Here is a 71,622-nt window from a genome sequence, read left to right as displayed (position 1 = left end):
CCTCATCTCCAGCTGAGCCTCGATGTCGGTTACGTCATTCGCGGCCTCACCAACACCCTGGATGCCCTAGAGACCGTGAAGAATGAGATCCACGGTTCGAAGGGGTGGAAGGCAAAGTATGCACATCAGGAGAAGGAACGAGATGATGACGCCCGCCTCGCAGCGCTTAAACATCACACTGAATTCCAGCACGAAGAAGCTCATAAGGACTATGTGGCTGGCGCCACCTCAAAGCTGGAGAGCCAAAGAGAGGCAGATAGGGCCGCTGCTCAGGCTGCCCTAAACAAGTTATTGACGGACGCCACTGAACACTTCAAGGCCTTAGCCTCCAAGAAGATTGCCCGGGAGCTAAAACAACAACTAGAAGCCCTTGCAGCAGCTGGCCATCTCCTCCCCGCCCAGCCTCCAGTTCCTACCATTCCAGACAACTCCATCCCCAACATCTGAGCCAGAATCTGCCGTTCAGCCTGGGGTGGCGACCTCCCCTATTGATGTTGATGAAACTACTGCAGAGGAGGAGGATGGGGGCAACCGTCAGAGGATGTGGCCGAAGATCCAAAGTGAAGATAACTCCAATGTTTTTGTAATGCACTTTTAGTCTTGTATTCCTGGGTACTCCCAACAGGTTATGATAGAACTTGTTTCCTGCCCAACAATTGTTTTGGATATGTTTTCTAATATAAGTATCACTTTTTGCTTAACGTATTGCACCTTACTCATTATTACATAAGTTCCTTGCATCAGGCCAGCACTTGCCTATCATACACAAATCAGATGGAGGAAATTTGCTATCATTTTCATTAACATATTAAAGGGCTCATAATATCATTACAAAGCTCGATGTTCACATCTCATGAAGTAAATAAACTTTCATTTAATTGAAAAACTATACACAAAGTTACTCATGGAACTTCTTCAACATCCTGATGTTACATGGTCGCTTGGCGTTCTCTCCCAGGGGCGTCTGCAACCTGTAGGTCCCGGATGTTCCAGCCTCTACCACAATGTATAATCCCTCCCAGTTGGGGCCCAACTTTCCATCTGTCTCCTTCTTGGTGGCTGGGGTCACCCACCGAAGCACACGGTCACCAACATTAAATTTCCGCAGCTTCACGCGCTTGTTATATTGTCTTTGCAACCTCCTGTGGTACTCTTCCAATCTGAGGCGTGCAGTGTCCCTCCTTTCCTCTGTAAGGATCCCCCGGCCAATATTCTCTCATTAACTCCTGCTTCAACAGCTTTGGTTCTGGTTGTCGCAACTACCATTTCCACCGGAATCACTACCTCCACTTTATAAGCCATAGCGAATGGCGATTCTCCGGTAGAAGTCCGCGAAGTCGTGCGGTATGCCCAAAGTACCCGGTGTAACTCTTCTGCCCAAGATCTTTTGCACTCCTCCAACTTTTTTTCAGATTATCCATTATAGTTTTGTTCGAGGACTCTGCCTGCCTATTCCCCTAAGAGGCCGAGAACCCTTGCTTTACTCTGAACGCTTGGAGAAATGCTTTCACCTTCCCCCCTATAAACTGGGTACCGTTATCCGCGATGATGGTGTGTGGGAGTCCGAACCTGCATATGATATTTTCCCATAGGAACTTTCTCACCTGTTCCTCCTTCACCTGTTGCAGAGCCACGCCCTCAACCCATTTTGTAAAATAATCTGTCGCGGCTAGCATGAACCTTCTTTTGCCGCTTGCCATGGGCAGGGGTCCAACGATATCCAACGCCCACATAGCAAACGGCCATGGATTAAAGACCTTGTGCAAGGGTTCACCGGCACGTGTATCAGCGGTGTGAAGCTCTGGCATTTCTTGCACCTCTTGGCATATTTGGTTGCATCTCTCTTCATGTGAGGCCAAAAGTACCCCTATGTTAGCAGTCGGTGAGTCGTAGTCCTCCCGGCCGAATGGCTCCTACAATCTCCTTCATGAATTTCTCCCAACACCTCTTGCACCTTCTGCGGTCCCAGACATTTCAGCAACAGTCTGTTGATACTTCGTCGGTACAAATCCCCTTCCAGTAATGTGTACCTCTGTGATACCTGCTCCATCCTTCTCCTTTCTCGCTTATCCTCTATCTCTATCCCCGAAAGGAAACTCTTGATGGGTTCCATCCACCCCGACTCTTGCTAAGTAGTTAGACATACCCCCTCTTCCTCTGCGGTACTCGGTTTGCTCAGCACACTGACTTTGATGGATCTGCCCTCGGTTCTAGGCAGTACCGTGGCAACATATGCCAATGCATCGACGTGTCTATTCTCTCCCCTGCCTAGATGAGCAAAATTGATTTTTTCGAATTTATCTGCCCTTCTCTGCAATACCTCAAAATACTTCACCATCCTTGGACATCGGGCCGCGAACCCTCCATTGACCTGACATATTACCAAGTTCGAATCTGAATACACTATCAACTCTCTGACACCCAGATCCCTGGCCAAGTCCAAACCTGCTATCACTGCTTCATATTCAGACTCATTGTTTGACGCAGCAAAACCCAGCTTCATTGATAACTCCAGGCGAGTATTCTCGGGTGTGACCAACACCACCCCAATTCCATTCTCTGTATCGGTAGCAGGCCCATCTGCAAAGACTCTCCATCCATTCCGCGTGTCCCAAGGATCCATAGGGTCATGGTTTTGGTCCACTTCCTGTTCCATAATCATCTCCTCCCCCCAGGTGGGATCCTCAGCCGAAAACTCGGCCAGGAATTCAGCCATGGCTTATGCCTTCTCCGCGGTCCTGGCTTGATACTCAATGTCATACGAACTCAGCATTACTGCCCATTTCAACATTTTCCCAGATTTCTCTGCCTTCAAGGCCTGCTTAAGTGACAAGTTGGTAACCACTACCACCGAGTGAGCATCAAAATAAGGTTTCAATTTCAGTGCAGAAAAGATCAAAACCAAGGCGAACTTCTCAATTCTACTGTATCTTGTTTCGGCATCTAACATAGTCTTGCTCTGGAAGTACACCGACCTCTCTGCCTTGTCCACTACCCTTATCAGCACTGAACTGATTGCATACTCTAATACCCCCAAATACAAATATAGCTTCTCCCCCAGCCCTTCGATATGAATATATTGAGAGCCGCGACCCTCCCGGCCAATTTCTGCACCTCTTTCACATTCTGCGGATACGGCATTTCCAACAGTGCCCTTATCTGGTCCAGGTTTGCTTCTATTCCACGGTATGTGACAATGTATCCCAAAAACTTTTCGGATGTCACCCCGAACGTGCACTTCTTTGGGTTCAACATCAGTTTGTGTCTTCGCAGTATAGAGAATGTTTCACTTAGCCTCGCCAGATGCTCCTCCTCGGTCATACTCTTCTCTACTATGTCATCTATATAGATTTCTATTCCCTTTCTGATTTTGCTTTCGAACATCTTCTCCCCCACTCTCTGAAATGTTACCCCGGCATTCTTTAGTCCAAAAGGCATTCTGGTATAACAATACGTTCCCCCCTCCACTATGAATGCGGTCTTCTCCTGGTCAAGGCCATACATCACCACCTGATTGTAGCCCATCGATGCGTCCATGAACGAGAAAATCTTGAATTTTGCGGTTCGGTCCACGAACTCATCTATTCATGGCATGGGGTAGCAATTCTTCGGGCACTCCTTGTTGACGTCCGTAAAATCCACGCACATCCTCACTTTCTCGTTCTTTTTGGGGACCACTACTACGCTTGACAACCATTCACTACCTCAATCTCATCCATTGTCTTGGCCCCGACGAGCAGCTCCTTCTCGGGCCACGGTCTGTAATTGCTATGCTGACTTGTCACCCTTTTTCGGCGCCTCTTTATCTGGTGCGCAGACTAACCCTTTCGCTGTCACCTGTTGGATGTTTTGCACCGCGACCTGATCACCCCTTATCTCATATGTTTCCTCCATTAGTCGGGAAGTGGATCACTTGATAATAAGTGGATGGGATGGCCTTCATCTCATGAATCCATTTTCTGCCCAAGATTGCGTTGTATTGTGAGTTGGTATCTACTATCATAAAATGGGTAAAAACTGTCACCGGCCCTGCGGTCATCGGCAATACCAATTCCCCTAACGTCTTCGTCATGCTGTCGTTGAAGCCGAACAAGTTAGTTTGAGGGGGCTTCATCTGCTTACTTTCAATGCCCATCTTTTCCATCGCGCCCTTGAATAACAGGTCTACTGAGCTTCCGCAGTCTATCAGGACCCTTTTTACCATGTAATTACCCATTGCGATTGTGATCACTAGTGCATCCTCGTGAGGAGAGGTCACTGACTCCAGATCCCTCGGAGTGAACTCTATCCTGTCATTTCCCTTGTCCGCCCCTGGAAGAGGTCGTGGACTACTCAGAACCTCATTTATCTGCTGCAGACTGGCTGTCCTCCTCACCTTATCTCTGTGGGAATTCCTCCCGAGCGTTTCTCCACTAAAAATAACATTAATCGTACCCAGGATCCTAGCCGTGGCCGGCACTTTTTCGACTGGCTGCACCTCCTTGATGAACTCCTTCAACTTCCCTCTCTCAATCATTCTCTCTACTAACTATTGCAACGCAAAGCATTCATTGGTGGCGTGATTTCGGACTTGATGATATGCACAAAACGGCTTTCCCTCTATTTCCCTGGGTGTGCTCTGCGGTGCTTCATAATACTGTTGTCCATTGATTAATGGCAAGATTTCTTCCAACGATTTGTTCAGCGGTGTTAGCTCTATTTCGCGGTAAGGTTTTCTCTCCCTGTATTCTCTTCTGGCTTGCTCCCTACCTCTTTCTGCTTTCTGTGTCTCCCCTGAGTGGCTTCCCTTTCTCTTCTCAACTCCTCATTTTCCTCTCTAAGTCTCCCTACCTCTTCTTGAAGCAACCTGATCGCTTCCGCCGCCGGGTCCTCGACCTCCTCATCCATTTCTTCATTTCAAACACTCACTGCTTCCTCCTCGATGGCTTCAGCCCTCACCCTTTTGGGCTCCCTCTTCCTCTTCCTCTTCCTCTTCCTCTCTTAGCTACAGTAGTCATACTCTACTCTCTCTCTTTTCTTAACAGATCGTGGACCAACTCGTTCCCACAGACGATGCCAAATGTGTTTACCACAAAAATTCCTACTGGCCTCCTTAGTCTCTCTCTTTTCCCTAACCTCATTTTTTCTCTTCACTCTTTTCTTTTCTCTCTTTTTTTCTTTTTCCTCCCCTTTTTCCTTTGAATCACTGTTTCTTTTTATATCCTCCGCCTCTTCTTTTCATCCGTTGATCTACCTTCTATCTCACAGTCAACTTTCCCACACTTGTCCTTTTAGGGTTCCGCGGCCCAGATCCTATACACCCCATCCCTTCTTTCTTATCGTGCCTTCGGTTTGACCCTGACACCCCCTGGATCCCTTTTCTTTATGTGGCCCACATTCTTCTAGAGTGTTGCGGACTTGCTTCAGTGTTTCGCGTTCTCCTCTCCTTATTCCACTTCAGGCCCTAGGTCATGGCATCTCATTGGTCATAAAATAGGCTGATACAATCACCTATTGTATCATATCCTCTCCTTTTTTTTGGCTAAAAGATAATTGTATTAATAAAAAAAAAAAAAAAAAATTGTTTACACCATGTGAGAACCTTGTGTAGGACTGTAGGCTCTCCAACTTTACAATGCTTAAGTAAATTTGTAGTATGTAAGGTGCTGATTCTCAACTCTTGATACGAAGGGAGGTTTAGTTGCCCACCACTGCTTCACTCCATTTGGAGGCGAAGCTCCTTTCTTGACGCACGCATCTGCTCCAAAGTTAATTTCCCTCCAAGTAATAATAATCATGATATTAACTTTGGCTCAACTCTCTCCCAATCTGCCTTGACCAACCAATGCACAATGTTTTCCTGGAAGGCTTTGACTGCCGATGTGGAATCTGATTCCACCCAAATCTCAGTCCAACCAAACTCGATGGCCTTCTTTATCCCCTCCACGATTGCTTTTGATTCAGCCACATAGTTACTAGTCACCCCTAGCCTACCTATCAAGGTTCCAACCACCTCTTCAGTGTGAATTATAATCATAGTTCCCCCACCAGCGACACCAGGGTTGCCTCGAGCACAACCATCAGTGTTAACCTTGAGAAAGTTGTGAGGTGGTGCTGTCCAATAGCACTCAACTTATCTTGGAGCTGTCCTCATTTTGTTATGCAATCCCAATGCGTGCAGACTTGCCAAGTCTTAAAATGTGTTACTCATGACTCCATCAGACTTGTGATAGGCATTTAAGATGGTTTTTCTCATCTGTGACCTCACCTGACCATCTCTTGGTCTTGTATTTTCATACAATAACTTGTTCCTTGTTTTCCAGATTGTCACAAGGCATGTAATTGCAGCTGGAGACCGTAAGTCCTTAGCAAGTGGGCTCCTTATCATATCCTACTCTTCTCGTTTGAGAAAGCTTACTGGACATCAAGCCTTATCCAGTACTCGAAGGTTTCATAAAAAGGAAAAGAGTACCGAAACTTCCATCAGTTACTCTGTTTTTGATAGAACCAACTCCACATCCTGCATTTCAGTCTAAACTCAGGTTCGGAAATAGCATTATATTGGAGAGCAAGGTGAACAGTCTTCAGGCCGACTTTCAGTTAATCCTGAAGGCCATTGTCCAGAACAGGGATCTCTATTGCAGGGTCTTGCTTACATTTAACCGAGCAGGGGGTCTTCTCTAAACTGGTGTTTCCTGACAACAGCACGTCTACCGGACCGAACTTTTATAGAACAACAACAATACACCGTACTGGTCGCTCTTATAATAGTTCTTTAAAAACGACTGATATTATCTTTTATCACAATAACTTTTTGCATTACCTTGTATCTTGTCCTCTTCTTCTCTTTAAGGAAGATTCTGCAACCTCAAGTCCCATCTAGATATCCATTTCTATCAGTTGTTCCAGTGCTGTTACAACCTCATCCATGTTCAGTCTGAACTCAGCTGCTACAGATAGGCATTGGATTGCAAGATAAGCTGCCTTCTGGCCATTTCAGTGAGTACAGACCCCTAAGGCGGCTGTCTAGAAAGTTAATAAATTTAAGTCTGTTGTTTAGGTAAAGCTTTGCCAACTGCACTAGGATTCGTTAGAATTCCATCCGATTCTTATCAAATGCTTGTTGACCAGATAATATTTCAAGAAGAACAACTCCAAAGCTATAACATCAAAATAAAGAGGATCTTTAGAAGCGTATATCTACTATTCGTTTAAAGTGAAATTCCAAAATTGTCAACAAAGTACGTGGTTCGGCGTGAGCCTAATCCACGGCAAAACCACATGGGAGTATCTGAAAGGGAATTTTAAAATCAGGGGAAAAGTATATGCTGAGAAGAAGCGATGTCCCCTAGGAGTTGCCAAAATTCCACTACGCACTCCATCAGATGAGGGCCCTCAAAAGTTACACAGAGAATTAGATGAATAAGTGCATTTCACACTAGTTGTTTCGTTGATTTCTCTGTATCCAGAAGCTGCAGAGGAGCATTAGGCACATAAAGACACGTTTACAATTGATTATACCTGTACAAACAAACTCAGGAGCAGTATATCCAAAAGTCTCCATTACCCTAGTAGAGACACGTCTCTCCCCCAAACCAGACAGCTTAGCCCTGTAGTTCTACGATTGGAAGGTCAATATGTGATAAGAAATTGAATACCAAGGGAAAAAGAATGATAACAAATTGAACGCACGATATGAGAGTTTATATGTATAGTAGCCGGCATTACAGAGATATCATAGTAGCAATAACTTTACAGTCTACTGGTACATACCAAATCAAGAAGAATATTAGAACTCTTGATATTGCGATTTATAACGTATGTTTCAGGACTGAAGAAAGGCAAGCCGCTTCGCAGCCCCCAGTGTGACCTTCATTGAGAGGCCCCAGGAAAGTTTTGGGACATAAGAACCTCCTGCAACAAGAATTCGGATTTTAAGCACATACATAAACAACCTTCCCCAGTCCGAAAAAGTAAAAAGCTTCCTCAGTACAAAAACCTATGTTTATTCTTAGATTAAACAAGGAAAATAGAAGTTAAATCCAGGATCAATGTAATGATTCTGGAACTTACTCCTAAGGATATGATCATCCCAGCTTTCTTGACACGTGAACTCATAGACATTCAAATTGGAGGACCCCATCCTCAATGCAGTTCCCAATCAACCTTACCAGATTGGAATGGTAGTAATGCTGCCCCAAATAATTAATTTCAGTCTGCACCGGAGTAACAAACAGTTGGCAAACTTGGAATGTAAAAGTGCCCCCATAAAACATAGTGACTTGGAGCTCTTAGGATCACATAAGAGCTATAAGCCCAGAAAAAAGTTTGTGCAACCCTGATGAGCAGTCCTAATTGTGATCTACTCAAGTATCGACAACAAAACAACATAAGAGCAGTCCAATACAACATCTAAAACAGTATGGTCTGCATTTTGGCACCAATTGAGCGCCAAAATCGCCATGCAATACATGTGCTATCTCCCATGCCTTTTGCCTTGTGCTATCTATATTCACAGGTTGGCATGGGGGATAGCAGTACTGCTATAAGTAGCGGTCGGCAGTTCTCGTGTCGTCCACCTTTTCTTTTACCTTATTTGGATTAAATGATATAACAGGCAACAGGGCTTGTGTAGTCTAGACTTATTTGGCAGCCATAAATAACATATTGCATTCAAACTTGCTTGCAAAGTTGGCTTGGAACAACATGCCTTTAGAAGGCCTTTGGCACCCTCCCACGCTAAAACTACACAATGATAACATAAGCAATGCATTCAGACTCGATACACACTACTAAATGTGATACACATACGCGAAAATATCAACAAGAGAAGCTATCTCTACGCTTCAGAAAGTAATTTATTAAGGGGGGGGGGGGACTTACCAACCATTCTCGGTGGCCCTTGAATGGCGAATCTGATTTATTAATTCTGACAGCAACGGCAAGGCCCGCATCCCAGATCTTGGTAGGAGTTAGCTTGTGTTGGTCACTCCAACCCTTCTACACCAAACCAAAGCACCAATCTCCCACAATATTATCAGGGTTGAAATTTCTCGTGGCAGTTTTGAGTTCTCTAAAGCTGAAAATCTTTAAGATGGGGGTCTTAAACTCTCCACCTTCAATCTGAGGAGCTGGAGTCAGAGAAATCAACATGAATTCTCATTCTAAGTTCTAACACCTTTTGCAAAGTGAACTCACATGAAACCAACTACATGTTCTTGAACAAAATTCGCAAATGTGTTTGTTTCAAGTGTTGAATGGTGATGATTAAAAGGTGTTTGGTTAAAATGCTACATTGTGTGCTGAATGGGGTATGCCAAATGTGTTTTGCTTAACTAGTGTTTCACTCAAGTTTTCAACAAACAGACTTTAAATTCAACGAGAATTATTACCACATCTCGTAGAAATGCAAAAATTGAACTCCTCCTCGTCAGCAACAGCAAATTACGATAATTTATTACTGTGAGTAGACTGCAGAGTAGAGAAGTTCGAGAAATATGTATGGTTCTAATTTTGTTGCGTCTTTCATCAGACGCAGTTGGGCCTCCATATTACTAGTTGGCGAGCGACAAACTAGTTTTGGCCTTCAACTTCTACTTGTCGGACTAAATTCAGACCACACTCCTCACAAAACATAGAGAGAGTTCTTCAATAAACGATCTGACCCTAGCTATAAGTCTATAACGCTATTTTTTTTTTTGGTAAAGATCTATAACGTCTATAACGCTATTTAACTATTCTATCTTCAGGATGGCACCAATATACACCCTTAACGACTGTGATCATATTTTTACCTAAAAAAAATTTTAAATTTAAAATTTAAAAACAAATAACGAATGTGATCATACAACTAATTCTCAGTGTTTTACCAAAAAAAACGAATTCTCAGTGTGTCCTGAAAGGTAACACAACACAAGAAATTGTGGATAAATTGACCATAATTTTGATATATATGGCAAAATCAAGAAGTACAAACTAATTACAAAAATTGTAGTACAGTAAATAATCTCATGGTTTAAATGAATCAGAGTACCGCCAAACCATCGTGAATGTTGTTCAAATGAATTACTTACAGTTCTAACATATTCATTATACTCACGTTAACTGTATAAGGAGGATGTTGTTGGCCGAGGATCAGAACCCACATACGCACCATGGCATCCTCTGCACTTCACCTCAAAGCAGTACCCAATCAACCTCACTAGATTGGAATGGTAATACTTCCCCAAGTAATAAATTTCTGTCTGCAACGTTGTAACAAACAGTTAGAATACTTGGAAAATAAAATTCTTTCCAATGAAATTATGGTAACTTGGAATGCTTAGGATCACCTAAGAACGTTCCTCGAAAAAAAAGGGCCTCTTAAGAACTATATGTGATGAGATTTTTGTAAAATCGTACTAACAATATCACTTTCCCAGTAACATGTACGTGCAATACAGATAGCAGTTCTAATTACGATCTATTCTATCGCAGACAGCAAAACTAGTGCTAACTACTCAGCCACCTCTATTAAGATTGCCAATGGAATGTTGTTATCTGTTGCCATAGATCAAGGATCTGATTTAAATGACTTTCTCTATTCAACATACACCTGTACTAGTTGATGCTATCTATATATATCCTTTGACTAAATGTGGTTATCAGTTTCCAAAGATGAAGAGATATTCTCTCTCATAATGTAAACTCTATAAATACCTTTGCAATAGACGGAACAAGTATACCATCATATTCATTTTCATTACCATTGTTTTACTACAAAAACAACATAATATGATAATAGCAGTCCAATACAACAGCTAAAACAGGTGTTATATGCACTTTAACACCAATTGGACTTTAATCGCCATACACTGCATGCAGGGCCGCAGGCATGGCTAACAGGGGCTATAGCTCCCCCTCCTCTAAATTTCTAACAGAACAAGATATATTACTAAATGTATACACTTTATATAGACATTTACTATATATATACTAGTTAACATACTTCTATTTATACACATTTTACAAGTGTAGACATGGATTGGTTCTTTTTTTAAAAAAATTCCAAAAAGTTTAAGATACCTAAAAAATACCCCCCAAAAAAAAAAAAAAATACATACATAAAAATATAATAAAATCTACAATCCTGGTTCCGCCCGACTGTATGTGCTATATTCACAGGAAAGCATTAGGGATTGTAAAGCTATAAGTAACAGAAGGCAAAAGTTGTATCGTCTGTACATCAGTACGTAATCCACTGCAGAAACTGTGTTGTTCTCCATTTGTTTTCCCATATTTGGTTTAAATGATCTACAGGACGGGCGCCAGAACATGTATCGACTGTGACTTATTTGGCGGCCAAAAATAACAGATGCCCATTGCATTAAAACTTGCTAGGGAAAACAGTGTTAAGCAACATGCCCCAAAAGGCCTATTTGGCACCCTCACATGCTAGTATACAAACATTGCAAGTATATATAATATGCTGAATGCATTTAGACCCGATACACACTTCTAAATGATATGCACACTCGAGATATCATAAGAGAAATTATTTTTGTACGTATTAGAGTAGTTTATAAGGAGGGTGATACTCACCAACCATTCTTGACGGACTGGAAATGATTCTGGTTTATGAATTTTACCAGCAACAGCCATGCCCGTCCCAAGTTTAGTAGGAGTTAACTTGTGTTGGTCAATCCAACCATTGTATACTAAACCAAAACTGCCTTCTCCCAGAATATTATCAGGGCAGAAGCTCCTGGTGGCAGCTTTGAGTTCTCTTAAGCTGAAAATCTTCAAGTTGGGGGACTTGAGCTCTCCACCTTCAATCTGAGGAGCTGGAGTCACATAATTAAATAAATGAGAATTCTCTATTTGAATTATAATAAAATGATTGAGTCGCCTTTCTTATGCCAATTGGGAAACAACCAAGTGAACAAAATAACACATGATGGGCAGAACAATAGTACTGCTTTATTGACAAGTTTAGAAATTAGAAGTCCAAAATTAATTCTTACAAGGAAACTTTAAAACAGGTTTCCAGTAGCTGAAATAAGTAACACTATGACTTCGAACTGCATGTTGGAACGACTGTTATTACCAGAATGGGAAGAAATGCAAGTATTGATATTCTGGTCTAGTGCAACCGAAACAGGCCTTGTCAATAACGGAATACACGGACGATGATGGTTGAAGTGGTGGAAGCAGAGTCATCCTCTCGAATGGCGTTGTGGAAGTAAGTTATATTCGTCATTCTTCCCCTTTGTGTGAATTATTGGAGGGGAAGAAAATTAGTTCAAATCAAATACTAGGAGAAATCCGACTTGCTGTCTCTTTCGTAGGAAAGCTTCTAACTAATTTCCTCCCAACTCTGTTGTATTTGATTGGTCTACTGCAGAAGTCCTTCCTCAAATATTAACCATATAAACTTTATAGCCAACTTGAATGTGTTCAAGTCTGTAGAAAATTAGCACAACATCTTCCGTAAAATTACTACCGGCCACATCTCGTAGAAATGCAAGAATTGAACTTCTCCTCGTCAGCAACAGCAAATGTATGAGAATTTATTGTTGTGAGTAGACTGTAGAGTAGAGAAGTTCGAGAAATCTTTACAAGTTTCTGATCTTCAACTTCTACTTTCGGACTAAATTCAGTCCACATTCCTAACAAAACATAGAGAGTTGTTCTATAAACGTTCTGATCCTAGCTATGGCTCCATGTAACTTATTCTTGTCATAATATCTTTCTCGAGGATGGTACAAATGTACAATATACATATACATATAATCATATATCTTACTATATTAGAAAAATATGGGGGTCGATGAACAGTAATTTTCACGTACATCACAGGGGTATTTTCGTCTTTTCGCATCTAAAACAACAGGGGCAGTTTCGTCATTTTGCACCTAATAGAAATTTCTATCCGCTTCTCTGTTTTTCCTCTCTTCATCTCCACTCTTTCTCTCTCTGCTCGACTCTCCTCTACAAATAAATTAAATGAATTTAATTTCAGAAAGAAACTCTCCAACTCAGAAAGAAACTCTCCAATAGATTGAATTTGGTAGTTAAAAAAAGGTATGTTCTAGCTTTCTCACTCTACAGATTGAATTTCACCAATTGTAATTTTGTACATAAAAAATCAATCTGTTTTACGAAATGTCTGAAATAAACTTTGTATATCCATGTTTATAAATTATAATAAGCTCTCCTTCTTCATCTCCCCGGCCCCTTTCGTTCTCTTTTCAATCTTCGACCTAAAAAGAATGTAAAAGAAAAATATCGATTGTTTGTTCATGTTGATAGAGTATTAGAGTATATGTGTTAGTCTCTACCTTATTCATCTTAATTTTCTATGTCAGCAGCATATGCATTTAGATTTTAGATCAATATCTACTGTTCACGACTTCTTGCTATTTGTAGTTGTGGTGGGTTGTGGGAGCAAGCGAAGAATTTGTTTGGTGAGATGGTTACAATACGTTATTAGATGCAGTATGTAAAGGTGGACAAATGGATTTGGCTTTTGTGATAATGTCTGAGATGATGGTGAAGAATGTATTGCCTAATGTTGTAACTTATAGCACCATGATTGATGGTTGTGCCAAAGCTAGAAAATTAGAGGAAGCTTGAGGCTTGAGCCCAACGCCCTATCTTGGGGATACTAAAGGGTTGTGTGTTCCTTGTCAGTCCTGAGTGGTGCTAACACAATAGTTCATTACTGTAAAATGGCGAAGACCACAATCTGACCAAGTAAACCCCGTTTCTTCAAGGTCATCGTTCTTGGTTCACTTAAAGAAATTGTGAGCACCTCTTATTTTCTACTATTTCCTTATATGTAGCTCGAAAGTGCTTTGATCTCTATTTAGCTGGATTGTTTTTCTTTTATTTATTGTAGTCAATTCTCCCGCTTTTCAAGAACCAACACTTAGAAGAGAAGTGCAGTGAAGGAAATGTCACATTGAGGACCAAGTAGAAGTAGCAAGTGTTGGCTGTTAGCATGAATAGGGTTTTGGTTTCGAAGGTTGGGAAGATTTTGCAAGAGCACATGATCTATGTATTGGGGATTTTTTAGTTTTCAAACTTGAAGATGGTTTGAAGTTCCATGTTCACATATTTGATCCTACTGCATGTGAGAAAGAGTATCCAATCCTGGATGTTGTTGGAATTTGGAAGTGATGATGAGATAATGGAGAAAGTTCAAACAACAAAAAAGTACAACAAATTCACCAAGTCGTTTTTACTTCACCACCTATTTCTCATTTTTCAATTAGCAATTGCTTTGTGCCAAGGCCTTTGATTACCCCAATTTTCCAGCTTAAATTTCCCTATTTATAATGCTTTTGAGAAATTATGGAAAGTAGGGTATTTATGATGAGGTTAAAAGTCGTTCGGAGAGATGAAATAAGAAAACTTGAGTCCTAATCTATTTACTTACTCAACTTTGATTGATGTGTACTCGAAAGGGGGTATCTACCAAGATGCAATGGAGATATTTAGAGAGTGAAAATAAGCAGGATTGGAGGCTGACGTTGTCTTACATAGTGCCTTGATTGACACCTTATGTAAGAATGGATTGGTAGAGTCCGCTGTGTCATTGTTAGATCGATGAAATGACAAGGGAAGGAAAATCGTCCAATGTTGTTACTTATAATTCTATTGTTGATGCCATTGGTCTATGGGTAACCTCGGTCATTGGCTTTGTGATTGAATACTCTACTAGCAATGCATATAGGTTTTCTATTCTAATAAACTTTTCTATATTCTTTATTATTTCTTGATCCGTCCTATATCAACTCTTATTTTCCGTTCTTCTATTGCAGCCCCGTGCTAGATGTTGCTGATTCCTGCAGAATCGAGCCGCTACTAACGTTATTTTAGGCCTTACAATTGGGATACAAATCTGTCATTATTCATATTTTTCGCCATTTCTTTGATGTGGTTGGCAAGAGCCACCTAATCCGGAGAGAGAACCGATACTCTTGATGCTATTGGAATCACTACCGATCCGCCGCTCTCGGTTTTTGGCACTCTTTGGTGCCTTTGTAAGTCATGCAAAATCTAAGTGCATCTAAGTGCTATTGAAGCAATACTTTGAGCGGTATTCATTTGAAATCACAGACTTCTTGCCAACTACGCCGATAAGCAAATTGCATGCTCGATCGAACCTTTGTCCGTGAAGTATGCATATTTTAATTTGTGCCCCTATCTCGATGAATACAATAAGTGCTACTAATTGAACTGTGTGAGAATTATTTTTTTCTTCCCTTCTTTTTCTGCAATAAATGTGCAGCTTTATGCTAAAACATTGTTTAAATGGAATGACGGGCTATTTAGTCAATCAGTGCATGGTGCATGATCAGTTGTGTGATTGTTCTCAATCGGTACTTTTACTCTATTGCAGTACCACAAGAAGCTTCCTAGGTTCATCTCTGCATTCTCCCCAAACCATGCGGTTCTCAGGTCTAAAACCTTTCCATTCGAAATACAATATTCAAAACATGTACAGGTTAAGTTTTGGTAACGAATGTTAGAATCTGTCTGTCTAATACAACGTGCGCGAGCACGTGCATGATGCTAGTATACCCTTAACGAATGAGATCATAGTTTGACTAAAAAAATAATAATATGATCATACAACTAATTCTCAATGCGTGTCCCGAAAGGATACACTCATACACACCACAAGAAATTGTGGATCAAATGACACCATAATTTTGTTATATATGGCAAACTCAGTAAGTACAAAACTATAGTACAGTACATATTTTGAAAGTTTAAACGAATCAGATACCGCCCAAACCATCTGGAATGCTGTCCAAATGAATTACAGTTCCGACACATTCATTATACTCAATTTAACTGTATACGCCTATAAGGTGGATGTTGTTGGCCGAGGATAAGAAATTAAGAACCCACATACGCACTATGGCATCCCTCTGCACTTCACCTATGTGCTTTGTACGATCAGTTAAATGAATTTAATGATTCAGGCCACGATCATTTTGGGTGAGTTTCATATATGGAAACCTGAAGTTCTTCCAGTGCTTTTACAATCTCATCCATCTTTGGCCTGTGCTTTGCTTCATTGGATGTGCATTGCAAGGCGATGTTAGCTATCTTTTTAGCATCTCCCAGTGAATACTGACCTTTAAGATGGATGTCCAAAACACGAACAATTTTACGGGTCTGCTTTAGATAAGGCTTGGCCCATTCTACCAGGTTGTGCTCCACAGAAGGCCGGTTCCTGTCAACAGCTCGTCTGCCACATAATATTTCTAAGAGAACTACTCCAAAACCGTACACGTCGGACTTGGCTGTCAGATGACCTTCACATCCAAATTGAGGAATACATATTGTTGGTTAAGAAAAACTACCATGAATAGGATACTATGAATAATAATACTTTGAATAAAAATAAAAGTCATTCTACTTATCTAGAAACAATAATCAATGCACATTTCACTTTTATCCTTCAATGCAGCTCAGTTGGAAACAAAATTTATTAAACTCTTGTGCAGGATACAATCGACAAAGGTGTGATAGTTAAACCTGTTTTAACTTTCGATTGATAGCTATTAATTACAAAAAATATATATGAAGGTGTATATTTAGGTTCTTCTTCCTAATTGGTGTGAGGTCAGGTAGATTGGCACTAATGACAACAGTTGTATAATGCACACCTCAAGCAAAAATTAACGCCTCATATACGCCGCCACTTTTTAAGGCATACAGTTCTTATGTAATGATGCCTCAACTGAGTTTTGCACAAGTCTCGCTTCGAGGTGTATGCCTCAATTGCCTCTGAAAACATTAGGGTACATTGTGCAAGTGTAAACTTAATTATGGTTGAGAGCTTTCTCTCATATTGAAATTGGTGAGGTATTTCCAATATTAATGTGGGAGAAGAAAGAATATGGGGCGTGCACTTTTCAGTTGTACATGATGAAGGGGTGTGCGCCCCTAGTCGGTTTTGATACGTTCTGGACAGATTTGTTCCTATAAGGGAAGACTCCACCTTTTTAGAAACAACTACAGACGATTGTGCTTATATAAATCCCTGTAATAAACCTAATGAACTATCACGCAATAAACAATTAAACACCTTAATTTCTTCTCCCGTGGACGTAGGAAGCCGCAATGGCTCCAAACCACTATAAATCTTATGTGTTATCTCTTTAATTCTTTCTTATTTGCTACAATTAACATATCATTTTTCACCGAAAACCTTTACAAAACCCTTTAGGTTTGCTTTTTAAATTTTTTCCAAACACAAATCCATTACAAGGGGAAGCCAGTATCTAAAAAACGACTTTAAAAGCAGGAGAGAGATTGTCTTTTGCCTTGAGAAGTGATGTGCCCTACTCCCCTTGGATTTGTCAAAACTTCAGTAACGATGGTACTCCAATACATTGAGAGAATTGGAAATTTTATTAAGTTACATATGCGCATTTCAGCTAATTTTCAGAGATTTCAGGCCAATGAAAGATAAGTGAAAAGATAAAAGGACTATCCCAGTATGTTCCAATGCCAGGTGAACCAACATCATTCGCAAATAGCCGCATAGAAATATTCAAATAAATAATAATAAAGGAGCGAGTACAATGGAGTATACCTGTAGAAACATACTCAGGGGCAGCATATCCATAAGTGCCCATAACACGAGTAGAGACATGGCTCTCATCGCCTATAGGGCCATTCTTGGCCAACCCAAAACCAGATAGCTTCACACTGTAGTTCTACGATTGAAAGGTGAAATACAATAAGAAATTATAGGCACATTGTCAATATGTATACTTTGTTAAGGATACACATTTAATACGCAAGTGTATCTCATGTTGTACATGTGTGTATCCGTATCATAGTTGTGATTGTTGACAGATTACAGTAGGAGTAATGTACGCTTTACATGTCACATACCAAATCTAGAAGGATATTGGATGAGTTAAAATCCCGATGTATAACATTTGTTTCAGTACTGTGGAGAAAGGCAAGCCCCTTTGCAGCCCCAAGTGCAACCTTCATTCGGATGCTCCAGGAAAGTGGTATGCCATTAGAACCTCCTGCATCAGCGAGAACCGAAATGTGAATCATATATGGGACAACCCTTTTGCAGTTTCCAATCCACAAGTTATCTATTAATTTTTCGAACAGCCTATATTTCTAATTTTATTTAATATAAAACAGGGAAAATAGAAGTTGAAATGATTCAGGAACCTACTTCCAAAGAGATGATTATCCAAGCTTCCTCGAGGCACGAATTCATAGACAAGTACGCTATTCCCATCCTCCAAGCAGTATCCAACCAAGCTCACCAGATTGGGATGGTACAGATGCCCCAAAGACCTTTTTTCCGTCTGCACTGGTGTAAATCACTGAGCAAAAAATACGAAAATCCTCCCAAATTTTATAGCAACTTCGCAGCTTAGTATCTCTTAAAATTCTACGCCATAGAATCGTTAATAATAATAGCCTAGTAACCACGCCAGTTCCCAGTAACAAACAGTGCAATCCTGCGAGGAAGTTGTAATTGTGATCTACTTCTTATCCGAACGAATGTATCTTTCCCGTTCCTCAATTTTTTTCATGAATAGGAATTTGTGACTCACTTCTCTCCATCTAATCTCATCGTTCATCAAAGAAGACTAATTTACTTTATTGTAATTTTTTGGGTTAATTAGTGAAAAACCCCGTTTGCATTTGTGTTTACCCTCCAAATTTTGAATCATCACAAAAGTCCCCCCATTCCATCCTGGCCCGTTCAGAAATCATTCATATTTGCTCTATTGCCTAAAATACCCTTGGGGGTAAACACAAATTATTGCAAAAAAGGCAGTTGGCATCTGTCTTTCGTTGGTAGGTCAATTGAAATACCTATTTTAGCCCTTTTGACTTTGACAATTGTTGACTTTATCGTGAAAAACCATATTTAACCTTTGTAATAACGGAAAATCATTATATTTCCCCCCAAACTCTTAATAGTATAAAACCCCCCAAATTATTACAACCCTAATTAAGAAACCCTAGTTCTCATAACTGCTACTGTCGTGGACACGGATCTAGCTGTTTGTGCAACACTTGTTCTCATAATTGCAACCCTAATTAAGAAACCCTAGTTCTCATAATTGGTACCCGATCTAGCTGTTTGTGCAACACTTGGGGTACGTTGTTGAATTTTTACTTAAGCATTTGAAGTTTTGTTTGTAACCTAGTTCTTGATTTTGTTGTATTTGTTAATAATATTTGTATTATCACCTCGATCTCACCATTTGTACGTCATTCTACTAAAAAATGTTACTTTTTTGTGCATATTGTTTCCTTGTTTGTCTGCAGGACAAAAGTGGTTGTGTACAATGATAGAACTTTTAGATTTAATTATGGTGGGAGTTTTAAAATAACTAAGAGGAGACACAATGTTGAAGTGTTACATTACGAGGAAGGGGATATTGTGGATACTGACTGTTTGGAGGCTGAAGAAACAACCTTGTTGGGATTGGTTTTTTGGTGACAAAGACAATTCCGTGCCCTCCTGAATCAGTTGGATTGAAGGTCATGATGTTAGAGTTATTACTTCAGATGCAGACTTGTTGTATATGTGGTCTCATGCTGTGAATGATAACGAAAGATACACTCACTTGTATATTGAAGATTAGTGAAACAATTGTAATGAGTAGTGATGAGAATGATAGAGATGAGGATGATAATGATGAGGATGATGGTAATGAGGACAATGATATTGACAGTGAAGGTGGATATTTTAGTGCTGGTAGTGGGTACTATAATGGAGATTATGACAGTGAGGGTAGAGATTCAGGTGATGGCTGCCCTTACAGTGATGATGACAGTGTGCATGAATTTGGAGGATATACTGATAGAAAATATAAAGTGGGGAAAGTGTTTGACTTAGATGAGTGACCTGATATTGAAGTATATGACAAGCTAGACAACTTGACAAAAGGGAGGTTCCAAATGAAACACAAATTGTTGGAATATAATATTGAGAAGGGTAGTGGGGTTAGGGGGCATGAACCAAATGGAGGGGACCACTTTGTTGAAAGACCATCAATAAATAAGAATAAAAGGGGATCTGCTAGTTCGACCAACCAAAAGGGAAAGACTATTCAGACTGAAAGTATTTTCCTTCTCACACTACTATTTTCATAAGTCATTTTTATTACATTTGATTTCTAAATTTTGTTTTCAATGATTACAATATTGCAGAGGAAGAGAGAGGAGAATGCAAAGCAGTATTCGTTGAATGAAGACATTATTCTTTGGGCAAGATCACATTTTGATCAAACAACCAAATTAGGGTTACACTAATTAACCCTAATTTTTTTTGTCCTGTTTTTCATTCCTATATTCTTTCCTCTTCTTCCTTTGTGCAACAAACAGTTTCCCTCAACAAGGTTCGCAAGTTCAAAGACCCAATAACAAGTCAACAGAACAACATAACATGCTATATGTGTTCACACTTGATTCTGACTACTAAATAGGATATGCACGCATGAAGATATGATAAAGAATATTTCCATGCTTCAAAGTAATCTATTACATGCATGGGGACGGTGGCAGATCACTCACCAACAATTTTCCAAGGCCCAGCTGGCAAGATCCTGGCTTGTGCATTTTAACGGCAACAGCAACGCCTGTCCCGGGTTTCGTAGGAGTTAGATTGTGTTGGTCAATCCAACCCTTGTACACTAAACCAAAGGCGCCTTCTCCCAAAAGAGTATCAGAGCAGAAATTCCTCGTGGCAGCTTTGAGTTGCTTAAAGCTGAAACTCTTCAAGTAGAATTCTAAAGCGGAAATACCACCTTCAGCCTGAGAAGCTGGATTCGCACATGTCAACAAGAATTTTCGTTTTTTTTAAAAAAAAAAAGAAAAAAGATCTTCATCATACATGATGAGCATATCAAGTAAAATGAATAATTAAGAACCTTAACTGTCTAAAATCAATCTTAAAAAAGAAACTACAAACAGTGTTTCAATAAAGAAATTACCAGCTGTCGGAACAACTGATGAAGCTCCGTCGTCATCAGTTGAAGTGGTAGAAACAGAGTCATCCTCTCGAACTGCGGTGTGGAAGTAAGTTATATTCGTCATTCTTCTCAGACTGGTACTGGATAGACGAGGAGGTCAGCTTCACCAAACATCACCTTTTATTCTTCAGCTCTGTAAACATCATTTCCAATATGGTAACTTATAACTAGTAACTCCATGTATATTCAATTTCGGATTAAATATGAAATATATCTAAATATTTTACTTTAAAGAGAATTTAAAGAGAATTATTCGGTGGGATATTTTCAATTATTACGGTTATTATTACAACTGAAGTTTGTAATAAGATACGTGAGAGAAAAGTAAAAAATTCGGCCGTTTCTTAATTTGCTATTGACCGAAAGTAGTATTTTTGTGCTAGTATATTAATAAATCTGCATGGCCTAGCCCGTAGTGTTACTTTGCACATTTGCAGACATGACTTTGATATCTTTGGGACCACGTTATTAATTGCGATTGCATAAATAACTAAATATCTTCTCGGTTTGACTTCTGATTGATGGTGATGACAAAATATTTTAGGATATTTCTATTAGTAGAATTAGTAGGTTTTTTATTGAATTTAATTAGATTTAGAAATCTAAGAACATAATACACCCCTAATACAATATATTCACCTGCCCACGACAAAGCCGACGCTTCAGTCCAGACTTGATGGTTCTTGCTGCTGTCTTAAAGTATGGCACCTTGCCATGTGGTGATTTTTGAAGAGTATTATGTTCACTTAGATGTAAACTAAGTAATTAACACATCATTATGTACTTAACACAACATAGCGGTCATATAACTCGCTAGTGAAGCTGTGTAAGTAACAAGCTTAAATTCATTCTCATAATGTGATACTAATTTGTTAGAAAAATGGCTAGACGACCATAAGGATTCGCACTCCCCAAATATTTTATAGAACTTCCCCTACTTTAATTACTGGGTTGCATATGCTCTTGCACTCCAGACATTGAATCCTGGTTCCGTCCGTGTCTGCAATCAAACCCACCTTTAGTGGATTCCACTCATATTTCAATTGTCATCACTTCTCACTCAACGCTCGATCTGTTCCTGTCGTTAGGAAATGATCTTCTAAATAATGTCTTAATTACATGCGTCAGAATATCATTCGAGTTGCTAATATCACGTTCATTAAGAAAACAAGAAAGTTTGTGTTCTCTTTTAACGAGCTCTACATTACCATATAGTCTATTACACTGCTTACATTCTCTTCATCCCATAATTAACAAGTATCCTTCACATTACCTGTTACCTATTACACTTTGTACATCGTCTTCATCATAAACTCATCCTGTCCTGTATAGTTTGCAGTGTTGTTACAACAATATCCATAGTTGGTCTGGACGTTGGCAACTTGTTGATGCATTGGAGGGCCAGGTGTGCTACTCTCTGGGCACCTCGCACTGAGTACTGGCCCTCAAGGCAGCGGTCCATAAGTGATGGAAGCTTATCTTTGTGTAATAGATCCGAGGTAAAATGCGCCTCGCCTCTAAGTGCTAGGTTCTTGTTGGCTATTCTTCGACCAAGTAATATTTCTAGAAGAACTACCCCAAAACTGTATACATCACTTTTAGCACTTAGACGACCTTTACATTCAAATAAAGACAAGTTTTAATTAGAACGATGCATCGTATAGGTTATCTTGTTTCAATAGAAACCTATATTTTAGTTTAGGCTAGCTAGCTACAGCCACGATGAACTCATCGGAGAAAACAATTAATATTAGCCCAGAAAAGATAGTCATCACAGAAGGTCCTCAACCCATTTTAGCTAGTATTGGGAGAAAGGAACGAACCAACAGTTTATATATTTTCTCTTGTTGGACGGTGCTAGATCCAGAACATCCAAAAAGCTGAAACTACGCTGACTACATGATGGCGTAACCGTGATGATAACTGAGAGAAAAAATTTCAGCAACATACTAAATTCTCATTCATGAGACTATAATATCCTGAAAATCTTGAGACTCTATTTCACTGATTTGGATAAATAAAGAAAGGCAAAGGAAGAAAGGAGTGTGCCTTAATATATATGTTAAATAGATCCACATGTTATCTACAGAGGTAAACCAAGAATGCGAATATCAGAAGGTATATTACCTTCCAAAAGATACTCTGGAGCAGCATAGTCATTGACAGAATCAAGACGAACATACGTGTCTCCGTAAGTGGTTTCTATCATACTAGTTTGGCTATCCTTGGCCAATCCAAAATCACAGAGTTTGGCATTGTAGTTCTGTGAACAGAGTCACAAGGTAATAAGAAACAAAAATCACAACATCCACCGATAATAAACTTTCAAAACTTAATGATGTGCGTGTTAGAGAAAAGAAGGCTATGACTGTATGAATAAATACTATTTACAAGTCATGGGTACCGAATCGAGAAGGATATTAGAAGGCTTAAAGTCCCCATGTATAACTTCTTTTCCAGCTTTGTGAAGAAAAGAAAGACCCTTTGCAGCGTCTAGTGCAACACTCACACGGAGACTCCAGGTAAGTGGCTTTCTATAAGACCCTCCTGCATCAACAATCACAAAGTATCAACAAAAAACAACCCCTACGCCCTCTCCATCACAGGCCCTCCAGAAATATAATCAAAGGATAACATGCACTTTGGTGCTGGACAGGAGTATCTGTGGGCGAGCATGAAGGAAATCGTAGAAGAAAACATTTAAATGGTCATCAAGGTAATGATATGACTTATGAGAACCTACTCCTAAAGAGATGCTTTTCTAAGCTTCCTTGATGCGTGAACTCATAAATTAAAAGCTGCCGCTCGGCCTCTAAGCAGTACCCAATCAACCTCACCAGATTAGGATGGTACAACCGCCGCAAATGATTAACACTCGCCTGTACCACTAGAGCAAGACACTAATCAAGCAAGTTTAGAATATGAAAGACCATATAAACATTATAGCAACTTGAATGAATTCAAATCTATTGAGAATTAGAACAGCATCTTTAGTAAAATTCAGGTGGCAGTAAGGCTGTGTAAACCTGATGTGCTTCCTATTATCTACAAGTCTACAACACATATATGCTAAATGCATTTCGACTCGTAGGATTAGTAATTAATTGACTAAATTTGACATGCACATAGAAAGATACAAAGAGATGAGTCGTATTCCCACATTATTGGGTACTCACCAACCACTCTGTGTTGCTCTGGACTCCTGGGTTAAGCCTTTTAACAGCAATAGCAATTCCCATACCAGGCTTGCTAGCAGTTAGGTTGTGGAACCGTCGAGCGTATGAAGCTCCGGTATCTCATCAGCAAGCTTTAGAGTTCTGAAACTTTTCGGAATTTCGACGATTTGTCGATATTTCGGCCCCAAACCTTTTCTCCCCTTTTTTTTCTATGTACACCTATATAAAGAAAATAGATTAGGGTTTTGAGACAACTTTTTGAGAGATTCATTTCTTGGGTATTGTGGGAGCTCTATTGAGCTAGGATTTGAGTGAGGCCTCTTGTTCTTGATTCTTGATATCTCTTGTAAACTCTCCAATCTTTGCTATAAAGGAAACTTGGCTCTTGTGTGGATGTAGGTAACATTTACCGAACCACCTAAATCTTTGTGTCTCTTTGCATATTTACTTCCTTATTTATTGTTTGATTGCTATGGGTGATGATAAATTAGTGGCTTTGCTTGTTTGAGTTTGTTGTGATAACTACCAAAGTCTTGGGTAGGTGATTTCCTTGGTGTGAGCTCCAAGTTGAAATCATTTGGGATAGAAAGTAACTAGATTGAGGTGTGACTTTCTAGTGAAATCTCCCAACAAGTGGTATCGGAGCTATAAGACTGTAACAGAGCTACAGGGTGTGTGAGGAAAAGACTCCACCTTTAGCATTGGAGGCTAGGTGTTTGAGGAAATTCCTCCGGAGAGGTTCTCCACCGTTGGTTTTGATTCAAGAAAGTCATGATTTAACCGACAAAGAAAACTACAGGATAGAGAAGTTTGATGGAACAAACTTTGGCTATTGGAAGATGCAAATTGAGGACGTTCTCTATCAAAAGGATTTGATGGAAACGTTGATAAGTGAGAAGCCTGAGGAGATTCCGCAAGACAAATGGGATTTGCAGGATAGAAAGGCCTTGGCCACAATCCGATTGAGTCTTTCGAAGTTGGTAGCCTTCAATATTAAGACTGAGAAGACGGCGAAGTCTCTCATGGAGGCTATAACACCCCGTGTTTTATTTGCTTTTCCTATAAATAATAATAATAATAAATAAAAATAGATAATGGATAGAGGATAATTATCAGTTACGGATAAAGCCCGTAGATAATAGATAAGGGTTGTCCTTGTCTTTCGGTGAGTTTTCTCACGTAAAGTTTTTGGAAAAAAAAAAACACAGCGAGGGTTTTAGAAAAAAAAATGGGAGTTTTACTGACAACAGAAAAGGAAGGTTTTTCCTGGTAGCTGGTTGATAATCGGAGAGCGCTACAGGTGAGTAGAGTTAACTCTCACCATTACTAGAACTATGATTTTCGCCCGTTTTAATATTTCTATTTTTATCGTCCATTATATTGTTTTGATTCGACGTCGTGTTGTCGAAGTTGTTAAAACTCGAAAGTGAAACTTCGGAGTTGATTTAGAACTGTCGAAACTCTGTTGAGGCGATTTGTTTATCAATGGAGCTGAGCCCTCCTCGCAACCAAAACAAAACAATGGTTCCTGCATATGATTAGTACCTGTTGTGTTTTATTTTTCGGTTATACACCGATTGTGGGTTTTTGAAATCGCATCTTGATTGGGGATTAGTGGGGATTAAATGCCGGATTTGGGGGTGGGATCATTGAAGCTCTTAAATGAGGGGTTAATGGAGGCGCCATCATCTTTTTTTTGTAATTTTATCTTGGATTGTTGTTTTGTTTGGGATGTTGGGTGTTGGGTTGTGTAGTGGGATTATGATGGGGTTGAGTGGGGGCATTGGAAGCTCCCAAGAGAAGGCCAATGGCGTTCTTCGCCATTCTTGAGAAATTTGTTTTTGTGTATTTATTTTTGTGTTTGAGCTGTTTTGTATGGAGGATTGTTGGTTGAATGAGTGGTGGTAGGGGAAAGTTTGAGAGTGGTTGAGAGCTCCAAGAACATTAATGGCGGTCGGATCACGGGATTTGAGGGGGTTGCTAAAACCGAAAAATTTGTGGTCGATTGGTGAAGTAAAGTTGTGGGTTTTTCACCCACACAATTTTATTGAAGTTATTGATGGGTGGTGTGTGAAGGATTTTCGGTGGTGGTGGAAGCTAGCGGCCGGTGCCGCTGAAGGGGATGATGTGGAGAACGATCCAGTGCTCCCGGTCGGCGGTGTAACCTGTTTAGACTTGTGTCTAATTAAGTTGGGCGGACCATATTAGTTTTGGTTTTGGGCGGTTTTAAAGGTTTGTGTGGGTGGTCCAGAGAATGTTAAGTGGACCGGATAGTATTCTCCTATTCTAAGATCCGTTGAGTCTAGATAAGTTCAAGTTGGGCTAGTTTCTTTTGTTTTGATTGGGTCCATTTTTTGTTTTAATTTATGGACCGGTTTAATTTAAAGTTTTCGAATTCGAACTTCGGTTGTGTTTTGGGCACCTTAGGTATAAGTTTTGGGCCCGTTCTAATATTGTTTTGGGCCAGTCCATAGGACTTAAAATAGATCTAATTGGGTATTTAAATGTTTAGATTTCGGGTTCTAAGGTTTGGGCTTGGCCAGTTGGGTCCGAACCATGGCCTTAACCATGAGCCCATGAGTCATACACTTTTGACCTTAGTCATGAACCATGGCTATGACCATGAACCTGTTGAACTTGGAAACGACAGTTTGACTTCGACCATGATGGTTGACTTTAACTTTGACCAGGGGTTGACTTTTGATTAGGGTTGACTTTGACCAGTTGACCCAATTTGACCTTTTAACTCGGATTATGATTTGGGTTATTAAGATAGGTCTAGGGCTATTAGCATACTTGACTTTAGGCTAAGACCTCTATATATACGTGTGTACGTGTATTAAATATTATGTGATTTTGCAGTATTTTATGATATGCAACGTTATGACACATAGACATCCATGAAATTAATAACGCGTAAACCAAAAATACAGTTATCAAGATACTCATTCGTTCTCGAAATGATATATAAAATAAAGTTCAATAACGCGCGTAAACAAAATTTACCGCGACTCTTTTAGAACTATCCACGCCTCATTTTTAGAATTTAGTTTTACGATGTTGATGTCATATGTTAGGTGGGCATTTATTGAATGTGCCATAAATGGCCCGTTAGCGTTATCTATGGGTATTCATTGAATGTGCCATGAATGACCCGGGTATTCATTGAATGTGTCATGAATGACCAGATTGTTTGGACTACCCTAGAGAGGAACTAAGGTATTCTTGCCATGGTTAGTTGTATTCCTCGAGTGTACTGAGGAATGTAAGGTTGGGTATTCCTTGAATGTGGCGGGAATGACCTAAGGTACATAGGTTGTGAAATATGTGTATAAGAAAAGTAATTGATTAATTAATAAAAGAAATTAAGTTGATTGGGCGAGTGTGTTTGGGTTTACTTTTGAATACCTGTAGGATATTAACAAATGTTAGAAGTTCTAACTTTCTTTTGCAGGAGGGTAGGACTTAATAACATTTTGTGCAGGGACGCGGTCCTACCCTTATACAGCAGTGGATATCGGTAAGTTGTAATTCAATTATTAAGTCGTATATTAAAACGAGTTATTATAATGAGTTATATAATGGAAGTCTTGCTTGGGAAGAAATTATGCCGGTTAAAATGACGGAACTACCTGTCTTCCAAGCTGTGAATGATTAGGTTATGATAGAGTTAAAGTGTGAGTGGGATAAGAAAAGTTTTGAAATGTTTATATGTATTTAGTCTACTCATACCAGCAAATTCAATTTGCTGACCCATGTTTGCTTTGTTTTGGCAACGTGGGTGTGTTCTTGGGAACATAGGTGGAAGGCAGTGGAACGCTGGCGTGTGATTGGGATTCTCACTTTGGAGCGGTCTGGGAGTTTAGTTGATTAGGTCCGATCTTTTGGAAAGATGTAATAACGAGGTTACATTTGCATATGACATGAGAATACGATGTTGGAAACTGTTTTGTAAAGTTTGTTTGATATTTTATTGGGATGGAAGAAAGTTTTTAATAAAGTGATAGTTGAGGAATTTGGAGATTTTTGTTGTTAAGTTGATCCTGTTATGATGTGGGTTTTAGGTTTGGACATGTGTTGTATCCCCCGTCATAGCCTGGGTTTTTAGACAATTGAATCAAGTGATGGTTGAGATATTTATATTTCAATTATTCATTTTTTTAATTGTTTAGAAATTCGGGCTGTGACAGAGGCACTTACTACGATGTATGAACAACCCTCGGCCGCGAACAAAGTCTATTTGATCACCAAGCTATTTAGTATGAGAATGTCGGAGGGGACATCCTTCAAGGATCACTTAAATGAATTCAACCAAACTAAGGACCAATTGGAGTCGGTTGAGATTACATTTAGTGATGAGGTGTTAGCTTTGGTGATACTTGGACAAATGCCTCCAAGTTGGAAGGCTACAGTTGCGGCTATTAGTGGCTCTGCGGGAATGACCAAGTTGAAGTTTGAGCACGTTGTTAGTATGGTACTAACCGAGAAAATTCGGAGACAGGATTGTCCTTCATCTTCGGGGTCGGCATTGAGCACTGAAAGTAGGGGGAGAAATTCAAACAGGAATCGTGGTAAGAAGAAGTGGAGGGGGAGATCGAAATCTCAAGCCCCCCAATTGCAAAGCGTTGAACACAAACCTCGAGACATAAGTGAAGTGGTGTGCTATAATTGTGGTAGGCCTGGCCACTATAGCCCCAATTGTCTGGCACCAAGAAACAACAACAACATTAATAAGAACAAGAAAAAGAATCAAGAAGCTAATGTTGTTGAGATGGTAGATGACGCTTTGATATGTTCGATGGAGCACAAGGAGTCTTGGGTACTTGATTCCGGCGCATCTTTCCATGCTACCTCACATCGAGAGTTCCTTGAGAACTACACCGAAGGTGACCTTGGAACGGTCTTTTCGGTGATGACCAACCTTGTGACATTGTCGGCAAGGGTGGCGTGCATGTCAAGATGAATGGCTCGTCATGGTTATTGAGGGACGTCCGACACGCCCGGATTGAGGAAGAATTTGATTTATGTGGGGCAATTGGCAAGTGAAGGATTTGTTACAGTCTTCACCGGTGATACTTGGAAGGTCTCGAAGGGTTCATTGATTGTTGCAAATGGTAAGAAAGATGGTACTCTCTACATGACTGCACATGGTTGTGAGTCGATTGCCGTGGCACATGGCAAAGAGGATCCGAATGTTTGGCACCGCAGACTTGGTCACATGAGTGAGAAAGGAATGAAAATCCTTCACTCTTCTGGTAAACTCCCAAAGTTACAGTCGACTGAAATTGACTTCTGTGAGAACTGTGTATTTGGAAAGCAGAAGCGGGTGAGTTTTCAGAGAATGGGTCAGACTCCAAAAGCAAGAAGGCTTGAGTTGATTCATACAGATGTCTGGGGGCCAGCTAATGTCTCTTCACTTGGCGGAAAGTCATATTTTGTGACTTTCATTGATGACCATACTAGGAAGGTGTGAGTCTATTTCTTGAGACACAAGTCAGAAGTATTTGAAGTATTCAAGACTTGGAAGGCCATGGTTGAGAATGAGACAAGCTTGAAAGTAAAGAAGCCGAGATCCGGACAACGGTGGAGAGTATGAGGATTCGGGTTTTAAAATCTTGTCGACAATGGCATCAAGATGGAAAAGACTTTGCCGGGGACACCTCGTGAGAATGGGGTTGCAGAGCGGATGAATAGAACACTAATGAGAGAGCTAGGTGTACGCGACACTAGCGAGCTTGCTTGCGCAGTTTTAGGGCGAGAAAGTGTTAGCAACGCCAGCCTTACCCGATCAATAGAGGACCATCGGTACCTTTGGATTTTAAGATTCGGAGGAAGTGTGTGGGCGGGAAGGATGTGAACCTTTCCCATTTGAAGGTGTTTGGTTGTGTGTCCTATGTCCACATTAGTGACCAAGCTAGAAGCAAGCTTGATGCTAAGTCACTAAAGTGCACCTTCATCGGCTATGGCGGTGATAATTTTGGGTATCGCTTTTGGGATGATCAAAATCGGAAAATCATTAAGTAGTAGAGATGTTGTGTTTAATGAGAAGGTGATGTACAAGGACGGAGATGAAGCACAAACCAAGGAATCGGGTGCAGAGGCGACACGAGTATGTGTTGAGTTGGAAGACTTGATGTAAGTCGTGGTATAATGGGGCCCCCCAATGATGGGAGGATGACAATAGTAGTGACTCAAAGAATAATGAGGATACTACACCACCGAAGTCCATCTCCACCTCGTCCCCCCAAGGAAGACATCGGGCCACATGTACCGAAAGTAACGAGATATCCACCCTCCACCTATGTGAATTACTTGCTACTTTCATCGATGGTGGCGAGCCTCAATGCTATGATGAAGCATTAGAGGTGAGTGATGCAAGCAAGTGGGAGGTTGCTATGCAAGATGAGATGAAGTCCCTCATCTCTAGTGGTGGCGCGGGGAGTTAGCCAAACTACCCGTGGGCAAGAAGGCTCTGAGAACAAATGGGTGTTTAGAGTCAAAGAGGAACATGATGGTTCCCGGAGATACAAAGCGAGGCTAGTAGTCAAGGGTTTCAGCCAGAAGCAAAAGCGTTGACTTCACGAAATATTCTCCCGGTGGTGAAACCGAATACTATTCGGTTAGGTGTTGAGTATTGTTGCAGCCAGAAGATTTGTATCTTGGCGGTTGGATGTTAAAACCGCCTTCCTCCATGGTGACCTAGTTGAGGAAATTTACATCCAAAGAACAGGAGGGTTTCATCAAGAAGCGGTAAAGAGAAAATGGTATGCGAGGGCTCGAGAAAAGAGCTTGTATGGTTTGAAACAAGCCCCAAGCGATTGGTACATGAAGTTTGATAACTTCATGCAAGGAAATGGCTACTATAAGTGCTGCGCCCGACCATTGTTGCTACTTCAAGAGGTTCGACTCGACCTACGTCATCTGTTGCTATATGTTGATGATATGTTAGTAGCAAGTTCGATATGTCGAAATGGGAGATTGAAAAGAAGTTAGCAAGTGAGTTCTCTATGAAGGACTTGGGTGCAAACAAAAAGATTCTAGGGATGAGGATCGGAAGAGATAGGCAAAAAGGTATTCGGAGTTGTCTCAGCCGAGTATATTGAGAAGGTATTGAAGAGGTTCAACATGGGTAGTCGCGAAACCGGTTTGCACACCTTTGGCGATCCACTTCAAGTTGTCCAAGGAACACTCTCCCAAGATCTGTTGAGGAAAGAAACTTCATGGCTAAGGTACCATCGCCCCTGCCATTGGAAGTCTTATGTATGCCATGGTTTTGCAGCGTCGAATATAGCCAGCGATTGGGAATTTGGAGTCGCCAAGATTTATGTCTAATCTGGCAAGCAACATTGGGAAGCCGTGAAGTGGATATTGAGATATCCGAGAGGTACTACGAGAGAAATGCCTATGTTATGGAAGGGGTGTTGTGAACCTACAAGGGTATGTGGATGCCGATTTTGCGGGGAGAAATAGATCGCGGAAGAAGCACTCTTGGTTATGTCTTTCTGATGGAGGTGCTACCGCAGATGAGTTGGATTTCTCGATTCCATTAAGATTGTTGCTTTGTCTACCACGAAGGCGAGTATGTGGCGTTCTGAGGCAAGCAAAAGAGATGATCAGTTACGAGGGGATTGATGGAAGAGCTTGGGATGAAGCAAAGAGAAGTGTGTTACACGGTGTGGTTAGAGTGCTATACATCTTGCTAAGAATTCCGCCTTTCATTTTAGGACCAAGCACATTGGTCTCCCGGTATCATTTTATCCGATCTACGTTAGAGGATGAGGTTTTGGCACTTGAGAAGATCGAGGGAGTGAGATTCCGGATATGTTGACCAAGACCGTGCCTATCGAGAAGTTGAAGTTGTGTTCAACTTCGGTGGGTCTTCTTGCTTGAAGATCATGATGGATGAGTCGAGTGTTTCTTTAGTAAATTAGAATTGGATGGAGTTGTTACAATTGAGATGTGATGTGCATGTAGAATCTCGAAGGTTCAAGTGGGAGATTGTTTGGGAACGTGGAACCGCCGAAATATGAAGCTCCAGTATCTCACCGCAAGCTTTAGAGTTATGAAATTTTTCAAATTTTCGACGATTTGTCGATATTTCGCCCCAAACTTTTCTCCTTTTTTTTTTTCTATGTACACCTATATAAAGGAAATAGATTAGGGTTTTGAGACAACTTTTTGATAGATTCATTTTCTTGGGTATTGTGGGAGCTCTATTGATTTAGGGTTTGTTTGAGGCCTCTTTGTTTGATTCTCGATATCTCTTGTAAACTCTCCAATCTTTCTTTATAAAGGAAACTTGGCTCTTGTGTGGATGTAGGTAACATTTTACCGAACCACCTAAATCTTTTGTCTCTCTTTCAGATATTTCTTCCTTATTTATTGTTTTTGCTTGTATGGGTGATGATAAATTAGTGGTTTTGCTTGTTTGAGTTTGTTGTGATAACTACCAAAGTCTTGGGTAGATGATTTCCTTGGTGTGAGCTCCAAGTTGAAATCATTTGGGATAGAAAGTAACTAGATTGAGGTGTGACTTTCTAGTGAAATCTCCCAACAGTGTTGGTTAAGCCAACCCATAACTACTCCGCTGCCTTCTCTGAATACACTATCAAGGCCAAAATTCCAAGCGGCGGCTTTCAGTTCGTCATTGGTGAAACTCTTCAAGTTGGAAAATTCCAAATTTCCACCTTCACTATGAGAACCTGGACTCACAGAATTTGATGTACCGATCAGCGAAGTGTCATCAACTAGTTCGATCGGTGGTCTGGCGCAAGACAAACACGCGTTACCGATAGCCGAATACACCGATGAAGCTCCTATATATGCTTTGGCTGCCGCTTGGACTATATTATTAGGCTGCTGCTGCTGCGATACTTCGTTGTCAGTTGAGGTGGTGGAAACAGAGTCATCGTCTCGAACGGCGTTGTAGAAGTACGTTATATTCGTCATTTTTCTCAGCCTGATACTAAATAAAGTGTGATTTGGAGCTGATGACGATCGAGGAGAATGCAAGGTCAACTTCACAAACATTATTTACTTTTTCAGCAACTTACATTCTTCAAGTCTGGCTGGCTGGGGAGAGTAGAAAATCTTGAGAAACATGTATGGTTCTGATTTGTTGTCTCTTTCTTATGAAGGTTCTGACAATTTGCTCCATTCAGAGGCTAAATGTTTTCCATATCTATACGACTATACCTCTCACTTTCATTTTATCTTTGGCATTAACCATGGTCAACCGTCCACATTTAATTGCTCGAGTTCACAAATTCTTTGGTAGACAATCTAAAATTGACTGCCACATACAAATTATATATGTGCATTTATATTAAACTCTATGGATTAAGGAGAAAGAATCAAACAATGGATTTTACTTCCCAAAATGGAGTAAACTTTCTTATCATATGAAAATGAACATTTTCTTGATTGATATATATGATTGTACCAATTACTTAAAAAAGAAAGCCATTTATAATGGGATTTATCTTTGCTTGGTCTGCGAAGATTAAGACCTTTCCTTCTAGGCCTCAGAACGAACCTAAAGCCCTAAAGGCTCAGTCTATTACTCTATTATTAAAGTATCTCAATTATTCGATGGACAAATAACAAGGAGATCAGTGTTGTAACTTCAATTTCAAAACAATTATTATATTTAAGCCTTTGCTCTACTGCTAAGTGCCAAACAGCTACGAGAAAGGAAAACAGCAAACACGTTTAGGTACATCCGTGCGTACGGTTGGATTAAGTTTGTAAAAGCATTCAATATGAGAACTAGAATTCCAGCTTGTTTTGATGACTAAACTAATTTAATAACAACGGAAAATTTCACCAGTGGATTTTGAGGCGTAAATATTCCTTCATATGAAATTTCTACTAAAATAAAGGTTTGCAATGGAAGTCTGAATCCACTCTTATTTACTATTGTCATGTTGAGTATTCCATTTAACCCACTTTTGTTGCCAACTCAAAGGCCTTTCATCAGCACATGTTAAGCTGTAAAATATCCAATATCGTCTAAAGTTCCAAATAACTCAGTATTTAGTGTAACAAAGATGTCTATAGAAGATAACAAGAACATACTCAAAAAATGTCACTTCACACACTTTAAGTTTTCTGTTATAACTTACTGCCATACATACCATCCACTTGTTTCCTTTTCCAATCTTGTCTTCACTCCACAGGGGGGTGATTCAATAAGTGCACAAACGTTCAGCGTCAAATTACAGGTATTTGAAAATCCAAGTGACAAAATAACAAAAAACAGGGGACCCGGTTAAATGTAAACACGCTATCACATCGTATCAAATTAAAATTGGAAAATTTATAAAACATAAATTACATAATTACATCTGCTTACAACTAGGGAATTAAGCTGCTAGGCAATCTGACAGCAAGAACGTGTAAAAACAAACTAGCAACGGTTTGGCGAAATACCATATTTTCATATTCTCTTTTGCATATAACAGTCTGCTCTCTAGACCTTTTGCCTTCTACAATCTACACAACAAGAAAATCTGCCAGACAATAAGGTCATTTAAAGTACATATAGCCTATCAAAAACTAAATTAATTGCACATATATTAGTACAGCACTTGTTCTCGAGCTCCAATTGAATTAGCTTTACCCAACAACCATATATTGAAAGTTGTTCTGAAGAGATAGTTACAGCTCCAACAAATTTATCCAACACATACTAACCGTATAGGGGGGATGCAGTGGGCCTAGGATAGGATGCTGCCTTCACATTACGACCATCATCTGCACTTCGTCTGCGGGACTTCATACCATTGCTGGAATGTGTTTGATTATTTGGTTTCTGTTCATTTTGGGCGGTTTTCGTATCTTTGGAATCCTTAAGTTCTTCCAACGCTTTAACAACCTCATCCATATTTGGCCTGAACCTCGCTTCCATGGATAGACACTGAAGGGCGAGGATGGCTGCCTTCTGTGCAGCTCCTAGTGAATACTGACCCTCAAGACGGCTGTCTAGAACACGGAAAATTTTACGTTTGTGGCTTAGGTAAGGCTTGGCCCACTCAACCAGGCTGTGTTCTCCAGATGGCCGGTTCTTGTCAACTGCACGTCGACCAGATAACATTTCTAGGAGGACCACTCCAAAACTGTATACGTCGCTCTTGGAAGTTAGATGACCTTCACCCAAGAAATATTAAGGTCAGAAAGATATACATATTCTTGTTTAACTAAGGCAAGAGCAAAGAGGAAAATATATGATTATACCCCTTCAAAGATATCCTATGTGAACTATATACAGTAAAAAAAGGATTCTGTCCTTTATTAAGAAGTACGGAAAACTAATACAGCTGAAAATGAAAATATAAAATAAAACAAGTATTAATGTGTAAAAATATGAAGAACATAGAGACAAGACATAACTAAATGACATGAAATCCCAACAAAGTTGTCAACGGGTATTCCAAAGGAGCGTTATGCTGGTTCAGCCACACATACAGTGATACAGATGGTGCTTCGATAGATTAGCCATGTCAAAATCATAGTCATGGAAGAATTGGATTTGTGTTGGACTGAAGAGGTGCAGCTGAATAGAAGTTTTAATAGATTTCAGACCAACCAAAAAGAATGGAGGAATGTGCCTCAGAACCAGACATGGACTGATGGACCTGGGATCATTTGCAAGAAGTTGCACATGGATATTTAAAATAGGTAAACAGAGACATGTGAGCCATTCAATATACCTGTAGCAAGATACTCAGGAGCAGCATATCCATATGTCCCCATTACCCTAGTAGAGACATGGCTCTTATCACCAGTTGGTCCATCCTTGGCCAGCCCAAAATCAGAAAGCTTTGCATTGTAGTTCTGTGAATGAAAATTATAAAAAGTTTAGAAGTCAATAGGAGATTGTGTGTGTCTCATGTGTTTGTGTGTGTGCGACAGAGAGAGGGAGAAATGTATGACTGTACAAATAAATTATGCATTAAAGCCACATACCGAATCCAAAAGTATATTAGAAGTTTTAAAATCCTGATATATAACTTTTGTTTCAGCACTGTGAAGAAATGCAAGCCCCTTCGCAGCCCCAAGTGCAACCTTCATACGAAGGTTCCAGGATAATGGTTGGAAATAAGAACCCCCTGCATTCACAAGAAATTGGATATTAATGCCATATAAACAATGTCCATCTCCAAGAAATAACACACATGCAAAGGAGCAGAGCATATGCTGATACATTTATGAAGCATATAAACTGGGAATATCAAAATGTGACAACGCGGTAACCTACTCCGGAAGAGATGATTCTCCAAGCTCCCTCTAGGCATGAACTCATAGACTAGCAGGCGGTGTTCATCCTCTAAGCAATATCCCACCAACCTGACAAGATTAGGATGGTAGAACTGTCCCAAATAATTAACTTCTGCCTGCAAAGGGATGACAAATATTGAGTAAACTTCCAAAACACAAACATCCTCAAAAAGCTACTATGAGAAAATTTTGTTAAAATTATAGTAGGATGTCAGTTTGGTTCATCATCAATCATTGCATCCAGCTTCTAAACTCACATGCATTGCTAAACATGAATACGTCATAGAAGCAGAGTAAGCAGTTCTTACCAACCATTCTTTGTGTCCCTGGAACCCTTCCTGGTTAAGCCTTTTAACAGCAATAACAATACCGGTCCCAGGCTTGGTAGCAGTTAGCAAATTTTCATCAATCCAGCCCTTAAACACTGACCCAAAACCACCTTCTCCCAGTACACTGTCGGGGCGGAAATTCCTTGTAGCATTTCTGAGTTCTGAAAAGCTGAAACTCTTCAAGTTGGAGGACTGCAAAATTTCGCCTTCACTTCTAGGAGTAGGAGGCACAGAGGTTGATGACAACTTCCCACTTGAATCATAACTAAAATCCTTTCCATCATTGCTAACAAACTTGGAGGCCCCTAGATTTAAAATTCAAGTGAGTGCAATAATTAGTATAAATGCATACATTTTGGATTCTTAACAAGCTTAAATGTTGTGATCACATGAACCAAAGGAAAAAAGAAAAACATATTATCCATTTCATTTAACAGCAATTAGGAATGAATGAAACTCATGCAACCACCAACCACAAACATCAATACCACCACTTTCTGCAGTAGTATCCGATATTTACAAATTGTATAAACATTTAAAATTTTAAGAAATGTTTACATTAAGAATCTATCCCTTTCAACATAGTTACAATGATTATTTGTTAAAAAAAAACTTCAAGAATCAATTAACCCATTCCATCACATATGGCTCTCAACTAAAAATCAAAACTTTTCAAAGAATCTTCTAAACTACTTTGAATCCACTAAACACAAATAGAAAAATTTAAACAAACATCACTATAAACTCAAAAAAAAGCCTACTTGATCAAAGAGTTGTGTGTGTTTTTTTAAAGTACCTGTATGAATTGGGCTTTCAGCTTTAATTCTAGTACCAAAACAATTCCCCATGGATACAAATACCCTTAGAACAAACTCCTTTCCTCCTTCTTTCCCCAGTTTTTCCCAACTTTATAATCCACCAAAGGGTTTCCTTTAAATTCTCTAAACACTCAGATCTAAAGAGGAAGTAAACAAACAAACACCACTTGTTCTAAAAAACTCAACTGTCATTTATTGCATAATAACAGAATCTCACATGTAAAATAAATAACAAGTGTCTGCAAACCAAGAAACCAAATAACAGAAAAGAGAAACTTATTAGAGAAAATGGTAAAGGGCTAGTTTTGTTCAAGGACTTGAGACTTTTGTTGGTGAAGAGAAAATATATTTAGTTGACCTGGCTTTACTTTACTGCTAGACTAGTACAAGTGCTTTGGGCAACAAAGTCGAAATGGCATTAAATCGTTTGGAACAACAAATTGTGGTCCCATTTTTTGTAAGGCAAATTGGCAAATCTTATCGTTTTACACCTTGGCGGCTTTCTCTCTTTCTCTCTCCGTTAATAGTAATCATCATCATATTTAACTCTTGGATTTAGTATCTGTAATTCGTTGGTTATCTAGAAAAGTTCATTAAGTGGTAAATTAACAGACAATGTGATCTTGGCTTTCACGATAAAAGAAACGCCATACGCAATCTTGCTTACGTCAACAGAGCGCAACAAACCTCCTAAATTAGGGGAAGGACTACCTACATAGTACATACCTCCCTCAATCTCATCATGACATAACCCCAAACCCCCTTTACTATTTTGCAAAAATTTTAAAAAGAAATAGAGAATATGGATAAAAACAAGTTTATGCATATTGATGCTTTTTAAGTTAGGTTACTTGAGTATTTTTTAATGAAGAACTAACACAATACCATTTGTGTACGAGACAGTCCAACTCAACCATTTTTTTTTTTTTTTTAAATTAATTCAATTGAACCATTCTTAATACAGGACCGCTCTATGTGTTAAACGGTCCAATCTAACTAATTAGGAGCAGAAAATGATAACCTAAAATGAAAGTGAGGTCTGCCTTTGAGAGAATTGATAGGTGTATATAGCACTCTAAATTAGACAAAAAACAAATTGATTTTTTACACGATATATGATTTAGGGTTTCATGACTTTTTAAGTACGAAAAAAAGTCATTTTAGGCAGGTCGACCATGTCTAGCAATGCATCGTATAACAGGTACCACATTACATTGAACGCCTACTCTTTTTTCAAAATTGGCTTCGTTTTTATTTTTTTCAAATTGGCTTAATCTGCAAATATTGCTAAGTAAAATCATGATATGTGAATAAGGCAATCGTTGGAGATCAAGAACTTAAAAGAAATGAAAGGAAATGGAAACTCTTAAATTAGTTTTCAGATAATCAGGTCTGGATACTACCGAGATCTAATTCAATTCAAAAGATTTAAAACTGCAACTAGCCTATTTTCAAATTGGGATTTTTTGTTCGGCCCATACTTTGGCAAACACGGGTCAGATTGGACCTCTGGGTCATAAAGTACGCTTGTTTATGCACTACCTACAAAGGCATCTGGCATCACGGTGTGGATTCAACTGTTTATTCTTAGTAGGAAGCTCAATACAAAACGTTTCAGTGAGGCGTCGCATACAAGTGCGTTTCCTTCTAGCATTCCCCTAGAACTTTTACTAAAAAAAAGAATTCGCTAATACTCCATTTAGTGTATTGAGCAATCACACCATAATTAAGACATCCGTGATCCGTCTACACTCACCATGCCGAAGAAATGTGACCCCAGTCGACTTTACACACTAAAGATGTGACATGCAAAGCCATGATTCATTTTGGTTGAGACTGGGACTATAGAACAGATAACGACCAAAATATAGAGCCCCCTGAAATCTCCGAAGATGTTTTATTTCATTTTATAATTTTAATTTTTTGGAGAAACAAAATTGATATCGTAGTGTTTCAATAAAATAATCTCGATCTTACCAAAAAATAAGAGAAATTAGTATTGACACACCTATCTTAGTTAAACAATCCTTCTGCACCCTGTACAGCCAAATTAACCATTAGTCATTCGATTCAGGGTTCCAAAATATACAATAGTCGTTGGATGTGTGCATTCTGGTTTCTCGAACTGACACCAGCTGTATTAGAAATCTGTTCTCGTGAGACTCTAAGTAATCTTATTCTGTTTTTGTCTTGTCGTTGAACATGGTGTCGCCCAATGGGGAGGTAAGTAGATCCAAGCACAGGAACAAAAACCCACATCTGTCATATCTGTCATAGGATCTAGTATGAGAAACATGTGTTAGGATAGGAATATAATAGTGTGATTACAGAGTTTGCGTGCGGTTAAAGATTGATTAAAAAGAGTTATTTGGAAGACTAAATCCACGAGACCATATCGTAGGACCCATGAAGCTTCTTGTTTATTAATCAACGTTTTCACCATTTCAAGGCACTCATCTCTATGAGACTATGACAGTAAGGTTTTAGTGCGATTTTCGGTGATTTAGAAGTTGTTTAATATTCCAATATGCCAGTTATGAAAATTGTATGATCAATTGATCATGTTTTGCATTTTTGCCCCAGTACTCAAGTCTTAAGTTCCTAAATGCATCTCCAATAGCGTGTAAAATTTTTTAAGGACTAATCACCAAAGCACAATATCATATCACCCTATTACTGTGGTTTGTTAATACAACTGGGCACCTTAATAATTCACTAGTGGGATGTGGGCAGTTGGGCACTTCGGAAACTAACAGATTTTGGATGCCTAGTCAATCTTCATCCCCAATTTGTTGATTACTTTATTGTCAGCACTTTGAGCTTCTATATATGGTCAACAAAAGAGCGTTCTAAAACTGAAGCCGGTCAATAGTTAGAACTTAGAAAGTCTGCTACATTGGAGTGATTAAGACCTATTTGGTCTATGAAAGAGGTCAGAGGAAAATCAGACTAGATCAAAATTACTTTTCATCTGTGGGCTAATGATCATTGTTCTAGATACTTTCTAGATACTCACGTTGGAGATAATCTCGTTGTTGGGGCTTAGCTCTTTAACGTGATGGACATTGAGGACTTGCCTAACGGAGTTTTACTCTAGATGTGACGTACGATAAAGGCATAGCCACGAAGGTATCCAAGCCAATCAATACTTGCTTTGGGTTCAAACAACCACTTTGTGCAAACATAATGAAAATTTAGTTCACAATTCACAACATTTGTGGAGTTGTGGAGGGTTGGGAGCTGACCTCATCAATGCCAGTTGTCTCGGATTGAAATTCTTAAACTGGAATCAATTTGATGATACGTACAAATTTCAATGCTCAACAATTTCATTTAGCCACCATCCATTATACTTTTTGTTACATTGCATCAACATAGTATAAAATAATGAAATATTAGTATTTATCGATACTCAATTTCTTTTTTGATATGTATTGTGAATATATTATCTTTTTTAGAGATATTTTACATTGTTTTATATACAAATATTATAAATATATCTAAAATATCAACAAATATCATAAATATTATTAATATTTCTTAATATATCATAATATATTATTTATATTTATTTAAAATATAATAATAAATATTAAATAAAATTATTATCTACACACAATATTGCCCAATTTCTCTAAATATCGCCATATATCTCTAAACATCACCAATATTTGCAATTTTATATATCTCTAGACATCACGATATTTATATATCTCTTGTTAAAATCTCGATATATCACAATATTTTGTAATGACACACATACACAACATTAATAATCAACAAAGCAAGCATATGGAAACCTGGAAAATGCAGGCCTAGATGTGCTATCAATATATTATTGCATCACATTCTTTTACCCCTTAGAAGTTAGAACCATAATACAAAATATCTCAATATATCGCGATATTTGAAAATATCTATCTAAATTTAAAAAAAAAGATATATAAATATCACGATATTTTCAGAGATATATACAATTGCAAATATCGACAATATATTAAACGATATTTGTGATATTTCGAGATATTTGAAGATATTTGTCGATATTTTGTATATATAACAATTTTATTTAATATTTACCATTATATTTCAAATAAATATAAAAATAATCATAATATATCAAAAAATATCCACAATATCTACAATATTTGTCGATATTTTAGATATATCCACGATATTTACATGTGAAACAATGTCAAATATCCTCAAAAAAAGTGATATATCCACAATACATATCCAAAAATTGAATATCGATAAATACTCATATCCTGATATTTTGTACTATGGTTAGAACAACAGTTATAAACATGCACCAAATTACAAAACATTTTTTAGGAGTCTTCAGCAGTATTCAAAGAAGGCATATACAACCATAAAGCATATACTTCTCCTTCCGTTTAAATTACTAAACAAGCATCAATTTACAAGACAAATAGGGTATTAGGCATGGTTAGAATTACATCACTTTTATTAAACCATCAAAGTTGCGCTTCAAACATATTAGAAATGAAGTATTCATAACTCTTCAGAAAAAAAATATTCAAAAAACCACAATTAAGTACTTCCTGTAAAAAGTAAAACTAGAACATTAAGAAAGCTTAAGAGCTCTTCACGGTGGCAGACTTGATAATGTCCACGAATTCAGGCTGATAAAAAACGAGTAGAAAAATGTTATCAATTACATATAAAAGCAATTTAGGAAAGTAAAAGCTTTTTAAACAAAATGAGAAATAAACAACGAATAGAAAGAAGTGGTTACCTTTAAAGAAGCACCTCCAACAAGGAAACCGTCAATATCAGGCTGTCCTGCCAATTCTTTGGAGTTTGCACCATTTACGGAACCTGCAATGGAAACTTTCTTGAGTAAATTGGAATATAAAAGGAATGAAAAAGGTATTTGTAACTAAAGTCGAAGTAGAATTAATGTGACTTCTGAATTCTATTTGGTCCTCAAAATATTCAGTAATGGCAAAACATGCAGATGATAAAATGTATGGTAATTCTAAGCGTCAAGTTACTGAGATGGCAAACAGATAAGCACAGAAATGTAATTTATCTCAATTGACGCGCTCGCACCAAATCTGATAAATGGAACGGTAAAGTCGTGATACTACTACCATTAGCATGATAGTTTAATTAGTTAAATACTATGCCATGGGAAAACATGACTTGGTGTAAACATGTCATCATTTCCACGGGGTATCATCACCACAATTATGAAGTCACTGTCCAACAACCTGTATTTTGGTTCATTTTCGTGATCTCTTTGAATGACACTTTAAAATTGACAACAAAAAGGCTGAAATGATGCAATTTTATCCATATTTGATGGAACATGACTAATAAATATTACTTTGATAATAAAGTGCACTTTCCATTGCCTCCTAATTAAACGATAACGTTTCTAGACATCTAAACCGACTTTGGTTAACATGTTGAAAACAATAGTAAAATATTTTTGTAAGCAGAGGGTAGTTGCAGAAAGGAAGTAGGAAAGTATAACACCTCCATAGATAATCCTCACTGACCCAGCAACATCAGCACCAACATTCTCTTTAATCCATTTCCTCAATTCAAAATGCACCTGTTGTCCAGAAGAGATGTATCGTGAAAAAACAGACATGAGAAACACTTGAAGGATTATGTAGTATGCTACAAAAGCTATGCAGCGTAGACTAACGCATAATTGCATGGAATTCTACCAAAAACAAAGTACAACGTGCAGTTTGAAAAACCATTTCTACATGGACTGATGTACACAGAGGAGCTCCACCCCCATACAAGTTTTCCCACTACACCAGGGTAACACAGATCAATAAGAGGATCCTTTCTCATGCTCCTAGCCTGATATATTTGCTTCTCTCAAAATTCAAAAGAAGTACGATGAGAGTCCAGAAGAAACTCTGAAATATACTTTGTAAAAACTAACGTGACATAAAATAAACAATAAAACAAGTCCAACCATCTGTCAATGGGCCGAAAAAAGTTGAGGTCCTAACAGAAGCAGGTTAAAGAATTTTCAATCGCTAATAGTACATGATTTGTGAAATAGGATCGCAAGATCACAACCATTTTGGCCTGGGAAAATATTACTTATAAAAAGAAATGCTGTAAATAATTAGCCAGTTCTCAATGTATGTGCGACACGATAAGCAATAGTGAAGAGTCCATATGCACCCCTAACTACGCTTTGAACATATTCAAACTCTACGTTGAGAAGTAGCTACAAGCACACACACCTTGTATAAAAGTATATTACATAGTCTACAACCTCAATTCCAAGGACCTATCCCAGGAACACAATTGCAAATACTGAAATTTCTGGGAATCAAACATGACATTCAATCCAAAAAATCAACGTGTAATACTTACTTCTTGAGCCTGAGCAGGACTTGCAACCTTTCCTGTTCCAATAGCCCATACGGGCTCATAGGCCACAACAATGTTGGTCCAATCGGATACTTTCTCTGCCAGAGAAGTTAAAGAAGAAAAAGAAATACAAATCAGTGTCAAATCCTTTAGAAAGTTTTAAATAAGAAAACCTTTGTCCTTCAGCTGACCAGTTACCCAAAGAAACACATACATCATACATAGAGGAAGATCAAAATGATTTGTCATGAGATGACTCTTACGAGGGGGATAAGTGTGTTCATATTCTATAGTGCAGAAAACACTAGTGTATAACTATGAGAAAGCCATCAAGTGACTCAAACACTGAACATGGTTTTAAACAATAAGGAGAACAAATATAAGTCCACCTGATTGGGACTCTCATCTGCAATATGAAGTAGATACAAAGCTTAAAGCACAACCTCAGTTTAATCAATAGGGAAGGGTGGTACCTGCAATAGCTTTTGTTTGCGCAGCAACAACAGAGATTGTAGATCCAGCTTCTCGCTGTTCAAGAGTCTCCCCGACACAAGCAATCACTTTCAGGCCTTGAGAAAGTGCATACGCAGTTTTATCCCCAACAAACTGAAAGACAAGTTTCATAAGCGCACTTTAGATACGTATAATACATATTCTGCAAGCTATTCTTTTGCAAATATATGAAATCAGTAAATATCTCTATAGCAAATGAGGATAAATCCTTTTGCATTTGTAAAGAAGGATACATGTGAATCATCAAAAGGAGATATCTCTACAGTCCACGCAATAAATATTACCTCGTTTGATTCATTTAGCAATGCTCTTCTTTCAGAATGTCCAAGAATCACCCAAGGAATGCCCAAATTGACAAGCATCTCCGCACTGGACAACAAGAGACGTCAGTTTTATTCTATAAAAGAGGAGAAAATTGCAGAGTTTCATTGTTGACAATACATGATAACATCAAAGTCGCATTTCGACAAAAAGAAACAATAATTTGAAGGAATTCTCTGCAGTTATATTTCAATTATTAGGCAATATGTTAAAAAACTTGGTAACTTTTACTGTACGTTATCATAAAGCACTAGAAATATGATTAATACAATGCACACCAACAATTTCACTAACAAATATTGCCAACAAGCCTAAATAACACTTTTTAACACTCTTAGATGACTAGGATTTCCATTATCCTTCCTCGTTACCTCTTTTTACCCTCATTCTCTTAGATGCACACTTCTTCTCTTTTATCTTCTGCACCAGCAATGGTTCTCTATGAATGGTTGTGAATTTGTTTCTGTTTTGTTTATACTTAAGGTTTTTAAACAAAATAAGCATCGACAGGTACACATAAATTACAATTATTGCAGAGGATTAAGGATTTCAAGAAAATCTTAGACTTAATATGTTCTCTTTAACTCTGTGAGGAAATATGAAAACGATCGAAATAAAAACCAATTCATCCCCCCATGACCCGTCGATATGTTAATTGATAAATGGACTGATGGGTTATGAGTATCCTTGAAATTCTTATCAAACAATTGAGTTTGTTCAATCCATCACTGAACAATACATATGTTTCAGTTACATATGCTTAGTACCAAAATTATTATGTAAATAACACGTGAGCAACAGGAATGGAAACAAGGTAGTTCATTTTAGGAATTTTACGTAAGGGCATTTTCGACTATCAGTGAAAGCTCAGAGGTTTAATTTACTGGGAATCGTAATCAGCCAGGAGAAAACAGAATGAACGGCTCCCAAGTCTCCTGGCGCAATTTGTCAGTGTAAGTGTTTATGACGTAGTCATAATGTTTGCAGGATTTTATATGTAAAAAATTTCACTTAAACAAACAAAATGGTGTATATCTTCGTATTCACTCCACTTGTTATTCATTGCAAGACTACAAAATTGTAAAAAAAACCAAAAGGGAGAAATTAAGTGACTCCAAAAAACACCTTAAAACACACTTTTGCTGATGTAAAGACGATCATTGATCTCACATTCCAATGTATATACCTTTTCCTATTGAAGAAAACTCTTTTTTTTTTTTTTTTTTTTTTTTTTTTTTTTTTTTTTTTTCAATATATCTGCTAAGACACAAATCATAACTTTTATTTGATTCAAATTAACAAATAGCATGAAAGTCTTTATTTTTTTTTTTAATTATAAACAAATGACTTTGCAAACAGTAAGTACATCCACTGAAGTAACTTACCTAATCTCACCGGTGAAAGCACCACCTTTCTTAACCCAACAATTCTGAGCAGCAACATGGAAATCAGCCCTCAATAAATTCTTCACAAATGGAAGAAACACATATGGAGGACTCACCACCACCTCTGCCAATTAATATTACAAACATTCAATCCATCAAACTCTCAAAACAATTATAAAATATAATAATAATAAATCACTGACCAACAACATCTTCAGAAGGAACCTCGGCTTCGTTCAATAATGCAACAATTTTTTTCACCTCTTCACTTGTTCCATTCTATATAAACAAATCAATCGAATCAGATCAAATAAATATCAAGATCAGATCTCGAGATCGATCGATTAAGAAACTTACACATTTCCAGTTGCCACCAACGAAGAACTTTCGGCCCATTTTTTTTTTAGGATAAGACTTGAAAAAGATTTTGAGATGTTTGGTGGAGGTGGAGGTGGAGGTGGAAAGAAAGGTGACTATTTATAAACTTTAATTGACTTTATTACCCTTTTCTTGTGGGTTAAGTCGAGAAAATGACTTTATCACCCTTGGTGTATGATTCTGGAAGATGCTCTTTGCCAATATAGAAAAAAAAAAATACTGAGCGTGAGATATGACATGAGATTTTGAAGTCAATGGGTCCGTTCGTTTTTTGCAATCAATAGAGTTCGGGAAAGATTGGATATACTTTTGGTTGTAACTTGTAAGTAAAAGAGATGATGTGCCTCACGGTTTAGGTGGTTCGTCCACAGAAATGTTGGACTGGTATGGGAGGAAGTGGAACCACACGTAATAGGCAATAAAGCAATGCTGCCCTCACGCACAGTGCCGGCCCTGACATTTTCATGGCCCAAAGCGATGCACTAAAATGTGGCCCTATATGCAGTAAAAAAAAAAAAAAACAAGACAAAACAAAATACTTATATTATTCAACTTTAATCTGCCAATATAATCCGGGGGGGCAAAAAGAAAACCTATAACTTAAAAATCATTCTTCTCGCATTTTTAGATGCGAATTCACTAATTACACTTGAATAGTCAGCCTTTTCAACAACTTTTTCAATAGATAACATCGCTAATCCATTCAATCTTTCTTGTGACATGGTCGAGCGAAGATAAGACTTGATCAACTTTAACTTGGAAAAATTTCTTTTCTTAGGAAGCAATCAGAAGGTATAGTCAATAATATCCTATAAGTAACCCAAGCATTCGGAAAACAATAATCTCTTAATCTCAAATAATTCACCACATCAATCGCCTTCTTTGTCTCCTTCGGCAAAAATTTTCTTAAGATTCTTAATTCTGAAAATAAATTTTCTCCATAAATATCAGAAACATCTTCGTGTTTTAGAAACACTTCAAGGTGCTTACAAGAAACCTTCAAACTGTTAGCATCTACAGAGTTTAACTTTTCCACATTAAATAAAAACCCAAATAATCCTTCATATACTTGGAATTGTTCAAACCTGCTTCTCAATGAGGAAAGAGCTTGGTCCAAAATAAATACAAAATAATGGACTCTAAAAGATTCCTCAGCTGATAGTGGCGCCTCCTCGACAACATTTTCATCAAACTTCCTCTTTCTACGAATAATACGCTTCTCACGGAAAATAGGTTCAATTTGCATAGAAGGTGCAACATCTTTAGCTTCAGCCTTGGCCTCCTCAAATCCAGCTTCTTTATACTTTTCAAATGTAGAAATAAGTCCCTTCAGTTGATCTATGGCAACATCAATGTGCATATATCTTGCATTGCATTGTTTTACTAACGAGTTCACAAACAAATAACAAATGATGTCGGATAACCATACCAAGCAAGAACTCAAATTTTTTCATCTCATGTGTTACTAGGGACTCGGCTTCACTCTTTGTTTTAGGGTCATCATTAGCATCCGCCAAGAAAAATTAAAGCATCCCTTATCTTTTGGCTTTGATATCTTATTGCTTTAACACTTGCCACACGACTTTTCCAAATGAGTTTGAGACAATGACTTAACACTTAGACCTTTCTTTACTTTTTTTTTTTTCTTTGTATTTTACATGATCTTTGAAGACCTTCCACCGCTTTGTAGAAGAAAAAAACAATGAATATATGCGTTGTACCACTCCAAAAAAAAAGGCAGCTTTAGAACAAGAGTTAGCCATATCACATAGAGCAAGGTTGAGACTGTGGCAACCGCAAGGCGTGTACATTGCTCTTAGATTTATTTCAAGCAACCTCTTTTGCACACTTTTGTGTTTCCCTTTCATGTTAGATCCATTATCATATCCTTGTCCTCTTATATCACCGATTTCTAGCTGAAGAGAGTTCAGTGCATCTTTGAGTGTGTTAAAAAGTCCCAATCCCGAAGTGTCGTCCACCAATAGAAATCCTAAAAAGAATTCTTTTACCTTTATTGGACTTGTAGAAACATCAACACACCGTATAACAATTGACATTTGTTCTTCATGGCTTATATCTGGGGTGCAATCAAGTATCACAGAAAAATATTTTGCTTCTTGGATCTTCTTTACAATGATACTTTTGGTCTCCTCTGCTAGCAAATGTATTAACTCATTCTCAGTATCTTGTGGTGAGATAATGGTAATGAATTTCTTTTTTTTTTTGAATCGCCCTAATATGTTCTTGCATTACAGGATCAAATTCGGCAATCATCTGAATTATGCCTAAGAAAATACCATTGTTCTCTTGATAAATCTTCTCTTTTGTCCCACGAAATGCTAAATTATTTCTAGCAAGAGCTTTCACAACAGAGAATATCCTCAGTAATATGTGACCACAACGTTCTGTCTCTTTATTGATCTGTTCTTGCACACGTTTATCAATCGTTTCATTCTTTTTCAATCTTATCTCTAATTCAATCCAATTGCTCATGCAACTGATGTGCCTACTACTTTTTTCATGACTTTTAAGCCTCTGTAAAAGATTCCTCCAATTTTTAAATCCATTATTCGCCATCTGAATATTGTTTCCGTCGTGCTTAAACAACTTGCAACAAAAGCAAAATACCCTATCCAAAGCATTGGAATATACAAGCCATCTTCTATCTTGCTTCTCTCCATTTGATAAGTGTCGAACATAATGAGTAGAAGGAAAATACCTACCAAGATCATCTTTAGGAAAATCGACAGTGTTATCTCTTTTAGGGCCTCTTTCCACTAATAAATCTCTGTAATTTTGATCCATTTTATCCCAATTTCGCGGGTCATCAATGTTTACTGGCCCAAATAAGTCACCTAAATTTGTTTGTTGATTAAGTTCTTCATCAACGAAATCCTCATCATCTTCATCCACCAAATCTTCATTGTTTGCAGCCACCAAATTTTCATTGTCTTCAGCTACCAAGTCTCCATGTGTGTCATTCATCATATGATCCTCATTATCATTGGCAATTGTATGTTCCTCATCTACCAAATCTTCATGTGGTGCATTCATCAAATTTTCATGTTCTTCATTCACTAAATCTTCATCAGAACTATCTTTTTCTTTGCCACTAGAAAAATACTTATGAATAGCTCTTGTTTGAGATTGAATAAGTTGTTCTGTTTTTTGCTTTTTTTTTTCTTTTGCTACTACCAGATGCATGCATTCTAATTCTAGGAGGCATGATTGTAAACAACAAACACTCCAATCTAATTATCTAAATATTTAATACCAAAAACCAGCTAGAGTGAGTAGAGTTTTGTACCTTTACGTCTTTACTTCTTGAAACGGACAAACAAATGACTTGTTTAGTTTATTTTTTTTTTTTTGGGTAGAAGTTTGGTTTTGGAACAGTAACAAATGACTTGGTTTTTTTTTTTTTGTTGTGTCCGTAGGTGGCTTTTTGAGAAACGTAATAAACTTCCCTTTTGTGGGCGAGTATAATGTGGCCCTTAAATTTGATACTGACTTGGTGGCCCAAAGCGGCGGCTTGGCTCGCTTTGCATCAGGGCCGGCGCTGCTCACGCAGCCCATTTCCGAATTATCTCAAGTCAAACATTAGCAGGCTAATAAAGTAGAGAGTAGACAAATATTGGTTTTTGAGTGTTAGAGACTTAAGGGTCTGCTTGTTTCTAGTTGAAAAGAAGCAAATATGGAAAGTCTTCCAATGGAAACTTTTATTTTGTAAAAATTTCTAAAATAATTCTTTGTTCAATTTCTTATGTGCTTGGTTTGAATCCACGAGTTTTGAGACAAAAAAATAGTTCGTGGTTGATCTCGTGATCTGTGAGAACGGAGAGAGAGAGAGAGAAATAGCTTTAGGGTTTTTGAGTGAGAGAGTGGGAAAGAAAAGAAGGGTCGGGCCGGGCCGTCAGTTTTTACTAAGTTTTGCCATGAGTTTTTGAGTGTAAAAATATATATATATATATATATATATATATATATATATATATATATATATATATATATATATATATATTTTTTTTTAGAAAAGTTTCCACTGAGACCTACCCTATGAGTATGCCACCAAGCACTTGGAAAGTTGCAAATCCATGCAAAACTTTCTAAAACAAAGTTTTCACCTGTTTTACATGCTAAACAAGTGGACCCTTAGAGACGGAATATCATATATAGAAGCGCGCGCATTGAAAAAGACTCGAGATTATGTTTATTTTTTTTATTATTTTATTATTTTATTTTTAAATGATTATTTGGGGTTAGGCAGACCCCAACCTGTATTGATCAAACTCTTTAGTACAACTTACCAATAACATCTTCCTCCACTATTACATTAAGCTCACGTGAGTGGGGGAATGCTAACCAAGGTAACTCCTGGATTTATAATTCTATCCAGAATAGTACTAGACTTAGCCAACACATCAACCGCTCTGTTCTTTTCCCTATACACATGGGACACACTAACCGAACCAAAATGGCTCATGAGCCTCCAGATGGCTTCAATTGTATCTAGACAGTACCAAGGACTTACCTCCTTTCTGTTAATCACTTGGACCGCTCTCATGGAATCGGACTCAACCAATATCATGTTACAATTCACGCTAAGGGCTGCCAGAATACCCGCCTCTATACCTTTTAATTCTTGGATAATCACCGAACATAAATTTGCATTACCCATATATAGAAGAATGGGAGCACCCTCATGGTTCCTCAATATTCCTCCATATCCAGCACAGTCATCAGTCACCGACCCATCAACATTTATCTTGACGAATCCAAGTGGTGGCTTGGTCCACTGAACTAGTTCGTGCACTCTCTGCTTTACAATGATATCAATACCAAGTCTAGCAATCATTCTACTAGTCGCAAGAGAGGAGTCCTCAATAGTCTTGATAACTCGTTGCAGATAAATTCGCATCTTCTCTATGACATGCCTGTTGATCGACTCAGCATTGTTAGCTTTGTTCCTGAACCTCCTGTTATTCCTCTCATTCCAGATCCCATACACAGTAGCACAAATCATCGTTTTGACTATCTCACTCGATAACGAGTTCAATCTCGTTAATCACAAAAGAAACTACCACTCAGCAGAGGACTCGCGCACCATTCCCAGCGCCAATCTATCCTTTACTACAGCCCAAATCTTTTTTGTGAATGCACAGTTGAAGAAGAGATGCTTCAAGTTTTCTGGATGATGATCGTCACACAGACAACATTATACTTACCCCACACCAATTTGTACCATACAACCTTTTCTCTCATCTTTTTGATGGACATATAAGCTGACTTTGTGGAGAATCTACTTGAGCTTGTAGCAGTCCACACTACCAAGTCCTGGGCCATGTTGGCATTTATGGAAGTCTGCAGGATTTTATTCTTTAACTCACCGTCTCGCAAGTTAAGAACCATATCATTCCATAAACCATTATATTAGAGATCAAAGCACTAACTTTGGTATCATCTGGAACATGAAGGGGTTCATTGCCTGTGCATTATGAAGAAGTAACATAGAGGATATCCAAGGATCATGCCATAAACTTGTGCCTTCCCTGTTCGCAATCAAGCATCTAATATACTTCCGGGCAATCTTCCTATGTTTCAAAATACTCCTCCAAACCCACGAACAATCCGTCAGAATCTTCATAGTCCAGAAATGTTTCTGTCAAATGTGGTACTCCCAAGTCCATTGTGTCCAAAGAGTTTCATCCTTAGTTGCAACCTTGAACACTGATAGGGATTTAGTCGGTCTAAATTAATAGACTAATCTAACCCTAATTAAACCGCAAGCGCACAGCTATCGTTAAAAATAGTTGCGGCAAACGGGTCGATCCCACAGGGATTGCTACTTCGGACAAACGAGTACTAAAATATTACCTAACCAAATTCGACAATGTTGTTTTATAGAAATTTGGAATTATTATCAACTAAAACTAATTATTTTAACTACGTTTACGAAAACTATAAACTAAATAATTGAGTTTTATCAAATAGAGAGAATTCTAGGACTGTTGAATCCACCTTAGACTTATGTTTATATTTCTAGGACTAATTTTAATATTCCAGATTTAATACGAGTAGCACGAGGGAAAGGTAACCCTTGCTTTCTCGAAGATATGATCGTGACAACTCTTAACTAAACATGTATCTTCTAAAAGTTCAGTACTAATAATCAAACTCAAAAGATTACTCGTCTTTTTACGACACGAGTAATATCTAAACTTGATACAAACAGTTAAAACGGGCTTAATCAATAACGACGAATATCGAACTATATCGCATGCGTGACATACTATATGAAAGATAAATTCTTGCTATCAAATTACGAACTTAGAAGAATATAACGGTATTAAACCAACTGGAAATCATCAAAATCAATCCCAATACACAAACAATAATTTAAAGTTTCATCAAAGTCCTAGACAGAGTTTAGTTACACATAACAATATCACTGAAGGGAAAAACGAAATTAAAAGAAGAGATAATCATCGCAAAACCGTAGTCCAGCAGTGGTGTCGTCTTCTCCCAATTCTGTTTGCCCAAGCTTCAATTCCACCGGCGCTAACTCGAGTTTCTCCTCCCCCAAGATCTGATTTTCTGGATTTTTCTTTGTCTGCAGATCCCCCCCTCTCTACTGTTTCTCTCTTCTATATATAATGGATTAACATCGAGAGTTTGATTTGAATTAGAAGTATCTAATTCGGTCGAGTTGCGTGAAATTCGGGATTGGATCAGTTTGAGTGGAAGTCGGTCTCTATTGGAAAGGAAATATGGGATTGGTCCTATGATTTGGTGGTATGCGAATTCATGGAAGGATTGATAGATTGGCTTGTTTAGTTTTGGAAGCGTGGGCGCATGTTCGATTTGGTCGGCCGAAATTTGAGGGCTTTTGGGTCTGTTCGCTAATTCGAAATGGAGAAGACTAATCCTTCTATCCGGTGGTCCAGTAGGTAGGTTAATTGGGTGCACATGGGCTGGTTTTAAAACTTGCACATGGTCCGGTCTATAATTCTAAATCCACCCCCTTGCTGGTCACATGACTACTTAATCTCATGGGCCCAAATCCTTTTACTCTTTTTGTGTCATATTTTACTTAGTTGGGCCCAATATTCCAAACCCAACCAAAAGCCCATCCAGCGATCCAAATGCAATGAATAGCTATCCAAATGCGATCCAAATCCAATTAACCCTCTTTCGGGACACCTCCAATGAACTGAACACCCAATGTTAGGAGCTCACGCACTGATATCTTAAATCTCGCTAGTTTCGGCACTTTCAATCAACTCAACTCCGATCCTGCAAAATCATTAAAAACACACTAACTAAATCAAACAAATAAAATAAATGGACTAACTAATATAAAATTAGGCATAAATATATGTGACATTTACGTGTTTATCAAATACCCCCGAACTTACATTTTGCTAGTCCTCGAGCAAAACTAAACTAATAACAAAAACAAAAATTCTAACTCACTTTCGTAGGAATCACGATTACACTTAGCATGTGTAACAAGCCTTTTAAACCCCTAGGTTACCCTTAGTGGACGAGTTTAGTCTCGTGAGGGTTTTCAGAAACGGTACCCACAAACATTAACATAGCATAACCAATGGTGATATAATTTTCTCAGAGATAAAATCTTTTTCGCCCACTACTAAACAAGTTCAAAAATCAGCAATTGTCACAGTTTACATCATCATCACCAAGACTCATCACTACTTCCAAAGATAGAAATCATTTACTACTACTCCAAACCAAAGCGTGTGTGTGTGTTTAGCCAAACTAATACAATCTCTTATCCAACTTCGTAATTCCTAACTTACTATCCAAAGAACATATCAACCTCAATCCTCACCATTCATACACTCACAAGAAAGTCTCTCTCTTAGATAAGTTTTCAATTTTACCTCTGTATGCAGGGAAATGAGTAAAATAATAGGACATCCCACATATTTAGCCAGAAAGAAGGACTTATGAAATTTCAAAAACAAATTAGTCTCATGGAAAGAACATCAATCACATGTGAAGTGTCGGGTCCTTCACTTTAGCATCCTCTCACCTATTCTACACTTCATATCATACTTTTGTGATAAGTCTGGGTATTAAGACGGGGCTTAGGATAGGTTGACAAGAAAATGGTAAAAAGGAATAAAAAATTTCTAAGAATAAACTAAAGACCATCTTGTACTTGACCTTCATGGAAAATTTCTTCACTTTGTAGATCACATTACTTTACTTTCTCACTACTTCTTCTCAATGATTTCTCTTTCTCTTTCTTTTTCTTTTCTTTTTCTTTTCTTTTTCTTTTTATATATATATATATATATATATATATATTTTCTTTCTTTTCTATTGAATCACTTTGAGCAAAAGGAATGATTTTCTTCATTTGATTTTGGTAAATTTTCCTTCCGAATCTTCTTTCTTCTAGCTTTCTCCTTAGTCTTTTAGAAATTCTCAGAAATATGGGTAAGGCCAATAATATGGGTTTACACTCCTTATTTGGAGTTAGGTTAAGGATAGTTGGTTTAAGAAGAAAAGGCTTAATATATAAAGCTCAAAAGGGGTTAACATGAAAATCCTACTAGGTTGTATAGATAAAGGCTAATTGGCTTACTACTTGACTTATCAGTATGATATTCTGCTTCGAATAGACTACAAGACCTAATGGCTATCTCCCCAGTTGATGTCACTTCGTGATCGACCAAAACAAGAAAAGAAATGAGACTATACAACGAATTTCAGCACAGAAGAATGAATGAGTCAACTTGGACTCTGAATTTACGTAAAGACTCTCCAAGAAATTCAAAGGCTCAAGTCTCACGGGTTAAGTCTATATATTCCTCTTCTAGTTCACTAGGAGATTAAATTACTCTTCAATTTGACATGTATCAGGTGGCTAATAGTGCATATTCCACTTTGGCTTAGACTTTCATCAACAAAATCTATTTCTAGAGGTAGAAAATAGTCTAAAAGCAACAATAACTTCAAAAGTGACTCTTAACTTCATAGATTCCTTGAAAATCAGTGGCTTTAGAAATCAATTTTTTTTTAAAAATTTCTCATCATAGAAAATCACCATTAATCATACCATGTTGGACATATTTATTTTTCGCTAAACAAACATTTTGTTCCCACCCCCAAACTTCTTATAGACATTATCCTCAATGTTAACATAGATGCGTAATTTAAAAGATAACAACATGGACAAGTAAAAGTATATAAGGAAAGAGGTTACCAAGAGCTTCCAAAAACGAAAAATAATATCTTTGGAGTCACCTGTAGAAATTAGTACCTCACAAAAAGATATAACAATGATAATATAAAAGAGGAACCAAGTTACTACAATGACTAAAATGTGTCACGTGTCTCATCCCATAGAGTTACATCGCCTCCAAAAGGTAGAGAAAAGGTGCTAGAGTGGAATGCATGATACACGTGCACAAAAAAACTCAACAAAAATAAAAACATGGGTTGCCTCCCCATAAGCTTCTGATTAACGTCTCCAAAGAAGCGAATGCTTCGCACACCCAATTCTTAGATTAGCATTTTCTCTACCAACTAAACACAAAATGAACGCCCCAAAATTGAAATTTTTTCGACAGAGTCTCCTTTGTATTTTCGACATTTCATAAATATAAAACCTGTCATAACCTGAAAATCACAATAATATGTTTCTCATTAGTTGACCCAAATGGAGACTAGGAGCTGGAATGAAGTATTTGGGAACAATGCAAAGCGACTCTTACCAAAGAAGAACAAAACCTAAAAACAACGAAAAACAAAACCTAAACTACTAAAGTACAAACATACTCATCAGATATCACTCAGATTATGACCTAATAATAATCAAATATTCCAATCTCAAGTAAAAGATCATGTGAAGCTCAATTTAACTCTGTCACCCCCAAACTTGTGCAAAACAACACTTAAACATACCATGTATCAACTAATAAGATATGCCAATGCAGTGCACTATAGGCTAACATGAGACAATGCACTTAACAAATAGTGAAAATGCCATGAGATCTTCGCAAATCTGACAACACTCTCAAGTCATCTTTTCTCACCCAAATGGTACGTACATTAGTTGGAAAGTGTCTAGGGTCTGTTTGTTTAAATCTTACTTTTTCTTTTCTTAGTATTAGTCATAGGTAGACTATAGGCAGATTCTAAAGAAGAGTTAGGAAACGAATTAGATGTGACAAAATTACTAGGATGGTCATGAGGTGAAATATCTGATTGTGGAACTTGGTTCACAGAGTTACCCTGGTTTACACTAGTATTAGATTTATACCAAAACTGAAATGCTCGTTTTCTAACCTAACAGTGATACTTAATATGCCCTTCACCACCACAATAATAACAAACAACAAGAGGCCTAGGACGTTCAATATGAGTAGTGGAAGGGGCAGTAGTTGAGACACGTTATAAAGAAGATGGAGCTGACTTAGAACAAGTAATAAGACTATCGTAATCACTGGAACACTCCCCAACACTTGGGATTGTATCCAAAATTTCAACATCATTACACAGGTTTGGAAATGTCATATTTGAGTCGAAATTCTTCTTTAAAAGATCAAAATCAGTTTCAATACATTTTTGCCTTTCCTTGATCATGTCAAACTCACGTTCCAAAGATTTATTCATATCACTAAGAGTTTCATTCTCCGCTTCCAATTTATTAGGAACATGCATAAACTCATTAGCTTTGGAACTCAAAACAATGTTTTCACTCTCAAGAGATAGCATCCGGTCAGACAACTTCTCATTTTCCTCAAGTAATTGTTTATTTTTCTCTAACAATTCAAAATAATCCTTAGCAACTTTCTCATGAAAGTCATTCACTATAACAACACAGCTAGGGTCAAAACATGGAGTGGAAGTACTAGAGAGAGGGACGATGGAATTAGGACATGAAGAGTTAACTTCAAGAGTACTATCAAGAGAGAGTTCATCAGATAGAGTATGCACCACCACTTTTAGTACATCATCATCATCACTATCAGACAACCAAAAATCATCATCCAAAATCGAACTAGCGTCATTATTAGTGCTTAATTGTTTGTTAGCAGTCTCGACCATATTAACCTCATATATATTCTCTAACTCTCCAAGTTGTTTGCTCACATCAAAAACATTAAGTTCGACTGTCATATTACCAAAAGAAACTTTCATGATACCATTCCTACAATTTATAATGGCATTAGCTGTAGCCAGAAATGGTCTACCAAGAATCACAGGAATATTTCCTTTAGAATTTTGGACAGGTTGAGTATCAAGAACAACAAAGTCCACTGGAAAATAAAATTTATCTACTTGAATCAAAACATCTTCAATAACACCACGAGGGATTTTTATAGATCTATCAGCAAGTTGTAATGTTATTGGAGTGGACTTAAGTTCTCCCAATCCTAATTGCATATACACAGAATAAGAGAGTAAATTCACACTCGCTCCCAAATCAACTAAAGCTTGCTCTATCCTATGACTTCCTATAACACATGAAATGGTGGGACAACCTGAATCTTTAAACTTAGGTGGAGTTTTGTATTGAATGATAGAGCTTACTTGCTCTGTGAGGAATGCTCTCTTCTGCACATGCATCTTACGTTTCACAGTACACAAATCTTTTAAGAACTTGGCATAGGCAGGAACTTGCTTAATAGCCTCAAGAAATGGAATATTTACATGAACCTTTTTAAAAACATCCAAAATTTCATTAGATTGTATTCCTTTTGTTACTTGAACCAATCTTTGAGGAAAAGGAGTTTTTGGTATATAATGTGGCACAGGACTAGACTCTACAGGAATAGAAGGTTGCCTAGAAGCTTCACTAGCATGAGGACCACTAATATCACTCTCTTCACTCTCATGCTCTCCCAAATCAGACTTAACCTCTACCCTAGGCATCTCAACCTTATTATCAATATGTTTACCACTCCTAAGTGTAGTAATCGACTTTACTTGCTCATGGTGGTGCCCTTGGCTCAAGTTAGAGCCTACCTCATGTTGACCATTTGGATTAGCTACCGGTTGACTAGGAAACTTACCCTTGTCCCGCTCATTCAAAATATTAGCAATTTGACCCATTTGAACTTCCAACTTGGCAATGGATTGTGAGTTCGAGAACAATTGTTGTTTGACATCTTTTTGAAATTGAAAATTGGTCTGTGTTAACTGATTAATGGCTTCCTCCATAGGTGAAAGTTTCGGTGGTTGGGGTACATACTGTTGTGCTGGGTTGGAGTTACTAACTGGACTTCCCTGGTGTATACCTTTAGACCAAGACAAGTTAGGGTTATTACGCCACCCTTGGTTATAACTATTATTAGAAAAGGAGTTATTGCTTGGGTTCGGTATGTGTTAAAGGCATTGACTTGTGCAAATCACGCTGTGGCAATTATCAATAACATGATCAAGACTATCGCACAAAATACAACCAGGGGTCTCAACATTATTAACTTGAGCTGGAGATTTTGTCTCCTTTTCTAGCTCAAAAGCCTCAACTCTTCTAACTAAGGCAGCTATTTTAGCATTCGCGTCAAAATCCTTATCAACGTGAAACATAGCATTCTTTGTAGTACTACTAGCCACCTTCTTAGGCTCACGACTAGTTTCCCACTGCTGAACCTTTTCAGCAACGTCTTCTAAAAACGACCATGCATCATCCACAATCTTATCACAAAAATCTCCCGTACTCATGGTCTCAACCATGGCCTTAGAATTAAAATCAAGGCCCTCATAAAAAATTTGTACCAGTCTACCTTTCTCAAGGCCATGGTTAGGACACTGCAAGAGTATGTCTTTGAATCTCTCCATACACTTCCACAACGACTCACCCTCATTTTGGCAGAAAGATGAAATTACTTTTCTAAAAGCAGTTGCCTTATGATTAGGGAAAAAATTCTTTAAGAATACAATGCATAATTTTTCCCAGGTCGCAATAGAATTAGATAGAAGAGTGTGAAACCAACTCTTCGCTTTCTCCTTCAAGGAAAATGGGAATAACTTCAATTTTATAGCATCGTCACTAAACTGTTGAAGCTTAACAGTCCCACAGATATCACTACTACAGAATGACACATATACCACGGTCAATAAGAACGTTTATACCATGGTTATTCCAAAAACCGTGGGAAATACTTATATACCACGGCGGAAATTTCTTTGGTCATTGGTTTACTAGTATATGTCACAGTTACATGAAAACCGTGGGATAAGTTGGGCCATATACCATGGTTAGTTTTTTCAAAGATGAGAATACTCGCATCCCCACTACCTTTAACATAAACAGTGGTATATAAATTTTCCACTTTCTACCGTGGTTTATGACTTTATGCCAAACAAGGACCAAAATATCGCCGATATATCCGACGCCGATATATCCGATATATATCGGTATTTTGGTACACATATATCGATATTTTCGACATATATCCACCGAATATAGAACCCTTTTTTCCCGCTATATATCGGAATTTCCGATATAAAATTTTATATCGCCGATATAATCGATATATCCGATATTTATGATATATATCGGTTGACTTTTTGATCATTTTTTAATATAAATCCGATATTTCCAATATATTTCTGATATATATCCGATATTTCCGATATATCCGATATTTTAAATAGTTTGGACTGGTTACAAAAAAAAATGGATATATCCGAAATATCCGATATATATCGGTTTTTGGGTACACCGATATATATCCATTTTGGGCCTTGATATCGATATTTTGGGCTTTGATGCCAAATAGTCAAATACGCCAAAAAAAAAAAAAAAATACAAATAAACTTCGTTCAAATTAGATATTCCCGCTATTATCTCGGTCTCTCCCTCACAACTTCTCCGGTTCTTCCCGACTCTTAGGATTCCCAGCGGTTTACGATTCTCACATCCCATTTGGATAAAAGCGGTAGAATTAGAATTCTTTGACTCCCATAACCTTATCTCGTGAGAAACGGGAATTGGATTTTGAGAGAATTATCACAAAGTTAGTTGCCTATAAAACTACAACTCAACTCGTCTTCTTCACATCAACTCGTCATCGTCCTCACTATTCAATCACTCGAGGTAACCATTTTCATAAAAATAGCAACTTTTTTTTTTTTGCTGATTTTAACCATTTCTTCTTCACTTGCTTCTTTTACTGATTTTAACCTGTCGTCCTCACTATTCACATTTGTTTTTGTTGAAGGGGACCAACTAACCAAGTTCAAAGGATTCTGTCAGTCTCTATTTCAGGTATTTTTTTTTATGTATATATTTGTTTTTTGCGATGAGATGTGATACCCTCTAGTTTCAATTATTTTTTTTGCGATGATTGTATACCCTCTAGTTCAGACAAGCTATATTCACTATAGTAACGACACTAGTTTTAAGCAGCTCTTGAGAACGATCCTCTATGGGAGGAGTGAGCCCATCTCTTGATTACTCAAGGAAACGAGAGGTATTTCCTTATAGAGCGAGATCTGTTCAAGTAAGGTCGTTTCGTTTTATTGTTAACTAAAATCTCAATGAGATTATGATCCTAGTTTACATTCCTCCTTAGCAAAGGTAAGCTGTATTCTCTAAAAGCGTTAAACAAAACCTATGGTTTGATTGAGCAAGGTTTCCTATTATCCTGTAAGCGAAATCAAATTGATGAGGGACAATAGCCGGGCATAGATAGTCGGGAAAAACTAAAAGCATTTCGTGAAGTCACATCCAAATCTGCCCCCGGAAAGTGGAATGTGATGGTCGGTAGTATATTGTCATTACCCGACTGCATTACCCGACGCCGAAGTAGCACAAATCCATTCCATACATTGGTAGGAATGGCTGCTTTAGGGGTAAGAAGTACCATGCGAGCCATTTTCCATTTAATCATAGGCCTCTGTTCCATAAAAACTAAAGGGCTTCCAATCGGGACGATTACCACCTTTACCATCACTTCTAATTCCAAATGTCCTGTGGGTAGTCAAGGGAGCAAGTCAACATAGTAGAAACTTTGATATCTTGGTCCTTGGATCAATTGAGTAGTAAGTAGTTGTGCATCGGTTTAAAACCGAGCATCTGCGCCGAATCTTAAAATGTACTACTTGTTCTTTGGATTGTCTCTATAATGTGGTATGCGATAAGACATCGACCTAGACTATGAATAGGACCTAGTTGATTTAAGTGAATCTCCAATATTTTCATATGGAACATCCGGAATGAACGGCTAAAGCTCCTAGGCAACGTATCTTTCACTCTGGGAAGAGAATATCGTAAAAGTATTAGGGCTATCCGTTAAATTTGAACAACTGGAGACCAAAGCATGCGTCATATCGGGATTAGCCTGCGTAATCGAAGGGTTTATTTATAGCTTGGCGTTTTTCATCATGAATTAGCGGCCGTTAGTGACCTTTGCTTTGAGTACCCTCACTCTGGAAAGATTGACTTCACGAACCTATGGAAGACTAAAAGTGCGTTTTTCATTCACAAGAGAGCTTGAAACAGATAGCTTTGGATTTGCAGAGCTTAAAATCGATTGATTGATTACGGATAGAGGAGCCGGAGGGGGGTGTTGCCCTACCGGTATCCGGAAGTATACACCTTCTTATCTTGGGGATAAGATTCCGTTCATTGGTCACCTCCCGGCGGTTTATGAATGGGGTAATTGGTCTAAGCCTCCCGCGAGAGGTTACGATCCTCACCCATGTCATTGAAGCCGGTCAACCATCCTGAGTGGCTTAGCTGACAACTGCTTTAAGTCAGGAAAGCTAAGATTACACTGAAGAAATAGCTGCAGAGGTTTAGCAGCCCTTACTTCGTGTGTGGCTTCTTTTTGAACGAAATGAATTTCTACTAAAGATAAATTGCCATTGTTGCAGGATTCTATAAAAATAGCTACTATCGAGGTCTTTGTAAGAAGCGTGTTAAAGGAGAAAGTAACTCGTCAGTAAGGGTTGAGTTATATTTGTAATATAATACTTATAGTCCGAAACGAGCGTTTGTTTATATACGAAATAATTTAGAGAAGCTTGTATCCGCTCTCAGTGCCTTACCCTAGGACTCGGTGAAGGTCCTAACTATACAACAACTTTGTTGTACAACAGGGCTAAACATCTAGTATTTGAATATGAGGAACCATTTTATTTACTCTCAGTCTAAGTTCGGATTGCAATGCTTATCCTTGCTGTGTAGACCTTCCTTTTTGTAGAGTAATCTTTTGAAAAGAGACCTCTGATCGCGTTTGTTAGTAAATTTTGGGCTATAGGTTCTAATTTGATGGGGCTGGGATGAAGAAAAGGTAAAAGATTTACCTTTTTCTTCTTTTTTAGAACTGAAAAACTTAATACAAAAGACAGATACTGGTTGCGAGGCGGTTTGAAGTTTGTTAACAGGTGGGAACTTTTCAGTTCGTTACCATGAGGGATGTTTTACTCTAATGTGTGGCATACTTGTAGAGGGTATAAAGAAGCTTACATGTTAGGATTTTACTTTGTTTGATACCGGTAGCTCGGCGGTTTGAAGATCGTTAACATGAGAGCTGCTTATTTTTTTCTCTATACTATGATATAGTTAGTATTGGTATTTCATCTACAATTAGATATTTCTTTGACTCTAAAGTGTGGTATACTTTATAGGGTATAAAGAAGCTTACATGTTAGGATTGACCTTTTGTTTGATACCGGTAGCTCGCGGTTGGGAGCTAGTATATCGCTTAATATCACTCTTAGGTATTTCTATTCCTTGCTTCCACTAAAGGCGGGCGAGCTATCAAGTGTTTTTTTCTCTTGGCTTTCTCTGCCTCTTATCTTCTTACCTGGTTTGCTAAGTAAGCATAGTCCTTATAGCTCATCGCTTTATCTATCCAACAGCCCTCAAACCCCGTGAGTTTCCGGTGGCTTTCGGTCTCTTTTGCTAGTAGGTTGATCGTTTAGTAGCATCTACTCTTTTAGCGGAATGCTTTGATTCCCACTTTCCTCACGGTGAGGGTGGAACTGTATTGATAAGCCCGATCTGAATAGCTCCCGGCTTAAGCTTTGCCACAGTTCTCCCACTTATTGAGTTGTTTGGAAAGTGAAGCCCTGCGACTAAATTTGATGTATTCATGCCTCCAATTTCCTAAAAGTAAGTGGTTCTTAGAGTTTGAACTCGTTTGAGAAAGCCGCTAGTTGTCCAACCAGATTGCTAGCTTAGGTTCTCCAAGTTGCCTCCCACAGCTGATAGAGGTCTCTTGTTTTCCAGTAGTGACCCGAAGGAATGGGCGAACTTAAGCAAAGATTAGCTCGGATGAGGCTTGCCTTTCCGATATCTCCTTCGAAAAGGCAAGTAGCTCCTTTGTGAGTGAAAGGCTTCCTTGCTAGAATTTTTGCTTTGCTTAAGTGTTTTAGGTTAGTGAGTGCCCCTGACAGAGTTAAGCGAGCGTAAGACCGAACTGCTCCTTCTTGTTTTGAGAGTTGGTTGATCAAGAAGCATTTGAAAGCTCTTTCTTTTGCCCAAGTATCCCTCTTACAGTCCTCACTAGATGAGTGAGGGAATCCAAAAGGAATCACTCCTGGTTTTTCTTTTTCTTTGTCGTCCCTCAGATGCTAAGAGGATAAGCTGCAGGGGATAATGCAGCTGATGCTATCGGTTGCAGTTGCTCTTTCTTGCAATTGGGTCACAAAATCAATTTTGTTGATTTAGCAGTAACACTAACTCCATTATCGCTTGCAATTCACCTTCTTGATTTTCCGGGATTGTAACTGGAAAAATAATATATGAAATGTTGCAATCTAAATAGGATTAGGAGGTAGGAACCTGTAGGAGTCTAAACTCTAGAGCACATTATCCATTGATTCTTAATTTGAGATTGGTATCACAGATGGAATAAGGGAGGCAATGGGTGCTTTATTATTATTTTGCTTTGGGAGGGAAGAATGGTAGCTACACTTTAGTTTCTGACTTTGTCGGTTTGACAAATTTCGAAGTACTTGTGTTGCACTTATCCCATGGCATGTTCTACAAGGCATTTGAGTCACCGAAAGTTGCCAAAAATGAAGGTTTGTTCTTAACTACTCATACGTCGAGGTTGGTTTCACACTAGACGATCATGAATCACCCGGATCTTGGCATGTATTATATTGAAGCCACCTTTAGTTAGCTAATTAGGTTGCAATATTGCTGAAACCTCTAGTTGTTTTTTCCCTTCAATTTCTAAGCTAGAACCAAACTTTAGACAATCTCCAATATTGAATTAGACAATCTTTAGGGGTGCAAGATACAGATGTTAAGAAAGAACTTATAAAGGTGGTTACGAGGAGATGATCAACCTTAAGGAGTTAAGGTTATTGACACTTGACAGACATCAAAGACAATAAGATGATCACCTACTAATTGCCAGTACCTAATAAAAATCAAGCATTCAAATATACTTAACGTGCATGTGATTTCAAATTTTCAATATTTTCATAATACCTCATTCTACTCTAGGTAATTGAGCTCGTGCTCTTGTATACTTCACTTCATTTGTCTTTGACAGGTAAGCATGCTTTACCTCATTCTATAAATGTGAAAGTTAGTTGTCCATTTAATCTTGTGAGACACGGACACTATGATCCCGTGGCCTTAGCACAATAACACTAAACATTATCAAAAACTACGAGAGCATTAGACATTCCTATCATGTTAACAACTTTAGCCAGAGGTTCCTTTTTTGACAACCGGTTATGTTCGGAAGGAATATTTCACAAGAATCATGTTTGTGTAGCTCCTTAAATATGCAGCTAGGTTTGTCCGATCGTGTGAGTTAGGTGCATATAAGGAAAACTCCAACATCCGTAATCTTGAAGGCATGTAGAAAAGGTGAGCTTTTCTAGGGTCTTTTCGCAATGAATTTTTGTTTCCCTCCATCGGTTTCATAAACCACCCTCGGAGAGGCATAAATCCCCCCTAATTGGGTCGATGGAATATAGGTTTTTTCCCGCCTCTGTAGACATAAACTTTGAGTAGGCGGTTCATTAGTTCATAGCTCCTGCGCAGATGTAGTCATGTTATATGTTAAACCACGAAGGATATTATATGGATTCTTTACTCCGTGAAAATTTGGATAGATAAGCGTACTGTTTTAACTAAACTAGCCATTCAAATGAAGCAAGTTAGAATTTTTTTGAGCGAAGCCTAATGTCGGGATTATTAGGAGCCTTCGGTGATAGAATCTTGAAAGTAGTCATAGAAGAATAATTTTGGCAATCCGTGATGCATCTTTTGGTAGTGAACTGAAAACTTTGTCACTGGTAGGGGACATGGGTACTACTAGAAAATCTGTGTGTAGTATCCAAGTTTAACATGGTTGGTGCATGGGATAGAGTTGCATACCAACAAACAACAATGAGTTTAGGCTAGCCGGAGAACTAGACCCAACCTCATACCTAGTAAAATTACTTGTGTGGAGATTAGGTGGGTTTGTTCTAAAGGCATGGATGGGGTTTGACGTTTGAGAACCTTATAAGCGGTGAACTCTACTTGTTAGACCACTTTAAGTCATAAGCTTGATTTGAGATTGCCAAAGTAGTAATTGCAGTAAGTAACTTGAGAGTTATTGTAAACATTCTTCCTTTGTCTTGCAGATTCTTGGGAAAGCTCTTGGAGTTCTTGAGAATAGTGCGTGTAAGGACTTGAGTGGAAACCAGTATTCTTGCTAGGTATTGTTTTCTGCATTCAGTTCTCACGAACTTTTCTTTGTACTTTTCTCAGTAGCTCCATGTAGTATGCTACATACTTGTTTTTATTTTGTGGTTACGGTGTTTAAAATGACTTATCTTTATGGGGTTTTAAGTTTTTGTTTACTTGCAATAGGAATAAGAATGGATAGGTCTGGATGACTATGGATAGAAACGAAGCTAATTCGAAGTAGGGGTCTTGTACTTTCTTAAATGTGCCAAAAAAAGAGTGTAGGCCGAAGATGCTTCATTGGATAAGATGCCCATGCTCGTTTTGGGAATAATCAACACCAAACTTTGGTGGAGATAAAAAATCATTTATATGAAAACGGTTTTGAAGAAACCTATACAACATGGATATTGCATGGGGAAGATTCTCCTAGTGATCAGCCTTGAAGTGGTAGTACATGTCAACCTCTTTCTCAAGATTTTGAGATCCCCGATGATTTTGCGCAACCACAACTAGAATGGTTGAGGATGCATATGAGCATTTCATGGGGATCCCTGAAAAACTTTGTAAGTTGCTTGAAGATCGCGGAGAAGCCTCTGTACAAAGGTTGCAAAACATTTACAAAGTTGTCATTCCTTGTCGAAATGTTCAATTTGAAAGCAAGAAGGGTGGTCGGACAAGAGTTTTAGCCTTTTATTGAAGTTGTTCGGAAAAGCCCTTCCGGAAATTAATGAGTTGCCAAAATCCATGTCCAACGCTAGAGATATTTTGTCTACGTTTGGAATGCGATCTGAGAAAATACATGCATGTCCCAATGATTGTATACTTTATAGAGGTAAGGAGTACAAGTCTAGAACTACTTGTCCGACTTGTGGAGCGTCAAGATACCAAGAAAACAAGGGTAAAGCACTGCAAAAAAGTATTGTGGTACTTTTCACCTATCCCAAGATTTGTAAAGATGTTTCAATCGGCTCAGACAGCAAAAGATTTGGTATGGCATGCAAATGAGAGAGAAGTAATTGATGGTCAAATGTGTCATCCTGCTGATTCTCCTGCGTGGAAAGAGATCGATAAGTTGTGGCCAACTTTTGCTTCAGAACCAAGGAATCTACGATTAGCTCTTTCGACAGATGGAATCAATCCACATAGTAACCTTAGCAGTAGGCATAGTTGTTGGCCCGTTATGTTGGTCACTTACAATCTTCCTCCATGGTTGTGTATGAAGAAAAATTTTTGATGTTGACAATGTTGATATCAGGTCCACGACAGCGGGTAATGATATTGACATTTACCTCGGACCTTTGATTGAAGATTTTGAGACTTTGTGGGGGTCCCGGTGTTGAGGTTTTGATGCCTACAAGCAGCAATCTTTTACATTGAGGGCTGTACTAATGTGGACAATTAATGATTTTCCCGCGATAGGAAATTTAGCTGGTTGTAGCGTCAAGGGTTATTTTGCTTGTCCAGTTTGCAGTGAAGAAACAGATTCCATTTGATTGAAACATTCGAATAAAAACATATATCAAGCACATCGAAAGTGGCTTCCAAAAACCATCGGTTTAGGAAGCAAAGAAAAGGGGTTTAATGGGCAGCAAGAATGTCGATCAAGTCCAGAGTTGTTAACTGGGAAGAAGATTTTGGGAAAGGTCAAGGGGATCCGAGTCAAATGGGGAAAAAAAATTTTGGTGATTCCGAAGCCAAAAGCATCAAAAAGGAAGTCAAAGGCATCCGATGAAAAGTCAGATACACGAAAGAGGAAGCGGCTTGCCTCGACTAATGAAAGCGAAAGTAAAACTTGTTGGAAGAAGAAGTCCATATTTTTTGAGCTCGAATATTGGGAATTTCTGCTTGTACGGTACAATTTGGATGTTATGCATATTGAGAAGAATGTTTGTGATAGTATTATTGGCACACTCCTCAACATGAAATATAAAATGAAGGATGACCTTAAAAGTTGTCTTGACCTTGTTGAGATGAATATTAGGAAGGAACTGGCACCAGAAACAAGAGGAAATCGAACTTACCTTCCACCAGCATGTCATACATTAACTAGAGAGGAGAAAGCAAAAGTCCGCAATACTTTGCTTGAGCTGAAAGTGCCGATGGATATTGTTAATTTCCGGCATCGTGTCGGTTGCAAGATTTGAAATTGTATGCGGTCTAAAGTCTCATGACTGTCATATATTGATGCAACAACTTCTTCCGGTGGCTATATCGATCGGTGTTGCCAAAACATGTGAGATATGCCATCATTAGGTCGTGTTTCTTCTTGAGTTCTCTTTGTGCCAAAGTGGTGGATGTGTCTAAGTTGCGTGAAATCCAAGACAATTTGGCGGTTACATTGTGTTTGCTGGAAATGTACTTTCCACCATCATTTTTTGACATTATGGTGCATCTCACAATTCATCTTGTACATGAGGTCGAGCTTTGTGGTCCAGTATTCTTCCGGTGGATGTATCCATTTGAGAGGCAAGTACAAGCTAATTTCTTATATTTTTCAATAATTCAACGAAGCTTCCCCTTTTTCTCTAACTCTTATATGTATTAAATTTTAGATTCATGAAGATATTGAAGGGATACGTTCGAAATCGAAATCGTCCAGAAGGATGCATTGCAGAAAATTATCTTGTTGAGGAAGCTGTAGAGTTTCTTACTGAGTACTTATCAGGTCTGCAAACCGTGGGAGTTCCTTTAGGAAGAAACATGGATACCAACAACAAAGAAAAAAAAGATACAATATCCAACGGGAAGCCTCTTGGTGGTACAAAGGTTGTTGGAGTGGAACAATACTCTTGGGAGCAAGCGCATCAGTGTGTTTTGCAAAACACAGATGATGTACAACTTTATATTGAGTAAGTCGGCATTAATTATACCTAACAATGTCGTCTACAAGAAACTATGAAAGTTTCTTGCTTAATTTGGACAGTTTGATGGTTACTGTATTTTCCTAATTATGTCTTTGTAGGAAGCATATGGAGCACCTAAGGCGTAGTAATCCCCTTTTAGTCAGTGAAATGGCTACAAGATGAGCACCACCGCGACCTTTATTTACTGGCCAGTAAAAACGGTATACTAATTGAACTTGCATCACATTTAATACCATATTATAAATGTGACTAACAAGTTCTCAAAACCAAAAGCAGGTTGAGGAAGAGGAAATGATTCCGGGAACGATCTCTCGGACATCTTGAAAGTTGTAGCTCAAGGACCTCGTCGAGAGCGTTATAAAATGCTCGGCTATGTTATTGGCGGGTTTCGCTTTCATACAAAGGCTCATGAAGCATCACTAGTAAACCGAGAATAGTGGTGTAAGCGTGAGTGGCTTCAATAAAGGCAAATTGCTAGTGCCAAGGATAAAACCCAGTCATTTCGAGATGTGTTATTACGGTGTTATTCAAGAAATATGGTTACTTGACTATATGACGCTTTAAAGTCCCAGTATTCAAGTGTGATTGGGTTGAGAGCAGAAATGGCGTCAAAGTGGATGAATTGGGTTTCACATCTGTTGATCTTGGTAGAATAGGCCATAAATCGGACTCTTTTGTTATGGCCTCCCAAGCCAAGCAAGTATTTTATGTACAGACCATTTCGACCCAAGATGGTCAATAACATTGAGGGCTCCTGAAAGAGACTACCATGAAGAGGAGAATGAGGATGAGATCAACGTTGGTTGCTCTATTGACCATACAAGCAGTAAAAAGTTTGCTTTAAGTTGACTCTTTGGGTTCTTATGCTCGTGCAAATTGTGAGGGATATGGAATTCGATTCGACCTAAAACATATTTTCTTTCCTTCCAAAGGAGTTGGTTTATCTTGTACCAGATATTTTATCATTTTAGTTTATCACTAAGAAAAGTTTGTTTAGTTAATTTTTTTCCTCAATAAAATTTATTTGGGTTTTATTTTGATTTGTTATCTTACGCTTAAGTAAAATTGTGTAATCATTTTAGAAGTTATAGTTGTTATCTTATTTGGCTTCATGTGCTTTTATTCATGTCTACACTCTACAGAATTTAACATGGATCCGTAAGAAAACTTCAATCCTAACACGGAAGTTGACGAGACTCTTGACTCAGACATGGATCCAGAAGAAAACTTCAATTCTAACACGGAAGTTGACGAGACTCCCGACTCAAACATGGAAGAAAATGTGACACAACGTACTGGAGAGAAAAGGAAAGGTAGAGGAGCAGTTGTATGCTCACGTCTTACAAAGATGAAAGAGAATGAACGTGTGGATGTTGTATTCAATCAAAATGGTCAACGTATTGGTGAAGGTGGGAAAGATTTGGCTAGCTACTCAGGTTTGCTGGCTGCTTCTCGAGTTTCCATTGCTACTTATGGCAATTGGCATGATGTCAAAGGAGAAGCGAGAGACAGATTATGGAAATTTATAAAGGTAAAAAGTTCGAAAATAAAATTACTTAATTAGATAGTCTTAATTCTTTGCTAGTTTCAAAATCTCTTGTATGTGTTTTAGGGGAAATTCAACTTGGAAGACCACGAAATGAAAGGTACTTTGCAAGATATCGGTGAGAAATGGAGAGAATTCAAAGAGCGGCTGACCAGGTTCTACATCACACCATTTAAAGACCAACTCGAATTGCTTAGAAAACCTCCCAGAATATACGAAAAATATATCAGCCAAGAAGATTGGGACAAGTTTGTTAAATCGAGATTGGTGATGAATTTGTGTATACTATTTTAACAACTGAATTTCTGCTTATAGTTTTTTTTTTTTTTTGCTTTCTTTCTTTCTCTACTTGCATGAATACCATTTAAGTCCTTATCTTGGATTTGTGTATGTTAATTGTTGTACTTCAGATATGACATTATGACATCGTTGGTAGTGGTATTACGAAGCGCATGTTTCGAGGTAGAATCTACAGATATTGATATTTGAAAACGATTTGTGACATTTCCATTGTTGTGTTATCTATTTATCTAATAGTATTCAGTTAAGAGAGTTCGACTAATACAGTTTTTTTCTGGAGCTTTTGTATATATATAATTGCTAGGGTTTTCTTTGAGGAAGTGTATGTTTTTTTAGAGCCCCGATGAGCATGCATCTTAGATAAACGCATTATATGTCCTTATATAGAAAAAATTTAATGCCATTCAATCAAATTAAATCAGAGAACGAACGTAACAACAATAGGTCATAGTTATCTACTAGGTGAGACTAAACTATTATATATTTGTGCATGTACAAGAAGATTAGAACTGTTGAAACATTTAGCATAATGAAAAATTTGCACCACAGAAAAAGTAGAATAGTGGAAGAAGACTGAAATTGCATAGTGACTAGCCCGGCCCATGTAAATTATTATCCCCATGACGTAGTTCATTAAAAACATAGAAGTTGTGTTAGATATGGTTGACAATAGGCTCCAAGGATTATGTGTATGGTTGGCGGTGCTTAGTGA

General features: G+C 38.2%; 4 protein-coding genes, 1 long non-coding RNA gene and 1 pseudogene across 13 annotated transcripts; all 6 read right to left on the bottom strand.

The window, feature by feature from the left end:
* Positions 1-775: 775 nt before the first annotated feature.
* LOC147488936 (uncharacterized) lies at positions 776-12,679 on the bottom strand. Of its 7 annotated transcripts, XR_015201922.1 has the most exons (6): positions 12,065-12,679; positions 11,560-11,801; positions 10,079-10,223; positions 8,863-9,110; positions 8,053-8,195; positions 7,165-7,893 (listed from the first exon to the last, which is right to left on the bottom strand). It is a non-coding gene; the product is annotated as an uncharacterized LOC147488936 (long non-coding RNA). The 7 variants fall into 7 exon arrangements; XR_015201921.1 differs by lacking the exon at positions 12,065-12,679 and having other exon boundaries at positions 11,560-12,022; XR_015201925.1 differs by lacking the exons at positions 11,560-11,801; positions 12,065-12,679 and adding an exon at positions 10,832-10,872.
* Positions 12,680-15,567: 2,888 nt separating this feature from the next.
* LOC147488935 (receptor-like cytoplasmic kinase 176) lies at positions 15,568-21,269 on the bottom strand. 2 transcript variants are annotated; one of them, XM_086570185.1, is made up of 6 exons: positions 20,964-21,269; positions 20,545-20,792; positions 18,182-18,317; positions 17,881-18,023; positions 17,576-17,699; positions 15,568-16,289 (listed from the first exon to the last, which is right to left on the bottom strand). In XM_086570185.1, the coding sequence occupies exons 1-6, from the start codon at positions 21,064-21,066 to the stop codon at positions 15,961-15,963; spliced, it is 1,083 nt and encodes a 360-aa protein (XP_086426311.1). In that variant the 5' UTR covers positions 21,067-21,269; the 3' UTR covers positions 15,568-15,960. The 2 variants fall into 2 exon arrangements, with proteins under 2 accessions (XP_086426311.1, XP_086426312.1); XM_086570186.1 differs by having other exon boundaries at positions 20,545-20,784.
* An 874-nt stretch (positions 21,270-22,143) lies between these two features.
* Positions 22,144-33,356, bottom strand: LOC147488934 (putative serine/threonine-protein kinase PBL11). 2 transcript variants are annotated; one of them, XM_086573320.1, is made up of 6 exons: positions 32,738-33,356; positions 24,179-24,268; positions 23,746-23,902; positions 23,407-23,549; positions 23,130-23,265; positions 22,144-22,616 (listed from the first exon to the last, which is right to left on the bottom strand). In XM_086573320.1, exons 1-6 carry the CDS (start codon positions 33,206-33,208, stop codon positions 22,309-22,311), a joined length of 1,305 nt encoding a protein of 434 aa, XP_086429446.1. In that variant the 5' UTR covers positions 33,209-33,356; the 3' UTR covers positions 22,144-22,308. The 2 variants fall into 2 exon arrangements, with proteins under 2 accessions (XP_086429446.1, XP_086429447.1); XM_086573321.1 differs by having other exon boundaries at positions 23,746-23,881.
* Positions 33,357-34,448: 1,092 nt separating this feature from the next.
* On the bottom strand, positions 34,449-38,054 carry LOC147488933 (receptor-like cytoplasmic kinase 176). Its single transcript, XM_086573322.1, has 7 exons — positions 37,583-38,054; positions 36,766-37,091; positions 36,438-36,573; positions 36,146-36,288; positions 35,890-36,013; positions 34,874-35,326; positions 34,449-34,672 (listed from the first exon to the last, which is right to left on the bottom strand). The coding sequence occupies exons 1-7, from the start codon at positions 37,632-37,634 to the stop codon at positions 34,650-34,652; spliced, it is 1,257 nt and encodes a 418-aa protein (XP_086429448.1). The 5' UTR covers positions 37,635-38,054; the 3' UTR covers positions 34,449-34,649.
* A 3,997-nt stretch (positions 38,055-42,051) lies between these two features.
* Positions 42,052-46,772, bottom strand: LOC147488932 (triosephosphate isomerase, cytosolic). Its single transcript, XM_086573324.1, has 9 exons — positions 46,550-46,772; positions 46,396-46,471; positions 46,193-46,316; positions 44,771-44,855; positions 44,447-44,579; positions 43,977-44,071; positions 43,110-43,188; positions 42,364-42,446; positions 42,052-42,250 (listed from the first exon to the last, which is right to left on the bottom strand). The coding sequence occupies exons 1-9, from the start codon at positions 46,586-46,588 to the stop codon at positions 42,203-42,205; spliced, it is 762 nt and encodes a 253-aa protein (XP_086429450.1). The 5' UTR covers positions 46,589-46,772; the 3' UTR covers positions 42,052-42,202.
* A 391-nt stretch (positions 46,773-47,163) lies between these two features.
* LOC147488931 (uncharacterized) lies at positions 47,164-47,816 on the bottom strand (annotated as a pseudogene).
* Positions 47,817-71,622: the final 23,806 nt, after the last annotated feature.

The sequence above is a fragment of the Coptis chinensis genome, chromosome 7 (genome assembly GCF_015680905.1).
Source record: "Coptis chinensis isolate HL-2020 chromosome 7, ASM1568090v1, whole genome shotgun sequence".
Lineage (NCBI taxonomy): Eukaryota > Viridiplantae > Streptophyta > Magnoliopsida > Ranunculales > Ranunculaceae > Coptis > Coptis chinensis.
This window is presented reverse-complemented; position numbering and strand designations above follow the sequence as displayed.

Excerpts from the sequence above, each read along its gene's own strand:
- LOC147488935 (XM_086570185.1), bottom strand. The coding sequence starts at position 21,066 with ATGACGAATATAACTTACTTCCACACCGCAGTTCGAGAGGATGACTCT. Across the intron at positions 20,793-20,963 it reads ATCAGTTGTTCCGACAGCTG|CTTCTCAGGCTGAAGGTGGT; the intron begins GTAATTTCTTTA and ends GTGCGAATCCAG. Across the intron at positions 18,024-18,181 it reads GGATAATCATCTCTTTGGAA|GAGGTTCTAATGGCATACCA; the intron begins GTAGGTTCCTGA and ends TCGCTGATGCAG.
- LOC147488934 (XM_086573320.1), bottom strand. The coding sequence starts at position 33,208 with ATGTTTGTGAAGTTGACCTTGCATTCTCCTCGATCGTCATCAGCTCCA. Across the intron at positions 23,903-24,178 it reads AGAGCAACACAGAGTGGTTG|TGTCTTGCTCTAGTGGTACA; the intron begins GTGAGTACCCAA and ends TTGCTTGATTAG. Across the intron at positions 23,266-23,406 it reads CTAATATCCTTCTCGATTCG|AACTACAATGCCAAACTCTG; the intron begins GTACCCATGACT and ends CTCTGTTCACAG.
- LOC147488933 (XM_086573322.1), bottom strand. The coding sequence starts at position 37,634 with ATGGGGAATTGTTTTGGTACTAGAATTAAAGCTGAAAGCCCAATTCAT. Across the intron at positions 36,574-36,765 it reads AGGGACACAAAGAATGGTTG|GCAGAAGTTAATTATTTGGG; the intron begins GTAAGAACTGCT and ends ATCCCTTTGCAG. Across the intron at positions 36,289-36,437 it reads GGAGAATCATCTCTTCCGGA|GGGGTTCTTATTTCCAACCA; the intron begins GTAGGTTACCGC and ends TTGTGAATGCAG.
- LOC147488932 (XM_086573324.1), bottom strand. The coding sequence starts at position 46,588 with ATGGGCCGAAAGTTCTTCGTTGGTGGCAACTGGAAATGT. Across the intron at positions 46,472-46,549 it reads TTGGTGGCAACTGGAAATGT|AATGGAACAAGTGAAGAGGT; the intron begins GTAAGTTTCTTA and ends TTGTTTATATAG. Across the intron at positions 43,189-43,976 it reads GTCCTGCTCAGGCTCAAGAA|GTGCATTTTGAATTGAGGAA; the intron begins GTAAGTATTACA and ends TCTGGACAACAG.